This window comes from Oreochromis niloticus, linkage group LG3, assembly GCF_001858045.2.
Source record: "Oreochromis niloticus isolate F11D_XX linkage group LG3, O_niloticus_UMD_NMBU, whole genome shotgun sequence".
Classification (NCBI taxonomy): Eukaryota; Metazoa; Chordata; class Actinopteri; order Cichliformes; family Cichlidae; genus Oreochromis; species Oreochromis niloticus.
Window position 1 is genome coordinate 59,385,170 of NC_031967.2, and position 64,163 is coordinate 59,449,332.

At 40.3% G+C, this 64,163-nt stretch overlaps 2 protein-coding genes and 2 long non-coding RNA genes across 6 annotated transcripts; 3 read left to right on the plus strand and 1 right to left on the minus strand.

Moving 5' to 3' along the window:
- Positions 1-6,580: 6,580 nt before the first annotated feature.
- On the plus strand, positions 6,581-24,157 carry LOC109201325 (V-set and immunoglobulin domain-containing protein 8). 3 transcript variants are annotated; one of them, XM_025905747.1, is made up of 4 exons: positions 6,581-7,472; positions 8,734-9,088; positions 14,664-15,011; positions 23,759-24,157. In XM_025905747.1, exons 2-4 carry the CDS (start codon positions 8,806-8,808, stop codon positions 24,049-24,051), a joined length of 924 nt encoding a protein of 307 aa, XP_025761532.1. In that variant the 5' UTR covers positions 6,581-7,472; positions 8,734-8,805; the 3' UTR covers positions 24,052-24,157. The 3 variants fall into 3 exon arrangements, with proteins under 3 accessions (XP_025761532.1, XP_025761531.1, XP_019212465.1); XM_025905746.1 differs by having other exon boundaries at positions 6,634-7,472; positions 8,729-9,088; positions 23,759-24,148; XM_019356920.2 differs by lacking the exon at positions 23,759-24,157 and adding an exon at positions 15,250-16,973 and having other exon boundaries at positions 6,655-7,472; positions 8,729-9,088.
- Positions 24,158-25,056: 899 nt separating this feature from the next.
- Positions 25,057-32,778, minus strand: LOC109201326 (uncharacterized). Its single transcript, XM_019356922.2, has 6 exons — positions 32,425-32,778; positions 32,156-32,269; positions 28,547-28,679; positions 27,692-28,039; positions 27,310-27,445; positions 25,057-26,018 (listed from the first exon to the last, which is right to left on the minus strand). The coding sequence occupies exons 1-6, from the start codon at positions 32,663-32,665 to the stop codon at positions 25,275-25,277; spliced, it is 1,716 nt and encodes a 571-aa protein (XP_019212467.1). The 5' UTR covers positions 32,666-32,778; the 3' UTR covers positions 25,057-25,274.
- Positions 30,094-30,919, plus strand: LOC112846294 (uncharacterized). Its single transcript, XR_003219198.1, has 3 exons — positions 30,094-30,144; positions 30,513-30,647; positions 30,785-30,919. It is a non-coding gene; the product is annotated as an uncharacterized LOC112846294 (long non-coding RNA).
- LOC112846295 (uncharacterized) lies at positions 32,414-34,251 on the plus strand. Its single transcript, XR_003219199.1, has 2 exons — positions 32,414-32,528; positions 33,592-34,251. It is a non-coding gene; the product is annotated as an uncharacterized LOC112846295 (long non-coding RNA).
- The last annotated feature ends 29,912 nt before the right edge of the window (positions 34,252-64,163 follow it).

Below are 64,163 nucleotides of genomic sequence, written 5' to 3' on the forward strand. Positions count from 1 at the left end.
AGGCAGTCTCAAGTCTTTCTTAGCCAAGTTCAAGTAAACAGATCAGATTGTCATTACTGAATGCTCTAATAATGAATAATGTACCTGGTAAACACTGAAAACAGGTCCACCAGACCTGAACAGCACACAAGAGTTAACTGTTTCAGACAGAACAGGTACACATAGGAATGTTTTTGTTTTTTTAATTCTTCTTGTTTAAGCTCATTAGTTGGAAACAATTTCCCAACATGCTCTAAACTCTGTTTCATGTGTTGTTTCAGACCTACTGTTGATATGCTTCTTTAAAATAGTAGGCACAGTAGTTATGCTAAGTACTGCTAGCAGTCCAACAATCAACCAACAATAAGGGTTAAATATGACGCTTCATAACTAAAGACTGTCACGCAGTGGAAATTTGTGTTTTATCAATATGTGTATTGGTACATAGTGTTGATTTTATTTGCATGATTTTATTGTGATATTTATATTATGTATTTTAGTGTTGTTGCACAATATTCTTCTAATCCACTGTGGACTAAGCAGACAATTGTAGGCACCTGGGAGGTGGGGGCGTTCCCTGAGGTGGCCTATCAGCCGCCAGACTGACCTGTTAAAGGGGATAGTGAGCGCAGACAAGAGGAGCGACGCACAAAAGGTGGAGAGGAGAAAAAGAAACGCATGTAAGCCCGCACATGTGTTGAAGGACCTGCTGCCAGACTGTGGGGTGCCACGAATCATGCTGCTAGTGATGGCCAAATGAATCTGCAATTATCACTGCTCACGCCACAGAGTGGAGTTCTCTCTGATATTGGGCCACCGTTGCGTTGCTTTGAACATGTAATTTTTTTTCCCTCGATTGGGGGGCTGAAAAAATTGTAATGCTTATTTGCTCAATACATTTTGATCAATAACGTTTCCTTATGTAAACATGCACCATGGTGTGGCCTTTCTTTGCTTATGACTCCTTGATGTTGGTAAATACAATAAGTGAGCAATATATATAATATACATATGATAATGTACAGCACATTATGGAATATGCTCCTGCTATGAAGTCCTGCCTCCATCTACTTGTGCATTTAATCACTGGACAGCTGGTATGTTCATACAAACTATTAGATTAGGCCAATTGTCCTATACATATTTTGACCTAGGGGTAGGATTGATTGTGAACTGGAAAGGGAAAATGCTTAGGAGGCTGAGTAGGGAACACCGGGGATAGTTGTAACGTGGGTCAGTTGTAACACTTCCAATTTCTCCAATCAGGGCTAAGTTTCAAATGATGTGATTCATCCTGTACATGCCCAATTCAGTTCTGCTATCACATGTGAAAAATCAGCACATTTTGTCAAACACAGACAATTTAACACGAAAAAAAGTAATTTGTATGCCAAAAAGTAAGTTTTTCTACTTTATTTCAATTTCTAATAGCATTATCTGCTTTGCAGTTAAACTCATCAAACTTAAATTATGTTATTTGTATGTCTATGGGGATATATTCTGTGTAGGTCTTTAGTGCTAATGTTTTAGCCGTTGGCTGTAATGTTTGCTCATGGCTATAGGAGTCTGGGTCAGTTGTAACAGCAACAGTCTGGGTTAGTTGTAACAATAATGCAGATGTAACAACTTACCACACTATTACTTTAACTTATATTAAACAAGTTGGGGCAACGACATCAGCAGAGAGAGGTTCACTGGTCGCCTTTGTATACGCGGTTAATGCCATTGGCAACACAATTCCTCCACTGTTTGTGTTCCCACACATACATTATGCAGACCACTGTGTCAGAGATGGACCAGTAGGAAGTACTGGTAGTGGAAATAAATCAGGATGGGTGCAAGAAACAGATTTCCTCATCTTTCTGAAGCACTTTGCAAACCACACCAAGGTAAGCCATGATAAAAAGTAATGGAATTGCGATGCTGGTGAACAACTACATTTTATATATATATACATATATATCTATCTATATATATATACATATCTATATATATCTATCTATATATATATGTATATTAGGGGTGCAACGATAAACAAAATTCACGGTTTGGTTCGGTTCGATACTTTGGTGTCACGGTTCGATATTTTTTCGATACAAAAAAATGTTCATGCCTTTTTAATTTGCCATTTATTAAAATAATGAATATATATATTTAACTCACAAGTACAGTTTTTCAATTTAATGTTGCTGAAACAACAAAATAATAAAAAAATAAATAAATCTATCTGATCGAGAAATCACTCATCTTTGGAAAAGAGAGTTTATTACAGAGAAATGGCTCTTTCCAAAATAAAAGCTATACTATACGCTTCTTCTGGGCTATATTCTCTCTCTTTTTTTTTTTAACCTGTCCCGTTTGGTTCTTTTGCCATCAGAATTATTGTCTAAAGGCGAAGAAAGATGCCCAACGGATTTACTTTACCAAATGGACCATCCCAGCCTTGCCGTAATGGTCCATCTGATTAACTTTTTATTGTTTATTTTATTTTCACTTGCTGAATATGGGACAGACTTGACTGGTGGAAAGAAAGGGGAGAAAGAAAGAGGGAAAGAAAAAAAAAAGAAAAAAAAGAAAAAAAAACCTGAGAAGAGGGACGGGGAAAAAGGGCAAAAAACAAAGACCAACAGAATAAGCAGACAAAAAAAAAATAAAAAATACATATCGATCACCTGGATCACCTGTTGAGAAAGAAAAAAGAAAGCAAGCAGAAGAAGACAAGAGTAATAAACAAGATCACAATGATATATGGGAATATGACAGTAAATACTAAATATTAAACATTATGGTGCAACATGTGAGATCGACAGCGCACAGTGTGCTTTGAGGTAGGAGCTCAAAAGGGTGTAGTTTGTGTGTGTGATCACCCGTGTGTACACCTGGGCTATATTCTCAGCAGCATATTAAACATATCAGGTCCCCATAAGGAGAATCATGTGCTGACGGCTGTCTAAATGACTCGGGTAAAGTTTGTAGCATGCGTGCTTGTTGTTTTTGTCTGCTTCCACTTGTCTTTGCACTAGGATGATGTCGGCGTAAATGCGCAGTCATATTCGTTGTGTTCCCACTAGTGCTGTCAGCGTTAATCTCGTTAAAATGACATTAACGCCATAACGCCGCAAATCTCCGTTAACGAGTTACCACGGATCGCCCCGTGCGTGGGGCTGGATGGCGTCAACACGTTAACAAGCTAACTGCGCTAACGCACTAGTTCCCACAAATTGAGCATTGCATGGCACATCCGACATACTGTTTTACTTTTGTTCATGACGCATCAGGGTCATGCTTCACATGAAAACCAAGATAGTTCCAAACACCAGATCTGAATGAAGGTGGGGGAGGTTCAATTTAGCGTTGAGGTAGTTGCCTTGTTGAAACGAGCTTAGCTTCTGTCTTCCTAGCTTGCGCTGCGCTCAGTGGATCTGCACTCGACAGTGCAGCCTAGGCGGAGTAGTCGAACACAGATCCACTGAGCTCTCAAAACAGACAGCATCGTCAGCAACAGGAACAGCAACAGCGGGAGGCAATGGCCGCAATTCACAGCAGGGCAGGGGTGCCCCTCTGCCTGCATGTGGCGGTGCTACGAGGGAGGCCTTGTTCAGGTGTGGAGTGGGGCGGGACTGTGCGGTGACACGCTGTCAGGAGGAGACAGGTCTGCCACAGGAGCCCCCTCCTTATTCTTCTGGCCGGTGTGGTTTCCATCCCGGAAGAGAAATTCCTCTCCTGTTTCAGATAAGAAACATTCGCCCGCATGTGGCTGGACTGTGGGATTATGGGACTTTGGGGGGGGGGGTTAAGCATATGGGAGATATTTGTTTAGCTTTGTTTTAATAGTCTATAGTTATTTCTGCTGGCAGGGTTTTTAGCGTATTGAGAACACTCTTTTTATTGAATAGGGGGGATTTTAACCTGTATTTGTGATTCTGGCTGTGTTTTTGTGTGTTCAAAGCCAGTTTAGTTTCTGTGTTTTATGTTTGATATCTAACATGAATATAACAATATAGCAATGTTGTGGCTTCTTATCTGAAAACTTGTGTGATAATTTCTGTGTAATCAGGGCTGAACAATGCAAAGCCGCGTGTTCCTGTATAATTCCATGTTAATTACATATTAAAGGAAGAAGCTGAAGAGCCTGGTGTGTCCTGATCTGTTGGCTGGGATGTACCTGCATCATGATGCTAATGCTGGTTAAAATACCAAATAAAACAGACCGATTGAAATGTCTTTACAACATCTCTGAACATCATGTGGGATGGTATAAGACCTATAGATGTGTGCTAGATTTTTCCTTCCTGAATCCTCCAGTAGACAATAATGTCTCTGTTTCCCTCCTCAGAGTTTCTAGAAGCAAAGGTCAGAGGGCGTGCTCTGGGTTCTTCGACCCTTCAGAAAATTGTTAATGTAAATAGACCTGAAGCAACAAGATCAAACTGGTCCTCACATTAACATCAAATCATTCAAAACAAAAGCAGCACTTTATCAAACCATGGCTCCTGTTCACAGGACAAATATCAAACGTCTCAAATAAAAATGTAGCTGAAGTTTAACCGCCTCCTAACAGCACACAAGACAAAGATGTTGTCAGTCAGACTCTTTCAGATGGTGTTACACAGTGGATCAAAGTATTTAGTGTGACCTAGTGAGGACCTAAAGTGAGGACCTTCTATACCGAAGCACTTATAAATGAAACTGAAAGGACAACAGTACCTCAAGACTCAAACAAAACTCATACAAATGTTTAATGCAAGGTGCAAACATAACTCACCTGTTTATAACATTGGGGAAACCTGCAGTCAGCTGAGACTGTAGAAGTCACTTGGATGAGTGACGAAATGTTTCTCCCACAAAACGCTACGTCCAGATGAACAGATTCAACTTTTGGAAACTCACCTGAGGTTTGCATAATACTGAAATGATGGTGGGAGCAGAGTCTTAAGTTTATGGTAGGTGTTTCAGAGAGAATGAGACATACTGAGCAGTTGGAGCCACACTATACTTTAACTTGGCTGCACTGGCTTTATCTGGTGCTGCGTATCATCCTCTGGACATACTGGAACTGTATCGAGCACCACTAGCTCTGAATCAAAGACACGCCTCTGTCCTTCTGTCTGTCCTGCAGATCCCCCCCGATTCCTAAAAGATGAATAGAATAGAATAGAATAGAATAGAATAATCCTTTAACGGAATGCTGCTTCAAATTGCTCATTCCATAAACAAGGACATATAGATCTTCCAGGTCAGCTCTGGTCAACTATACAACTATGATGTTAGGCTAAATGTTTTTAAATTGTTTCAGAAAACAAACACATTCTTATAAGATTAAGGCAATAAAAATGCGACATTATTGTGTATTATTCCTGTCTAAGTTCACATCACTGAAAATAAACTAGTGCTTGATTTTTTAAATTCTATTAGACTTATTTTTATTAAACATATTCAACCACACACACACAGTTAACACAAACCTCCTGCACTCAGATTTCCATCTTTCTAACAAAATTCATACAAGATTCCCACAGTTGGATGAAGGTTTCATACCTGTCCTTAGCAATGTCAGCCAGTGTCTTATACAACATAGTCCATGGGTTGATGTTAACATGAAGTATTTCTAACTGTCTCTTACACATACACTTTTTTAATCCAGACACTTACTATATATAATTAGTAGTAAATAGTAGACATTAGTGATTATTAATTATTTTCCTGTATAAGCTGAACTGACGACTATCCTGTAGCAGATTATGCTACGGTCATTTAAATGAGTAACTTTGCTGAACATATAACAAACTAAAACCCGTCTCTAGCATCCATGTCTGTCACACCAACCCTCTGCATGTCCACCTTCACTACATCCATGAATCTTCTCTGTGGTTTCCATCTTTTCCTCCTGCCATACCTGACAGCTCCATATTTGACATCCTTTGTCTAATATAACCACTACGCATATCCAGATCAGGTCCCCCTCCAGCTTATCTTGGATTTTCCATCCCATCAAACACACATAAGCTACCTTCAGCAAACAAGTCTTTGGTTTAGAGTAGCATGGATCCCCCTGAGCTTTGAAGTGTGAGCAGGGCAGACACCTTACGTTTAGAATAAGAGTGGCTGTGACCATAAGGTCTAAAGAAAGGACATGTGCTGCCACCTGTTGTCTTGTTTTATCACTGAAGCTGTGAAATTATTTAAATCGCTTCAATACATCTTCTACAGTGTTTAGTCTATAACAATAAAATGATCTCTGTTACTTTTAGCTGCTGTTTCTGCTGTTGAATTTTGACTTTAATGACATGAGTCCCCGCCCACGTCGTGTTTATGCGTTTAATTCTCCTATGTTAGATTTGTGTGTGTATTTGGTCACAGCAGAGAGAGCGCAAACTGAGTTACAGCAGCAGACAGATCCTTTTTTGAAACGTTCATTTTCTTGAATACGTATCAAATTCGGGAAAACAGTTATGTTGCACATTTAGATTAAAAGAAATATGTATAAGCCAGTGTGGCTTTGTGAGTCCGCCTTTACTGTATATTCAGCAAATATATAGACATAGTACCGTTACACAGTCTCACACAGCTTTTGTTAGGCGCACTGCAGTATGGCGAGTGGCTTGTTTACTTGCACTTAAGCTCCTCATTTCAGGAGATACTCCCTCTTGTGGCGTAACGGAGGAATAACTACTCTCACCAGCACTGTCTCATTGTAGACTAGGGCACAGATCATTTTACAACCAAAGAGAGTAACATATAACAATCAGAACATTTTAACCACGTATGTGTGTGTGTGTGTGTGTGTCTTTAGGATGAACTAGAAAATAACTGAAATTTCTTTATTTATATTCTCATTTGCTTCTGTTTGTATTTCTACATTTGTTTTCCATGGGTGGAGACTCTGGAGCATGAATGTCTATCAGATGACAAGCTTTGACTGAATTCCAGTCTGATTGGTTCCGCGTGACTTCAGAAACCAGCTGGGCCAAAAGTGGCTGTCCAATCGCCCAGGATCCACGTTAGCTCCTCCTCCCAGTGCAGAAAACACCCACCCACAGTCAGCTGTTCCCTCAGTTGGGACTTCCCCGTCAGTGCTGCGGATCCGCGCTGCTGTGGCGTTTCTTTGTATTTTCAGATTCGGAGATTATTTTTTAGACATATTTGGAATATACTAAAGGCTCTCCAATGGAACGAGACGAGCAGGTGAAACATCTGCGTCCCACCACGGACTATGGAGAGAGGTTCAGGCTCACCCTGACCACTCACAAGTCCTTTTTGGAACAAAGATGGCGACGTCAAATGTCATTTCGACGCATAGGACGTAAGGGGTGGAGCCCTGCATGTCCCGCACTGGAACGTACGGTCCCTTGTGACATGCTGTTCTGTCATACCGGTACCCAGGTGGAATTTCATGCTCCATCGACGGATCTAATGCAAAGGAAGTATGGCTGTGATGCCTTTGGTTCCAGCTGCACTCCTCTCGACTATGGTTTTGGTCCCTGCGTTTAACGGTAAGTTGGAGTTATTTGTTAAGACGTTCCTCCTCGGTGCGTTCGTTGGTGTTCAATTTATACCAGTCGCACCCCAGTGAATTAACCTGGGTTTATCCCTCTATAGATTTTATCAGGTTGTGTGGCTGCATCTGCCAAAATGTGTGCATCACCCTCCTATAATGCACATTAGCAAGGTTTCCTTTTGAAACTAAAAACTACAGATAAATACACAGATCTTTTTCAGTAACAGGGGGTTTCAGAAATTAGCAAGTCAGTTCTGTTACTGTGGTTTTTGGTTATAATCTGATTTATTTAGCAAATAAACCTTTGAGGTAGCACCTCTAATGTACATTATAAAAGGATAAAGTTTTACAGTATTATAGTATCAAAGTCTTTGTCTGAACAAACTGTTCCCATCAGATTATTGTAGTGCACAGTTTAAGGTAAATAGTCTTGCGCACGGTACATTACAATGTCATGAAATAAGCATTTAAATGTGTTTTTTCAGCTTTTGTGATTTGTTGCAATGACTTCAGATCAGTAACAAGTAGAGTAAAGAAACGTAGCCAGGCAAGTGTTTCCTCCTCCTCTATATGCTCTTGTGGATGGGGAAACTTTTTTTGCTGGAGGTAACTACTTTGGCACAACAAATGCGAAGAAACGTGCAAAAACGTACAATAAGCAGCCTCTTTCCAACTTGTCCATGCCTTAATTCTCATGTGTTCTTCATAGCAGTAGCAAATGCATAAAAATAAGGCTTTTATCAAAATACTCAATAAAAATTTCTTCATTGAAAAAGAATAAATATACAGTTCAGTATTGAATATTACATAAAATAAACTATTTACAAAGTTTCTTTGAATGGCAGAAATGCAGAAATGTGTAGCACAGAGCCCAAATGTGCACTTTAAGTCATTTATAATTCTTAACTAGGTTGAGCTGCTTTTCATGACAAACAAGCACAAGAAGAAATTTTAGATTTTAACTGTATTTACAGAGGCTTTAGAGCTTTTCCTACTGATAAAAACCTCAAGGCTGTTCATACTACACAAGGAAGTGACCGCAGACTTTAATGTTGCTGAATTCTCCACATATTTAAACAGTCTCCTTTGATAACACACATCACTGTGTGCTAAATTTCAATATCCAGTGTGTGCTGTAATTCATCTATTTCACCAGATGTCAGTCTATTTGCAGCTCTTGGTGATTAGATTGCAGAAATGAGTAAATTAACTTTTTAATGTCTACAACCCAAACTGTGTCCTCTCATTCAGTCCAGATAAACATCACAGCTGGACAGAACATCACTCTGCCATGTCGAGCTCCAAACAACAACAAAATCATCATAGTTATGGAGTGGAGCAGACCTGATCTGCAAGCGGAATATGTCCTTTGTTATCGCGATGAGCAATTTGATCTAGAATACCAGCATCTATCTTTTAAGAACCGGGTGGACTTGCAGGACAGACAGATGAAGGATGGAGACGTGTCTTTGATTCTGTACAATGTGACGACTGCTGATGCTGGAACATATGAGTGTCGTGTCATCCAGAAAGAAACAAGCCGCAGGAAGAGAGCTCATCTGGATGGCAACCCCATCAGCATCATCTACCTGAGTGTTGTTGATCCTCCAGGTGAGTGAGTAGAGTTGAGTGTGTGTGTGATCAGAGGTGAAGCTGCTTCCTGGTTGTTGATGTTTGTTTGTAAAGATGTTGTTGATGAGACTTTGTAGAAAGCAGCTGGTCTGAGTGATGTGATCAGAGTGCAGTAGATAATGTCTGACAGCAGTTTGAAGAGGAAATGGATTCTGTTCTGTTCTTCACTCATCACCTACCTGACAGCTGACACCTCACACCTGTTTCTCACCTGCAGGTCAGACAGGAGGAGACACAGAGGATGGATCTGTTGGACTGATTGTTGGTCTGTCAGTTCCTGCTGTGGTTCTTGTTGCTGCTGTTGCTGTTTTTTTGATCTACAGACACCATAGCAATCAGAATCAGGATTCATACTAACCTGTTGAAATGCTCTATGTTTGAAACATCTCACAGCTTTTCCACCTGAGTCTCCTGCTGTTGCTCCAAATTCCCAGCGTGTCACTCAACACAGGAACAAACAGATGATCTGAGGACATGGAAATCATGAAATTTGGTTTTCAGGGTTTCAAGGACTGAAAAACTCACAAAAATCCTGGATTATCTTCTGTTCTTCACTCACCACCAGCTGACACCTTCTTCTCACCTGCAGGTCCTCCAGGAGGACATGGAGGGTTTGTGGGACTGGTAGTGAGTCTGTCAGTTGTGGTGTGTTTATTCTTGTACCCAATGATTTGATCTCTAAAAAAAGAAAAGGGAACGGTGCTGAATATGTGATTTCTGCTTCTCAGAGATCCTGTTAAAGTCTAAAGACACTGGGAGGGTTTCAAACTGTTTGGAGCAGGGAAACAGGTACTAATGGTGCAGCACTGGTTTTGTTGTTGTTGTTGCTGTTGCTTTTTTGATCTACAGAAATTATAAACAACACAGTCGAGATTCACATTGTCCTCCCAGTGAACCGCAGGATCAAATGTCTGAGATCTTTCTACAGCTGAATTATGAATCTCCTGTCGCTGATCACAGAGACAGAAATCATCTAAAAATGCACAGAGGCCACCAACACTGCACAAAGGTCCCTGACTTCACTGACACTAAAGTCTGGAAAAAAAAGCATTTTTTTTTTCCGTGGCTACAAACAAGCCAATAGCATCTATCAACATTAAAGCAGCAGCAGCATTACTGACATGTCTCAGTGTTCCTGTAAATTCAGCTTTAAATATGACCAAAACAAACTCCACTGGCTGTCATACATCAGCTTCAGTCGTGTAAGCTTGAATTTTACTCTTATTATTCTTATTGTTTGTGCCAGTCGTGACTTCGCCTGAGTCACAGTGTCACCAAATCTGACACTGTGGCTAAATGAACGTGAGATTTTTTGTGAGGTTCTGTTACAGTCTAATCTCAGAGGTTAAACTAAAGTTCAGGAGAGACTGATGTGATTGTTGAGCACTGAGAGAGAGAGTAGCAGAAGAACAGTTGGAGGCTGTTAAATCTGTATTTGATCCACTGTGGTTTAAAAAAACAAAACAAAACAAAAAAAACGAGCAAACAGACTGACAACAACAATATGAATAACAAGAGCAGGCAGATATTGCATCTGTACCAGTTTAATTGACATCATTTTAAAATGAGGGTCTGAGGTGAGGCTGTCTCCCATAGTTAACCTCCTTATACCCGAACTTTTTCATAGTATGCATTTTTAATTTCTCGTTGCTATTTGGGCTGATTGGGACCCGATGAATGTAAAAACAAAGAATTACCTGATTTCCTTTTTTTTTTTTTCTTCTTTTTTTTGTACCTGATTTTCGTTTTTGAGAAAAGTGAGATCCACATACGAGGACATTCGTTTGACATTTTGATAAAGTAACAGTTTAATGTCCTCGTACATGGATATCAGGCCCTTGTAGAAGAAAATTTGGTCTAGACAACCCAAAATGTGATGTCCACATATGTGGATGCTGCCATGAGGTTCCTCACCTCATCTGCTCTGTGAGTCTTGAATCTCAGGCAAACCACAAATTTTTATCTCAGTGTTGAATAAAGACAGCCAGCAGGTGGCAGCACAACATCTTGAGTCAAGCCAGCAACACATGAACGCCTCACTGTGACCTCTGACCATTTTTTTTTTCAAAAAGGGAAAACTGTAAATGTGAATATTAACAAAGAAACCCTGTTTCTGATCATAGCTTTCACACTTTTAGTGCTGCCTTAAAGACTGAGGCAGACTTTCCCCCTGACCACCAGAGTACTTTCTAACACACAGTCAATCTGAGAAAAACACATTTTATTTATACCTTATTTCACTTCAGTTCAGTTTCACTTTCTTTGGATTCATGCGACACTACAGACAGAGGCCAGCCAAATGAATTTAACCATCTGTTGTGACCACATGGGGGGAAATTATTATGATTATGATTATTTGTATTACATTTAGCTGTTGTCCCTGTGGTTTTCACTTTCATATTTAAAATGGTTTAATTGTTCTCAGTGTCTCTACAGGCTCAGCTGTCTCTCATTTGGGGAGTTTCAGTTATGATATGATTTTGTTTAGCATTATTCTATTAGTTCTGTTATGCTGTTTCGCAAAATAGCTTATTTCTATGATTGTGTATATTAAAATTATTTTTGTCATTTTGGGGGTATTGCAAAAGCCACGTTTTGGAAATTACACCTGTACCTGTGCATCCTTGGCTGCTGGGTTCCTCATAAGAGAGGGGGAGAAAACAAAATCCCATTCGCATTAATCTTTCATTCTTTTCTGTATGACTGGACATTCAAAAGTGCCAAATAAACAAAACCTTTTTTATAAATGCTATTAATTTTATGTTTCAATTTCTGTAAGATGAAGACCCTATAATAATACAGAGAAAACCCCAATAATCAGAGAACCCTCTATTTGTAACCACTTCAGCAACAGTGGGGCAGGAAAAACCCACCTTCTCACCCAACCGATTGTGTCAGAGGTTGGGTGAGAAGTTGGGTTTTCCTGCCCCAGTAGGAAGTCGGAGCAAAAGGCATGATGTCTAATAACTAAACTGACACTCAGTAATAAGGAGAATGTTATTGTGGTTGTGGTTTCTTTGCGGAGTTTTAACACCTCTCACACAGCACAGAACCAGCACAGCTTCTGTCAGCTGGAGATCTTTATATAAAAGCTCTTGAGGTTTCAGAGCTGTGATGTGCAGCTGTTACAGATAAACTAACACTGAATGTGCACTGAGTGGAAAAATTCAAGTAGTAATTTACAAGATCAGCAGTTTTCTGAGACATTGGTTACTTTCTCTTTTGCCTTTTACATAGTATTGGTTCAGTTATTCTGATAAGAACAGGTGGGTGTGTTCTGCAGTCAGTTTGAGGTGGATGGAGGGGAATAATCCACCCTACCCTTTTTATGTGAGTACCTCGAGAGCTGGTAGCTTAAATGACTTGGATGTTAACAGAGAGCGTCTGTCCTGATAGCCGGTGTCTTTGGACCTTGGATTTTCATTGTCCCATCTGCACATAGACAGCCCGGCTATGTTGCAGTTGTGTTGTAGTACAGTCCTCTGCATGCTGCTGCTGGTCTGTGTTCTGGTCAATGCCCATGAAGGTAAGCTGTGAAGCTGCACGCGTGTTGTAATGTATGGAGTAGTTTGGGTGCATTTCTCTAAGGGATGGTCATGTGTCATATGTGCTTAGATTTGAGTGATATAGGAACAAATTTCAGATGTTATAGTTTCAGATTTCATATCCATTAAAAGTGTAGCAGACAAAACTGTAAACAGCATTAAATTGACTTTGAGACCAGGCATAAAGACAATATGAGCCCTCAGTGAAAATACCAGTGTAAAACTAAATAAGTTACCTAAAACGGGATTGTGCTGTTTATCAAAATTTCTGCCAGCTTCTTATTATTAAGTAGAAGGCAGACGACCACAAATCTGTCTTCTTTCAGTGCAGCACAAACAAATTTTACCACAGAGCACAAACCAAACACTGTCTCACAACATCTTCACTGTTGCTGTAAGTGCAAGCACTCAGCATCCTGTAACGGAGTACTGTAAACTGAAACTGACAAGAGGAAGCACTTTTTGTGCATCTTAAAACTAAAGTATATCTTACTCAGTTGCACATTTCTTTAAATCTGAGTGTGCTATTTTTAATAAATGTATAATGTTTTTTTCTTATGTTGTAAATTTGTGCTATAAAGTCTGTTATTCTTTACTTTTGTGCCAATCTGCCTGCTGTAACCCCTGAATTTCCCTAGTGAGGGACCATAAAGGATATTTCTATTCTATTCTTTTTTTGTGTTTACCTGCAAATATAATTAATAATAAGTCATTTGATTATTTCAGATAGTAATTGGAACATGATTAACTCAGATGACAACAGAGAAAAAGTGAGATCTATTGTACAATATAAAGCGCCTTGAGGCGACTTTTGTTGTGATTTGGCGCTATATAAATAAAATTGAATTGAATTGAATTGAAGGAAAAACACTGACCTTTTTTGATGTTACAAGTTAATGTGAAAATGTTCGTTCTAGTGGAATGCACAGTCCTCCGTCAGCATGTCAATGTGCAAATGAGTTGAAAGTTGCATTTTTTAAGAAATACACTTCACCAGAAAAGACAACACAATTGTATCGGTGATGTGGTTTCTCTCTCTGTGGTTGACACATAAACCACAAACTTTTCATCACTGACTCAGTGAGGTAGTTCAACAGCTACTGCACATCGATTGCAGCTCTCTAATCATCACCATGTGTGTTCATGTGTTTCACCAAGGAGAACGAAAAAGATCATCTCTTAGATCATCCTGTAAATCCATAATATAAAAGCACTCTGTAACAGGAGAATGACAGAACCACACCCATCTCAGCACTTTCTAACACACTTTTATTTACGGTTGCTGTTCTAACACTGGCTGTAGCTTTACAGCTGCCAGCCAGACACCAACAACAACAGCACTGCAGCACCTAGTTCAGCCTTTAGGCCGGGGAGGCGTGATTGCACTAAGGTGCAGCAGCATCGCAGAACACACCCCGCTAGCACTCTTACAGCCTGTTGAAAGCAAACTATTGATAAACTCTGACCTGTTTTTATTTTCATACTGATCCTTTTAAATAATGTGTACATTTGTAAGTCAGTGTTCTGGTTAAAATTCATGTAAGCTTTTGTCATTTGTAACCGTACCTATGAAGATAAAAGATGAAGCATATTTACTTGAGACAAAACAATATTGCATCATGGTCTGTTATTGAGCAGACACCCAGCTGTGTTTAGTTGTGATGACTGAAGTGGACAACTGAACAAGATGTGTGACCAAAGTGGAATAAATACACAAATGTCACCAGTTAAAGCAAAAGAAAAAGTCAGTTTTACACTTCAATTGGGAAAGGATTTTTCTCCCATGAAAAATCTAAATATAAATCTCACTGTAAACAAATGATGTAATGATAATCTAGGCAGTTATTTTAAAGGCAGTCCAAATAAAGAGAGACAGAGCCATAACTTCAATTTCAGCATCCTGTGTGAGCTGTACTGCCTGTGGCTCTGCAGGAATCAGTGGTCTCTGCTCCAGAAGTGAGTGATACTGTTGATGTTGTTAACTTTCCATTTTGTTTCCTCTTTTTCAGACGTAAACACCACAGCTGGACAGAACGTTATTCTGACGTGTCGAGCTCCAAACTACAATATCATAGTTGCAGATTGGAGCAGAGCTGACCTGGGATCAGAATATGTTCTTTTGTACCGGGATGGATGTTTTGATCCAGAAAACCAGCATCCATCTTTTAAGAACCGGGTGGATCTGCAGGACAGACAGATGAAGGATGGAGACGTGTCTTTGATTCTGAAGAATGTGACGATTAATGACACTGGAACATACGAGTGTCGTGTTGCGAACAGAAGAACAAACCGTGGGAAAAGAGCTGTTTTGAAGAGCAACCCCATCAGCATCATCCACCTGAGTGTTGATCCTCCAGGTGAGTGAGTAGAGCTGAGTGTGTGTGTGATCAGAGGTGAAGCTGCTTCCTGGTTGTTGATGTTTGTTTCTAAAGATGTTGTTGATGAGACTTTGTAGAAAGCAGCTGGTCTGAGTGATGTGATCAGAGTGCAGTAGATAATGTCTGACAGCAGTTTGAAGAGGAAATGGATTCTGTTCTGTTCTTCACTCATCACCTACCTGACAGCTGACACCTCACACCTGTTTCTCACCTGCAGGTCAGCCAGGAGGACACACAGAGGATGGAGGGAAGGAGGACATAGTCAGTAGAGGACGTCCTGGTCTGTCAGCTTTTGCTGTGATTTGTGTTGTGATAGCTGCTTTTGTGATCTCTGGAAAATTGAAAAACACAAATTCCTCAATTCCGTCTCCTGAACAACAGGAAGCCTAAAAAAAAAATGTTTACCAAGGACCCGACACACAGAGTGTTTTGCTGTGCTCAGATTTTTTTATTTTGTTTTTTTGTTCAGTTCTTTGGGCTAAGGCCCTCTTGCACCAGGACGCAGCTCCTTCGTCATCTCCTCCTCTGCACACTCACGCACCTCGTCCATCTCTGCCACCACTATGCATATAGGGAGAGGGAGTCATCAGTCACAGCACACACACCTGTACCACCCCTCCAATGCAGCAGGGCAGAGACCACACCCCAGCCACAACAAGCTCTTTGCTTTTTGCTTTTTCTTTGTCTGCAGACAAACCAGTTTACTATAACAGTATAGACACGTCTGGGCATTCGCGGAGCGTCAGCTCTCATACAGGACATCAGTCTCAGTCATGTGTAATGTTTGCTTTTATTATTCTTATTGTTTGTGTTAGTCAAATCTGACACTGTGAATAAATGAAGTTGTGGTTTCTTTCAGATTCTGTTACTGTTTAATCTCAGAGGTTAAACTGAGGTCCAGAAGTGTCTGATGTGATTTTAGAGCACTCTGTAAGAACATACGATCATGTTACATCATTTATTTATTGGACACAGAAGCACTGATTATTTTTCTCTGCTGTTATGAAGTGTTAAAGGTGAAATCACAATTTTCCACCTTTAAGATTGTGTGATCCTCTGATTACTCTGAAGTGCTGAGCTAAGCTATGCTGTGGCTTTACTCTGTGAAAGGAAAAGTTCTGTTAGTATCTGAAGGTATCCTGTAACTCGAGCTGTCAGATTCATGCAGATAAATGTTGAGAGTTGAAAGTTGATTCTTGTCTTCTTGCTGTAATTGAGCTGAACAACTGTTAAAGAACAAACACACAAATGGCAACAGTCATTCACAGAGAAATCAGTGAGGACAGTCTGATGTTTATCTCTTCATATCTGATAAAAGCTTTTAAATCAGGCTTCTTATCAGTTGTTTGTAGAGTTTTCAATAATAAATAAAGATTTTGACAGTAAGCTATTTTTTCCTGTGTGACATAGATGAGCTCTTAAAGCTCAGTCTATGCTTGTAGGACAAGAAAGGCAACAACGGTCTGAACCAACCTCGGCTGTAATTTGTCCAGCCCATAGTCAACCATGACCAATTGGCCAATCCAACACCTCTCACTGTTTAAATCGTTACAAAAACAAACAAACAAAAAAACATCAGCCCATAAAATTGGACAAAAACCAGGTAGGCCGATGGCCAGTCCAGCTATGGTGCAGCTCATGAACACTTTGTCACGAGTGCCAATAAAGATAAGCTTCTACTGAAAGTCAGACTTCAGCCTGTTTTCCTCATATTTTTACCAAGATTATGTTTTCTGAACCCACAGAGAGGATGGGAATGATGTTTGTCTGATGATACAAACCTGTAAGCCTGTAAATAAATGACTCAGCAAAACACAAACACAACTGGTCAAAATGTTAATTTCGTAACAACATCATCCTCAGTTAAAGCAGAAATAAGTTGGAGAAGGAAAGTTCACATTTTCTCCTCCTGCAGTGTTTCATTAAAGTTCTTTGCCTTAATGTTTCCTGTTTGTCACTCTGTTGGTTGTCACTTTGTCTGGTTGTAATACTGTGAACAGGATGTTGTGAGAATTAATAATTAACCAGAAACACAAGGTCATAATTCTCTTTGTGAGGGAGGAGGTATAGCCACAGCCCCCCCCCCCCCCCGGTCGTGTCCAAATTCATAGGCTGCATCCTCCTGAGGCCGGATTTGACCGATTACATCACAGCAACGTGCCAAAGGCTGTCCAAATTCATAGACTCCTCTGAATGCAGCCGACAAATGCGTCCAGAATTCATAGCGTGGCCCAGCCAACTCCAGTTTCAAGCAATGGCAGCCGCTACTAAGTTCAAATCTGAAGGCTAGACCATCCAATTTCACAGCCGTTTACTTCCGGCCTACCCGACCTTCTGAGGACCCGGCCCACGTAGACCGCGAAGGCCGGGTCCTCAGGAGGATGCAGCCCATGAATTTGGACACGACCTTTGTATATAAGATGTAAGGGCAGTGGCCACAATTCAGAGATGATCCTAGTGTTTCACTGGGATGCTCTCTCCGCATTGCAATGTGTTTATTAAACTCAATTCAAATCAAGCGCACCAGGTGTGTTGCAGGTTATTGTTAAAATTTCCACAACACTTCAGCCTGAGCTTTAAAATGTGAGCAAAACAGGCCTCGAGGTGAAGAGTGATGGTAGTTAAGTGCTGTTATTAGGTGTTAATGAGGAGAAAAGAGATGTGCTGCCACCTGTTTGCTGTGATTAAACGTGTACATGAGATTTTATTCCCTTGTTCTCATGGATAAATTAACTTTAAAACATATTCTACCAAAAAATGGTTTGTGAATGACAGAAATAAATAATACTAACAGCTACTCCTGGGGACTTTATTATGTACACTGTTACACTTGACCTCATAAAATTCAGCAGACAGATGTCGCAGCTGTGCCTGACGTCATGTTTCATTGTGGTGTGTGTGTTTGGCACCACAGGGCCACCGTACATTGATCTAAAATGACATTTCTCGTTTTAAAACTTTCTCAGTGAATCCATTCTGCACCTTGAAGGTGAGTTAAATGCTGGCTCACATGTTGTTGCATTAGAGGATCAGACGGAGCTTTAAGAGCCAAACAGCTTTTTTCACTAGCTGGGCCACGTCCTCATTTTAGGTTTGTCAGCGTTTTAGTCGGTAAAAGTGAATGCTTTGACATGAATTGAGCTGCTGTTTGGGGAAGGTCTCGAAGGGGACTGGCGATGGCTCCCGGGCCTGGCAGATCCCCATGTACTGCTCCAGCTTACTTACCTTGGATCCTCATTCCCCTTAAACACACACACAAGTTACCTTGTGATGCAGAAGCAACAGAGGAGAACATCCAGAGCATAGTGGTGAAAGAAGAAGAACAAACAAGTCTTTGGTTTATAGCATGGATCTCGTGAGCTTTGAAGGGTGAGCAGAGCAGTGGAAGAGAGGCCGTGATCATAAGGTGTCAAGAAAGGACCTGTGCTGCCACATGTTGGCTGGTTTTGTCACTGAATGTGTGAAATTCTTTAAATCACTTTAATACATTTTCTACAGTGTTCAGGCTATAAAACTAAAATGATCTGTTAATTTAAGTGGAATTTTGACTTTAATGCCATGAGTCACCGCCCATGTTGTGTTTATGTGTTTCTTTGTATTTTTAGATTCTCAGATTATTTTTTTATATATGTGGAATATACCGAAGACTTTTCAATGGAACAAGACGAGCAGATGAAACATCTGCTTCCCACCAGGGATTATGGAGAGAGATTAAGTCCCAACCCGACCAATAGCACGTCCTCTTTGGAACCAAGATAGTGATAGAAATTTTGAGGTGTAGGATGTAAGAGGTTAAGCCACGCAAGGTGAGTGCATCCCACACTGGAGCGTCCAGTGTGCTGTGACGTGCTGTGCTGCTGTACCGGTGCAAGTCGAATTTTATGCTTCATCGACCGATCTAATGTAAAGGAAATATGGCTATGATGCCCTTGCTCCCCACTGCACTCCTTTAGACTGTGGTTTCGGTTCCTGGTTTGGTTTCTGCGTTTACAGGTAAGTTGGAATCATTTGTTAAGTTGTTCCGCCTTGGTGTGTTTGTTGATGTTCAATTTAAATCAGTCTTACAGAAGGCTATTTAGGAAAAGAAAAAAATGTTATGCAAAATTTTACAAAAAATAAACTTCTCTACATTTGCTTGTTGTTTATTCTGAACAGTATACAAGTTACAGTGGGCCATAAGCAACGTCAAAAACTAAAAAATCAAAAAAACCTATTTGAAGCAAGTGCCAAGTGCACCTTTTCAAACTTGCCCCCTCCCCTGCCCTCCTCTCGATACACCAGCCATTTTCAGGCTACCACCAGCATGCTCTCTTGCAGGCCTGCTGTCATAGAGGATTTGCAGCCTCTAGGGTCGGGGTGTCAATCGCACAACCCACGACATGAGTTTATATGTCTGTTATTAATGGCCTGTCTGTTATGTGGAGCCGAATCTTCAGCCCTGCTGAGAATACATGCAGGCTGGCATGGGGGGTTATTTTGATGGGTACGCCATGTGGCCAATCACAGACTGACATCATGTGATCATGTGGAAGAAGAAAGGGGGCAAAATTTGCTGTGTACTACAATAAGCTGCTGGAAATAGTTTGTTCAGATAGAGACTTTGATACTAATACTGTAAAACCACACGTGATCATATCAACACGTCGCTCCCCGGTGAATTAGCCTGAGCTCATCCTTCTATACTCCACATTAGTGGTACTTTCCTGCTGTCAGTATTTTCCCACAGATGTAATTTATAACTGACATTGTTTAATACAATATAATGACAGAGTCAGACGTATGTTTTACAGTTCTAGCTCTGTCTGTTTAGATTTCTACATTATAATCATTATAATTCATCCGATATAAATTGTAAATTATATAAATTACAGATTAATCTTAACAGTAGGTCAAACTGTATAAAAGGTTGTGCCACAAAATACTCCCAACTTAATTACGACTTAATATATTGTAGTTGAGATAATATAGGATAAAAAACAGTTCTTGGTTCTGCTTAATAGCAAACCTAGAAACTTTTACTTTAACAAACATCAATAAAAACCTGCTTGTTAACTGTGGTTAACCAGGTCAAAGAAAGGTCACGATAATTTAATCTGTTATTGCAAATTAGGGCGACATATTATCATTTTGCCATTGTGTGTGCTTTAATATATGAATTGGTGACATTTATAAATGCTACGAAGTTGCTGTTATTACCTTCAATGAATTTCTCTTTTTCCGTGAAAAACGCTGGATACTCGCCTTTTAGTTTATATGAAACCAAAGTCTTGTACTCTTCTGGTTCCATCCTCTTGTGGTGTTGTTTTTGTTTTGTTTTTTAATTGTAAATTAATTTTCTCGTTAGGTCAGGAGCACTCAGGTAAGACAAATTTTCAGTTCTTACACATAACGTGAACTAATTTGCATAATTGAGGAGGAAAACCCACGTGACCTAAGATGTTGGAAAACTGTGTCAATGTGTCAATATAGGTCAACCAAATAGGCCTGTATTGAGATTATTTTGGTCATTGGGGCGTATTGCAAAAGCCACATTTTAAATCACCTGTAGCTGTGCATCCTTGGCTGCTGGGTCCCTGATAAGAGAGAAAACAAAATCCCATTTCACATTAATGTGTCATTCTTTTTTGTTGATTTTTGTAGAAAAGCATCAATGACTGGACATTCAAAGGTGTCAAATAAAGAAACCCCTTTTTTAAAATGCTGTTGGTTTTATGTTTCAATTTATGTAAGATAAAGAGAGAACCCCAACAATCAGCGACCCTCTCTGGGCAACCACTTCGGTGACAATGGGGAAGTGAAATCTCCCTTTTAACAGGAAGAACCCTCCTGCTCAAACAGGGTCTGTTGTCACCAGTTGAGGGGAGGAAGACCAAACAAAAGACATGCTGTGGCAAGATTAATAATAACCAATGATTCAATAAAGAGTGTGTAATAAAAGCATGAGTAATAAAAGCATGAGAAAGCAAGAAAGCGTTGGTTATTGTGGTTGCAGCTTCTAACACAGTGCTGCCTTCTACACTGAGTCATGAATCGGTCATTACAGACTTTTTACAGGATTTCAACACCTCAGTGAGCTAGAACATTTTTTTTTTAAGTTTAAAGTTAAATCATTTGTACGTGCTTATAGCAGTTTTTTCCCCCCTTGAATTCCACCACCTAAAACAGGGTTAAAGTAACACAGTGTTAGTCTCAACCCATCCAGCCTCAATATGCTTACTTGACACCACTACTTGATATTAAGTCACGCTTAACAATTGCAGCTTGCTGCTATCAGTTCAAGCTGGAAATGGCTATATTTAAAGGAAAACATGACAACAATAATAACAATGATAAAACTAGAGATACTTCGCCTCGTGTGTTTTATACATATAAAAAACTTGCTTCCTTACCAAGTTCAATGCTTTAAGTCATGGTAATTTCAACAAATCTTTAATTTAAAAAAAAACCCTGAACAGTCAGCTGTTCTTGCGGTTGCCTGTGCAGCACTAAAAAGCTACCTTTAGTTCTCTGTTGTATTTAGGATATACTGAATGTATTTTAATCAGCCAAGGCGAGCGCGTGGAACAACTGGCTCCCATCACGAACATTGGCGGGAGATTAATGGAGAGGTAAGTTAAGTTTACACTGTTTGTCAGTGTCACGATTAGATCGATCTAATCGGGACACTGGTCATGACACCTGGTTAAAAAAACTGAACTGTAGACTGGCGGATGGCTTCCACACAGCCTACAATAGAAGCCAAGAACTGTCGTTCTAAAAAAAGAATCATCTCCCTTTTATCTGTAGCAATGTCTGGTTGTGCTCAATAAATGACTAAATGATCAGAGGCAAACAGGCGACCACAGGTCGTGTTCGCCACGTACACAGAATATTATTATGAACTTTTCTTTTTCTTCACACCCAGCAATAAATCTTCCTGTCAGCTGGAGATCTTTATGTAAAAGCTCTTGAGGTTTCAGGACTGTGACGTGCAACTGTTACAAATAAACTAACTGTGAATGTGCACTGAGTGGAATTCACAAGATAATAATTCACAAGATCACTTCCTCTTTGTCCCCTCTTACATAGTATTGTTTCTGTTGTTCCAATAAGAACACTTGGGTGTTTTTGGCAGTCAGTTTTGCGTGGTTGGAGGGGGATCATCCACTCTACCCTTTTTATGTGAGTACATCGAGAGCTGGTAGCTTAAATAACTTGGATGTTAACAGAGAGAGCGTCTGTCCTGATAGCCGGTGTCTTTGGACCTTGGATTTTCATTGTCCCATCTACACATAGACAGCCTGACTATGTTGCAGTTGTGTTGTAGTACAGTCCTCTGCATGCTGCTGCTGGTCGCTGTTCTGGTCAATGCCTATGAAGGTAAGCTGTGAAGCTACACATGTGTTGTAATGTATGGAGTAGTTTGGGTGCATTTCTCTAAGGGATGGTCATGTGTCATATGTGCTTAGATTTGAGTGATATGGGAACAAATTCCAGATGTTACAGTTTCAGATTTCATATCCATTAAAAGTGTAGCGGAAAGAACTGTAAATGGCATTAAACTGACTTTGAGACCAGGCATAAAGACAATATGGCCACAAATCTGTCTTCTTTCAGTGCAGCACTGGCAGAGCACAAACCAAACACTGTATCACAACATCTTCACTGTTGTTGTAAGTGCAAGCACTCAGCGTCCTGTGACGTTAACTTCTGTGAATCTGACAAGAAGAAGCACTTCTTAAAACAAAAAAATATCTTACTCAGTTGCACATTTCTTTCAATCCGAGTGTGCTATTTTTAACAAATGTTATTTTTTCTCTTACGTTGTAAATTTGCCCTGTACAGTCCCTTATTTCTTGTCTTTTTATTTTAAATTCGTTGCTTTTGTGTAAATCTGCCTGCTGGAACCCCTGAATTTCTCTAGAGAGGGTTCATAAAGGATATTTAACACTAAAGGACAACCACTGATCTTTTTGATGTAAAGCCAGTCCACACGAAGAGGGACAGAGCCAAAACTAACAAAACCTCACTGTGTTGAATTTCAGCATCCTGTGTGAGCTGTACTGCCTGTGGCTCTGCAGGAATCAGTGGTTTTTGCTCCAGAAGTGAGCGATGCTGTCGATGTCGTTAACTTTCCATTTTGTTTCGTCTCTTTCAGACATAAACATCACAGCTGGACAGAACGTTATTCTGACATGTCGAGCTCCAAACTACAATATCATAGTTGCAGATTGGAGCAGAGCTGACCTGGGATCAGAATATGTTCTTTTGTACCGGGATGGATGTTTTGATCCAGAAAACCAGCATCCATCTTTTAAGAACCGGGTGGATCTGCAGGACAGACAGATGAAGGATGGAGACGTGTCTTTGATTCTGAAGAATGTGACGATTAATGACACTGGAACATACGAGTGTCGTGTCATACACAGAAGAAAACACCGTGGAAAAAGAGCTGTTTTGAAAAATAACCCCATCAGCATTATCAGCCTGAGTGTTGTTGATCCTCCAGGTGAGTGAGTAGAGTTGAGTGTGTGTGTGATCAGAGGTGAAGCTGCTTCCTGGTTGTTGATGTTTGTTTCTAAAGATGTTGTTGATGAGACTTTGTAGAAAGCAGCTGGTCTGAGTGATGTGATCAGAGTGCAGTAGATAATGTCTGACAGCAGTTTGAAGAGGAAATGGATTCTGTTCTGTTCTTCACTCATCACCTACCTGACAGCTGACACCTCACACCTGTTTCTCACCTGCAGGTCAGACAGGAGGAGACACAGAGGATGGAGGGAAGGAGGATGGAGGGAAGAAGGATGGAAGGAAAGAGGATGGAGGACATGGAGAGGATGCATCTGTTGGATTGAAACTTGGCCTGTTACTTTCTGCTGTGCTTGCTGTTGTTGCTGTTTTGTTTTGTTTTTTTATCTACAGAAGTTATAAACAACAGAGTCGAGATTCACATCGTCCTTCTTCTGTACCGCTGTGTCTGAGATCTTTCTACGGCCAAAGTCTGAATCTCCTGTTTCTGAACACAGAGACAGAAATCAAGTAAAAACAGACAACAAACTCTACTGGCTGTCATACACGACACCCGTTTCATCAGCACTGAGAGAGCAGCAGAACATTTGGAGGCTGTTAAATCTGTATTTGATTTTAGTTTTTAAAAACTGAGCAAACAGAAACAGGCCTTAAAGTTATCGTGGAGTATTATTGAGGAGAAAGGGGGTGTGCTGCCACCTGTTGGTTGTAGTTTTTTTTACCGATAGTCACTTGGACGATGTTGCAGTTTAGTATTGACTGTTATTTACTGTATATTTTATTATCTATTTTAATCTTAATATTTATTATTATTTAATTTTCTTTGTCATTTTAATTGGTTTTAACTTCTATCACAGTTTTTTACTGGAAAGTACTTTTGTCAACCTTGTTTTTAAAGTGCTCTATAAATAAAGTTGGATTGGATTGGATAAGAAAGAATGAGAGATTATCAGAGGCTATGCCCTTTCTATCTTTGGTTATTCCACACCGGTGGAATTACCTGGGTCTCAATCTCACGGCCCATGTCACCTCTACGTGCGGCCGCATAATGACGTGAAGAAAGATTTTTTAAAATTTATTCCAAAATGATTTAATATGAAGGCAGAGTGTCACAGGTATCGACCTAAAGCATGTGGCCTCATGGGCAGTGTAGTCCGTGCTGCAGGGAGAATGGACTGCCATACTTCCCTTGTAACAGAACTGATACTGTTGCACAGGAACACAGGAAACTAGATGGTGGCTAATGTTTCCTGCGTTTTTACCTAATCTGTTTTGAGTCACATTTGAGTGAAATGTGTTTGAAAAAAAAAAAAAAAATCGGAATTGAGCATTAAGACCTGCAGTGTGACCGTAGCTTAAATTGTGTATGCGCCGAAGGACTACCTAGTGCAAAGAATATACATGGATACAGTTGTGCATAAGCCGACTATTTCTTTTTCTACATATATATGCATCAAAATAGCCGTTTGAAAAAATGAACACCTCATGAATAGCAAAAAGAAAAACAGATCCTTCAGGCTGGATTGAACAAAGTGATATTTTATTTGCAAAACTTTTAATGAATTTTTAAAAAACATTTTACTGTTGTGTGAAACCAGAAAACTCTTATTTTAGCAACGGTATCAAAAACATTATAACATTGAATGTTTGCAGAACTTATTTACATAGTAAGTATTTAAAGCTCCATGCATAGCATAAGTTACTGGCACTGGTTCCTTGGGACAACTCCATCTCGTCTCACTTAACCTGTTTTTTGACTAATGCTGTGTTCTGGTAATTTGACAGCATACATGCTACTGCAAACAGTTGGCTGATATTGTAAACAGGTGACATGGTGATGATGCCATCAAAAAGTTTGTTCTGTTTGATCCTCCTAATGACTCGCTCCACATGTAGCCTGAGTCTGACTGTGGCCTGTGTCTCCTTAACCTGGTTCTTCTTCTGCTTGGATAGAAAAGGTGGGCGGTACACTTTGCATTTACAACAATCTGTGATCAGGAAGCCCTTATCTACCATCACTGCCATGTCTTCTGTCAACTTCTCAGCAATGCCTGATTGTCTGAATAGTTCCTTGTCACTAACCGAACCTGCGTACAGATCAGAGATGAATGTGACTGGACCATGTGGAGCTATGCCAACCAGGGCTTTCATCGTACAGTGGGATTTGTACGAAGAGTACGTTTCACTCTGGAGAAGTGGTGAGGATGGTGTCTGACACCTCAGCTCTGTACAGTCAAGGATCACCTGGGTGTCTGAGAAATCTTTGAATTCCTTAGGGAGGTAAGCTTGCACTTCTGCACGTGTAAGCCAGATGCATTGAGACCCCAGTGCAGTGGCAAGAAAACTTGTCCATGTTGCAATGATGCGGCTCACTGTGGACTGGTGTATGTTGAATTGATGAGCCAGGTCCCTCTCCTTCAGACCAACAGACAGGAAAACCAGGAAAAGAAAGAACTCGTCGATTGGCTGGAGCAGCTGCCTCTGAAAGGTTAAAACAAAAGGGAAAATGTTACTCCTAAAGCTATGAACTAGTAAGATCATCCTTTTCTTGGCTAAATGTTTTGTGAGATAAGACAGGATAGACCCTTATTAGTCCCACACGTGGGAAATTTGTTGAGTTACAGCAGAAAGTGGCAAAAATTCAGAAAAACAATGGGATAGGATAAGAATAATAATATAATAAGAATAAGACACTGTGTACAATAGAATAAAATGCTTTATATATCAGAATAAAATGTGATGTTGTCAAAGTAAAGGGTTGCTGTAATGGTTATGCACACCATACTGTACTGTCAGGGTTGAATTTTATTATTTTTCTACTAAATAAAGTTGTTTTTATTATCTTTATATACACACTGCAAACGTCCCCATATGAGTTGTAGGACAAGTCTTAGTAGGACTTGTTAACAGTCCTACTAAGGGGCGGGTCAAATGTCAACGGCACTTCATCCATGTTTATGATCTCATCTGCTCCGATGGAATATTCGTTTATCTTTCGTTGTGTGAATTTGCGCAAGTTTGTTATTTTCTCTGCATAGTCGGGAGGGAGTTGCTGACACACAGTCGTCCGCACCCTGATGGACAGTCCTTTTCGTTTTTTCGTTGGCGACTGTTTTCAGTCGGATCTGCACAGTTGAAACACCTCGCCCATTTGCTCTCTGTGTGTTCACCCAGTCTTCAATACATTTGGGCCATCTGCTCTTATTTCCTCTGAAAGCTCTCGTCTTTTTGGACTGAGCCAGTTCGTCACGCTGGCGTCTCCAACGTCTCACCATTGATTCGTTTATACCAAGGGTACGTGCAGCAGCTCTACTTCCCCTCGCTGAGAGCCAAATCGACTGCCTTTAATTTGAAAGCTGCATCACATGCATTTCTTTTGTTTGCCATACTGAGGGTTTGTGAATGAAAGCTTCCTTTGCTCCTGTAATAATCCTCTTGCTAATCAAGTTTGTTTTTCGCGCTACTTCGTACAGCACTGCGTTGCCTGGTGGACGGACATGTGACCAACATACCACTCTTGTCCCCCGATACTGTGTGTCTGATCACATGCCCTTCTACCAGCCAACGTAGTGCCGTACAACAGCGGAACAAACCAAAACAAATCCTCTTACGATATCACAAAAAATCATGAACAATCCATAGAAAAGCTGCACCTGACTGAAAGGGTTCAAAGCTTGTGCAAAAAGTAGTTGCTTGTAGCCCAAGAATTACGCTACATAAATACAATAACATTGCACCTCTAGTTCCAACTACCAACAAAGCCATAGCCTACCGTTTGTGTGCGTGCAGGTGTCAACACTTCTTCGTCCGTGTTGGCAGCTGACTTGGCTCTTGAAGCCTGGATCATTTTATAGATGCAAGGCTCAATCAAAACCCAGAATGCCATCAAATGATTATAGCTTGGAAATCTATAAACAAGAGAGACAAACATTGTGTCAATCATTAATTAACATCACACATTGAAATTAATTAATGTCTGATTAAGACGCTATTTGGTGCATCTACATGAAACATACAATCAGCAGACCAAAAGTAAATATTGATGTTGTTTACATGAAGCCTGGAAACACTTGAAATTTAACTGATGGTGACCTTGGTATGAGCTAACTCTATATATATTATATACAGTTAGCTTGAATAGAACTCAGGTGTACCTGGTATAGAATTGGATGTCAGTGTCGGAACCAGCAAACCGCTGTAACCCAAACTCTCGCTGGACACGTAACTCCTGTATTTCCTTCCTCAGACTCTCCAGGTCTTTGGACAGGTCTTCTGCTGACGGCTCAGGAAATGAGCAGTAGTCATGATCTGTTGTAACACTGTGCTGACCTTGATCCCCAGGATGAACTAGTTCAGGGGATCGCTCCGTTCTCTCCCAAACACTACTCCGCGGTGGTTCAACTTTATATCTATTCCACTGAAAAAGTGTCGGGACAGCACCTTTAATAAGCCGCCTTTGACCATCAAGGGTTGTTGGTCCTGCATCCTTGGCTGCTGGGTCCCTGATAAGAGAGAAAACAAAACCATGTTCATTCTTTTTTGTTGATTTTTGTAGAAAATGGGCCATGTTTTTGGCGACAATTTTTGGTGACAGTGGGGAAGGAAACACTTCCTTATAACAGTCAGAATCAAGAGGGGGGGAGGCGAGGAAGACAGAACAAAAGGCACGCTGTGGCAAGATTAATAATAACTAATGATTCAATTCAGAGAGGTGTATAAATGCATAGTGGGTGAAAATGTGATTAATAAAGAGTGCATTATGTGCTAAGGGTTTAAGCAGCTCCAAGAATTAGAAGAACCTTTTAAAAACAGTTTTAAAGTTAAAATCATTTCTACATCTTAATTGATATTTTTTCTTTTTTTAGTTTTCCACCACCTAAAGCAGGGTTAAAGTAACACAGTTTCACAATTATGTAGCGTTAGTCTTACCTCACCCAGCCTCAATATGCTTACTTGACAGCACTCCTTGGTATTAAGTCACACCCAGAGAAAGACTTTGATATATTCACCTTGCAGGGATGCCTTCTGCAGATAGCTTGATTTGTGTTATCCGTTTTAGCTTTGCTGTCTGTCTTCTGTTGAACACATCCAGTCTCATTTTTCTTCTTATCTTCTCTGCAGATGCCTTCTCTGCCTTTCTGCCTACAAAATAAACATAAACATTTCAGTATTTCTACTTTAGAGCTTGCTAACTAAGAAAGCACGACATAAAGCCCACTATGCATGTAGCTATGTGGGCTTTATGTCCACATAGCTGCAACGATAGTCTAGTAAATAATGAAAACACTTATGTTAGAAAGCTTATATTTGGTAACTTGACATTTTCATACAAAATGATCGCTGCACAAGCGGAATACGACGGCTGGAAGGTCCCATCTTTCAGTATTGTTTTGCTTACTCCTGGCTCTTTCAATTGTGCTACTCAATTTAGTTCACCTAATGCAGTAAAAGGAAGTACCTTTCTTTTTTCCTCGTCTATTTGTACAACCTGGGGCGCAACAGTTATCAACCATGGTTAGCCGCGTTCACCACAGCAGTCAGCCGGGAGTCATCTCTCGGAGCCTGAACAGAGCTCGCTGTTCCCTGCGCAGTACTACAAATACTACCAGTTTCGTAATAAGAAATCGCATCCAGTTTACTAATGGCTGGGTGCAAGATTTGGCTATTTTCAAGCCGCTAAACTGTGAGTACGTCGTCATTCAAAACAAGGTAAGTCAGCTGGAGTGTGTGGAGTATAATAGCCATTATAAGATAAGATAACCCTTATTAGTCCCACACAAATTTGTTTTGTCACAGCAGGAAGTGGACAGTGCAAAAGTTATATAGCAAAAATTAGAATACAATAAGAATAAAATACTGTACACAACTGTACAGAATAGAATAAAATAAAAATACTATATACAGTTGAATAAATAGAATAAGAATAAATAGAATAAGATATACAATAGGATAAAAACAGAATACAAATTCTATGTACAACTGAGTAGAAATACATCGATGCCAGAAAGGAGTATTGCACTTAGTGTTATTGTCCAGCCCCCACCACAATTAATGTTATACATTTATCAATGAACTGCAAATATCTCGTTGTCATATTATGTGTCCATAATTGTAAAGTAGATGCAAACTACTACATTGATAATCGAGCAAGATATTACTTTAAACCCATTTGTGTCCTCCATGCACACAAGGGGAATTTTCAGCGGTTTTCACATTAAGGCCGTATGAATCCTCAAAACTTTACGTGGTGATTGCCGGACACTAAGAGCAATTTTTTTGAATAGGGCTTTGGAGCGTGATGTCACTGGAGGTGGGCCACGCCCCTTTCCGCCATGACAGTAGGCTAGACACAGGATACAGCTTCAGCTATGGTTCGTACGTGTTGTGTTATCAGTTGCAACGTTTGATCACACGATCGTGAAGGCAAGAAGCTGGATAATGGGCTCTCTTTTCATCGTTTTTCAACCTGGAGGCAACGTGAGGGATCCCATGTATCCGATATTACTAAACAAAGACGTCAAGCTTGCATTGCAGCGGTGAGACGAGCGGATCGAGTTCTGTGCAATCCCCAGCTTTTTGTTGGTTTGGTCTCCGCATCTTCTTTCCGGTGAGTTCTAAATTAATTCATATCACTATTAAAATGCTTTTAGTGTTATTTTCAATGTGCTGAGGTCATAGATAATGAGATAAAACATGCTAATGTGTGATGCTGCAGAACCACGTCATGTCATCATGTCGACTGAGTAGCTTATGATTTAGCATTATTGCAGGCAAACCAGCATATGAAATGGATGTAACAAATCCAGACTGGGCACCAACACTGCTCATGGGCCTCTAAAAACATACTAAATTGCTCTCATTGTACACTAATCCGCACATAACTTCCAGATGAATCACACACCTGTCATGTGCACTAATTTTATCTTACCGCCTTTGTCCTATCCCGATCTTTGCATACCTTGTCTGTGGAGTCAGCGCATACACAGCAAACCAGTTTAAGAATTATAAATCCCTGGAGGCCCACATCCAATTCACGAACGGCTGGGTGCAAGATTTGTCCATCTTTATGCCTCCACGCTGCGACAACTGTACGTTGTCGTTAAGACAAAGGTAAGTTGGTTTGAACTTGATAACTTTCTAAACAACTTCCTTGTTACAGTTTTTGATTTGCACGTACAGCCAACCCATCTATATTAGCCTTGGTTCATTACAGACCTTTTATTAAAAGTGGTTTTTGTGTGTTTCAGGTACTGCACTCACAACGACTGAATGAAGCTGCCCTGTGACCTCGTTGTGTGGACACAGAGAGACCTTCTGTCATACGCATCTTCCCTGATGTGGATTTCTGGGAACCACGTTTAAAGCAAGCACAAGACTTCTTTCTTAAAGTGTGTCTTCCTGAACTTGTTGGGAAATACTTCTCCAAACAATGTGCTGCTCTAAATAGCATGTAATGTTTCATTTTGTGGTTCAAGATTGATGCCAGCTGTGTGTTGCCATGTAAATAGTTTGCATTTCATTTCTATGTACTTGCTAAGTACATGTGATAAGATCAAGAATAAAAAAAAACAAACATGTATACTATTCTTTTCTGTTTTATTGAAACTACTTCACACAAAGTACAATTATTTACAATGAACTACACATGCAACACAACAGCTTTATGAATACTCAACAAGAGCAAGTTTCATTTGGCGCTGGTTTGACAACCACACTGGGGCACATATTCACCAAAACACAGCAAACCTTAACAATCTTATCAAGCAGTGTTGTGTTTATTTCTGCTCTGCCCTGTTCATTGCACACACAATGCTTCGTCTGCCCTTTAGCTTCTGTGATGCTGTCTGTCCGATCACCACTGTCCACATTTACAGGTGGTACCTCAACCTCCACTTGTCCAACACAACTGCTGTCCACAGCTATGACATTGTAATTTTGTTGTTGTTCTTCTGTCAGATCTTCATCGATTACTTCTGCACGGGGCACACCTTCAGACTCTGCAGCTGCATAAAAGCCTGTAAGATAAAATTAGTGCACATGACAGGTGTGTGATTCATCTGGAAGTTATGTGCGGATTAGTGTAAAATGAGAGCAATTTGGTATGTTTTTAGAGGCCCATGAGCAGTGTTGGTGCCCAGTCTGGATTTGTTACATCCATTTCATATGCTGGTTTGCCTGCAATAATGCTAAATCATAAGCTACTCAGTCGACATGATGACATGACGTGGTTCTGCAGCATCACACATTAGCATGTTTTATCTCATTATCTATGACCTCAGCACATTGAAAATAACACTAAAAGCATTTTAATAGTGATATGAATTAATTTAGAACTCACCGGAAAGAAGATGCGGAGACCAAACCAACAAAAAGCTGGGGATTGCACAGAACTCGATCCGCTGCCTCCAGGATGGAAAACGATGAAAAGAGAGCCCATTATCCAGCTTCTTGCCTTCACGATCGTGTGATCAAACGTTGCAACTGATAACACAACACGTACGAACCATAGCTGAAGCTGTATCCTGTGTCTAGCCTACTGTCATGGCGGAAAGGGGGCGTGGCCCACCTCCAGTGACGTCAACTCCAAAGCCCTATTAGGGGGTGGGGGTGGTGTTTACCTCCGACTAGTGCTCTTTGTTGTTGTCCTTGCGTTCGTCGTCTTTTTTCGGAGTTCATGTGTAGCGTTGGTACCCAGTCTGGATTTGTTTGATCCATTTCATAGGCAGGCTTCCCTACAGTGGTGCGAAAGAATTAGCGAATCTTTACATAGCACGTGTGTCTGCAAAGTCACTCAATATGATGTTTGTTCGGATTGTATAACCTCCGAGCGCATCAACAATAAAATTATTAAGCTATAAAGAGTGATATGAACATATATAGAACTTACCGGAGTGAAAATGTCGGGAGCACACCAACAGACATTTGGAGATGGAAGAGAACTGGAGATCAACTCGTCCCACGGCTGCTATCCAGGCTAGACGCCTTTTTTTGGTAAGTTCCGCTATATGAGCTCCCTCATGTTGCTTCCAGGTGGGGAAAGAATGAAAAGATAAACCATTCCCAAGCTTATTCCCTTGCCGGTCGTGCGATCGAACAGTACAGCCGATCACACAGCAAGTACGAACCATGGCTGATGTGTGTGCTTTCGGTCCTCTTTCGTTTGAGCCCCGAAATATGGCGCATCAGCCCAAAAGCCTTTCCACGCCCACCCGCGTGACATCACGCGCCAAAGTCCTGTAGGATAGTGATGTGCTTGTGTGTCTAAGCGTGTGTCAGGGGAGTTTTTGTGAAGCACGTATCGAGGCTCGCTTTGATTACGTATGCAGTGACGTTCGAGGCCTCGCGGGCAATCCGTACCACGTGACTGATTCAGGAACTGTTTCGCCGGTTCGCGCCAGATTCGAAATAAAATGGGCAGCAAAACCCAGCGGATTCCCCATCACACTGTTGTGGAATTGGATTACGTAAGTGCTACATAGTTACTTGAGCTTTTCTTCTTCGATGGAACCAGGAAGAGATTTTTTTTATTTAATCTCCTACTAAAGTATGCACACAGTAATAAATATCACAAAGATAAGTACCATAATATAAATAAACAACACTACAGATCCTATAATCTGATTTCTGTCTTTTAGTTTATTAAAAAGTGAAGCGCCACACAGTTTGTGTCATTATCCAGATGTACATAAGCATGATTACACAGTTACACAATCACACCAAAACTCTGTCCTGATAGTTTCCACTTTCTCTTTTGTATCAGACATACTGAGACAATATTCGTGATAAATAACCATGAAAACAATTAATTTATTCAGTTTAGAGGTTTACACATCACATCATTATAATCAAAGAGCCTGTTTAACTCGAATCGTCCACTTGATGGCGCAGTAGAGCAAATGAATCATCACAATGCTTTGAACCATGAGTCGACCAGTGTGATGGAAAGCTTCAGTTCATCACGAGGCTTCATCTTATGGAACGCCAGGACTGCCATAATGAATTAATTAAATACATGATTAAATAACTGAGTATCATCCTTAAATAAATGTTTTAGTGTGTTTGTACAGGTGGCTATGGAACTGGATCAACGCCCTCCACAAGCACAGCGGCCGGAGCAAAATGATAGATTAACATAATTGGAACCACACCCAGCCCGTGTTTTGACTGAATATTACACAGCTTCACTCCATGTACACCTTACACTGAAGAACAAGCTTCGAGCTCAACCGATCTCTCCCTGAAGACAAAATGCAGTTTGAGAGCAACGGGGTCGACTTCAAGACTCAACAATGTGAACACACAGCAACACTGCCCTAAACCTTAAAGGGTCCAGCAGCATGTACCATGGATGGATGGAAGTATGCACTCCCAATCACAAGCTGGGAGGTTCGCCAGCGACATCGCTGTGTGTGAATGGACTTGAGAAGACTGTCTGAGTTTCATATTTGCCATACTGGGAGCTGAAATGGCAAAGGAAGAGACTGAAAAGAGTGAAAGACAAAAGGCAAAGCTGAAGAAGACACGCCACAACTGTGAACTGCTGCAGATGCAGGAGAGAGACAGAAGCTGTGAGAAGTGGGGAGAAGAGAGCATGGAGGAAAAATGAAGTCTGTTGTTGTTAATGTGAGAACACATGAAAATTGGGTTGGAAAACTGTGGCCGGCTGTCATGTGGAGGTTGATAAAGAGTCCGTAGGATCGCAACAAAGGTAAAACTAAAACGCACACAAACACACATAAACAGAGAAATGTGAAGGAAAGGCAGCTTTAAGGACATGCCCTGCTGAATCTGCAGCTCCACCGTACACACAGCCAATAAACCTGCCTACTAACACACACACATGCAATGAAGATCAGCTTGTTATCTGTCATCAGTGTTAAGATTGTGCAAATTTCACAGACACTTTTTATCAAACGCTGAGTGTATCCACTGCTGACAATTAACTCTCTAGGTTGCAGGACAACAGTTTAACTTTTGTGAAAGAAAAAAAGAGATTCTGGTTTGACCAACCAATGCTTTCTGCATTATTGGTGCAGCACAAGTAATTTACTTTTGGGATAATATTTTGAACATGCATTTCTGTTGTCCTGTCAACTTAGTGGGTTATCAGCTGATTTGCAAATTAGTTGATTGTTATTAGATCCGGGAAAGATGACTGGATTATAAAACAAGTGAATAAGATGTAGCAGAGGGTGTAGTTTCCTGTTTCTGATGTATGGGTGAAGCTTGCACCCAGATACACACTCTGATTACATGAGAACAAACTTGTTTTGAGAAATACATGATGACATGTTACACGTTTTATGTTTGGGGAAGAAAAAAAAGGAAAGAAAAGTTAAATAAAATAATTGGGTCTGTGAAAAAAAAAAGCACAGACCTGGGGAAGAAATTCACATTCCTGTGATAAAACATTGATATGTGTTTAGGAAGCTTTTAATGGTGAACATTTGTGTTGTTTGAAGTCTGCAGCTGCTAAACAAAAACATTTTCTCTGTGTATTTAGCAGGTGAAACTAGATCAGTTGGCCCCAGACTTTCCAGAATTGGAAATATTTGGGAGCACTTGTGGGCAACCAGTAAATATGATGTGGGGAAAATGAACAAAGGTAGTGACACTTAAGTCTGATTTCAGACCATGTAAACCATGTAAGAAGTAGTGACTGCAGCACTGCATGGCAGGTTCTAACCCCTACAGCCTGTTGTTTCACCTGAAGGCAAAAACTTTTCCTGTTATTTTTCCAGTAGATTTTGGGTTTTTTGTTTTAGTACCAGGCTGATTCTGCCAGTTAGGTTTGGGTTGTTTTTCTTTTTCTAAGAGAAAGACTGTTTTTTATTTTTACACTTAGACATGTCCGGAACCGGGCCTAAAATGTTTTTTTGTTTTTGTAACAGTGCACTTAGGGAAAAACCCTGCCAGGTATCATCCCTCTGGGTGTGATATTTTGTGTATTGATGATTTAAAAGCAGGCCTGCAAGATTGGGAGCAAAAGCGCTATAAAATACTTTAATTGAGAGCAAATATAAGGTGAGCTTCTCTAGATTACAATTGGCTTCTGAGAAAATTCACCTACATAGGACGCTGACCATATTAGATGGTAAATTCTGTGTTTAAAAGGATTGTAGCGATTCAATCCATTTCAAAAGCAATAAGAATTGTTTTTGTTTTTGGAATGACGAAATATTGCTGTCAGTGGATATTTATATTTGTGCGCAGTTTTCCACTGTCAGCAATGATCGTTATGAATGCATGTGACTAGATGAATGCATGTGATTGGTATAAATGCAAATGCAGAGGACTGTAACTGGACTGATGATGTGGACTAAATGTGACTGACTTGAAATTGAGAAGACGGTAACTATTGTAGGATTAGTCACTTCTAATGCCTAATCCACCCAAACAGTGAAAAAAGGGTGGATGTGTGTGTTTTTGTTTGCTTGTTTTTGCAGAAGCAGAAGGATGACAGAGACCAGAGGAGGAGAGACTGTAGGTTTACATGAGTGTGGGCAGACTTAACCCTTTAGCTGCTACTTTTCTGTTTTACTGATTTTGTGTGAAGAACACTGTTTTTACTGGCTGCTTGTTGGTTATAGTAACACACTGTATTGTTGGAAAATGTCAAATGCTAGAAGTTGGCAGAAAACATAGCAGCCTTGAAGAGCGTGCAGAGAAGGCTTTCACCCACCCACTGCTGACTTCATTAGGAAAGAAAATTTTAATCAAAACACAGACAGGTCCGTTGAATGCATGAATTGGGCCCGACATGTGCTACTCCGGAGGAGATGCCCTGATGTTGCATTGGCAATGATCTAACTAACCTTTTTCGTTAAGAAAGGAGCCTAGTTCTGATGAGTTGACTCATGGGAGTGTTGATGCGTCAAGAGGAGGAATTCCAGGTTTAACATGAAACAGTGTAACATGAAACAATGCTTTCTGTGTTTTCCATGAGTTTTTCATGACAATTTTCTCCACGGCTTTTTACTGTGACTTGTGGGATTAACATGTTATGGACAGGTATTAAACCTCTACAGGTGGTACACCCATGTTCGGATGAGGGTTTGAAAACCTATAAGTGAAGTTCACTAAAGGAAAAATGTGGATTGATGTTGGTTGATATATTTTCCAAATGGTTAGAAGTTTTTCCTTCTAGTAGGGAGATACAGGTGCAGCAGCCAGAGTATTGCTGGAAGAAATCATCCCAAGGGTGGAATCTCCAGACTGAGAGTGAGACTAGGTGCTGATCAGAAGTCTTCAGAGAACCAGCGAGAAATAGGAAACACAGAGCTGACAGCCCAGGCAGTAGTTGAGGTCAAAGGTCATGCGTCATTATGAGAAGATTCCAGAAGCACAGCAATAAAGCTGCATTGGAACGAGAGGGTGAGGGGTGAAAAGAGCGCCCTCCTCCAACAAGAGCGTGCCAAGCTCCAACTCAGCGACTGCAGAGCAGACTCTGTGCCACCCAAGAGGGATCATGAATGCAGATGACACCTGATTAAACAATCAGGCAGTTGTGCCTGAAGTAGTTCCGTGTGGTTTTGTGTTAAGGGGGTCGTAGTTGTGACATTTCTAATCATCTTATAACTGATATGCATTTACATGACTCTCTGAACATCACAGCTAGACTGATTTTCTAGCATGTCAGTTCCTGATGCGTAAGTGCATTTGGCCCTCACTGTCTGAGTAAACATAGTAACAACAGTTGTGAGTTCTTTTGACATGTGTACTCAGCTCTGACATGTTGTTTGACAGCCTAAACTAGGATTTTGGGTTCATCACATTTCTTTCAGGGATTTTGATAGGTCTCAAACATGCTGGAAGCACCTAAAGAATGAGGTTGTTCTTCTAGAGTTAAATGTGGTTGTTTTGGTTTCCCCAATCACTGATGTGAGGACAGTAAAGATAATTGTAAATGCCTTTGAGAGGGTTTACACTGTTTAAATGGGTCTACAGTAGTAAAGAGTACAGCACAATGCATAGATAGAGAGGAAAGATCGATCTCTCTGTTGTAAATGTAGCTCAGAAGTGTTTGATATATGTTGGCTGTGTGGAAATTCATGGCTACTTGTGGGTTTTACCCCAGACTTTGGGAAGCACTAACAGTGAAGTTAGTTTATGTTTGTGGTATTCACTTAGGTACAGATATAGTCACTGTCCTTTATGGCAAACATCTGGACAGGGCAAAGCAAATGGCACAAAGGAGTGTGTGTGATGTTTGGTGAGGCATGTGTGCCTCAATCCCTAATAACACTGGGGATGAGGGTCTTTTACAGAAACCATTAATAAATTGGGAAACATGGGTTGATGGATTTAATGATGAATTGGGAAAAATATATCACACACTGAAAGACTTCCTTATCTAAACAACGGGTTCTTATGAAAGAGCAGCTTGATGTAACTAAGGTTAAAGTTTTCTTTTGCAGATGAACAACAGAGGCTGTTTCATTTCTGTATATGATCTCATATTGTGTTTTCCTTTATGATATAACTGCCATCCTTCAAACAAAGGGTGGAGACTCAGATGGAGCGAAGATGACCATAAAGTGTGAATTTAGGGAGGATGCACATTATGGAATTTCTTTGACTACGCAATAGTGCTGATGTTATGTTCAGTAGTTGGAAAAGAAATCCCCATGTTTTTATGTGATTCTTAATTGTGGTATCACAAAGGGTGGGAATGTGGTGGCAGATTTCTTTTCTCATATATTAATCACATATTTAATTATATCACATTAGTTATAGTAATATCACTTTCTCACTTTACTATAGTAAGAGCACTCCTGTCACTAGTTTACATGCATGTGGAAAGTTAACACAGTGAGGCCATTGTAATGGGAGACATTAAACAGATAGTGAGGCTCCTTCTGCTTATCAGGGATGTAAATCATTAGGTGAAGGCTAAGCAGAAAACAAGGTCATAATTCTCTCTGTGCGGGAGTCTCCAACTGGTGGCCTGTAATGTCCTTCAGATGGGCTAACACCAGTCGTTCGAAGGATTTCATGACCACAGACGTCAAGGCGACAGGTCTGTAGTCATTCAGTCCTGTGATGGTGGGTTTCTTGGGAACAGGGATGATGGTGGAGCGTTTGAAGCAGGAGGGAACTTCACACAGCTCCAGAGATCTGTTGAAGATGCGAGTAAAGATGGGAGCCAGCTGTTAAGCACAGGTTTTGAGGCAGGAGGGTGAGACACCGTCTGGTCCGAGGGCTTTCCTGGGCTTCTGTTTCTGAAATAGTCAGCTCACATCCTCAGTGTGTATTCTGAGTTTCAGGGAGGAGGAAAGGGGGGTGAGAGGTGTGATGGAGGTCGTTGAGTCTGGATTGGAGAGGGCAGTGGTGGTCGTTGAGTCTGGAATGGGGAGGATGGTGGTGGTCGTTGAGTCTGGATTGGGGAGGGTGTTGGTGGTCGTTGGGTCTGGAATGGGGAAGGTGGTGGTGGTCGTTGGGTCTGGATTGGGGAGGGTGGGGGTGGTCGTTGAGACTGGATTGGAGAGGGGGAGGGTGAAGGGGGGAGAGGTGGAAGATGTTTTGGGGGTCAATGTCTGAAGCAATGTCTCTGAGGAGGGGAGGGTGAGGCGTGGGAGTCTGTCCGTCTCAAACCTGCAGTAGAACACATACCACCGTCACGCAGTCTATGCTTGAAAATAGTTTGTGCATCTTCATCGTTATTTACGGTTCCACATGTGGCAAAAGTTTTGTGTTGCCTTAACTTACACCCTGTAAATTTAATAATCTATAGTTCAAACGTGGGGATGGGGACTACTTTTTGTTTTTATTTGCTGACATAACCAACTCTGTCTAGAAATAAACCTCTGACATGTTTAAACATATGAAGAATGGGATGTAGTATCCTCTAACTACTTGGTTAAAATAGTGTTAGAGAAATAAACATATTCTTATAGCAATGTGCATCACTGTAATTATAAAACATGAACCATCTAAAATGGTCCCACCAATGTGAAGTCCTACTTAGTATAATCCTTTGTCCCACAAAGGGAAATTTGGTTGTAACAGCAGCCACTTGCACAATCACTTGTGCGTTATACTCAGCCCTGCCCCACTGTTTCCGCAGTGGTTAAACAACGGTGACGTTCTACACCCGCTGCCTACAAGCTCCCAAAATTGAACAACTGCCAGAAAATTAGATAAAGGATTTACGTTATATGCTGCATCACAGATACACAACTATGAGGGTAAGAAAACAGAAATTAACAGACAAAAAAACGTTGGCTAACTTCAAATTTAAACATTGCGTTACTCCTCTCTGCTTTATCACACCTAATTTGGCTGGGAGGTCAGTTCCTTAATCATAATTATGACTCTGACCTCCCAGCCCATTGTTCCTTCAGTGGGCTGGTTTCAGTCATTATGCAAATGTACTGTTTATAAGATTGGGGAAACCTGCAGTCAGCTGAGACTGAAGAAGTCACTTGGATGAGTGACGAAACGTTTCTCCCACAAAACGCTACGTCCAGATGAACAGATTCAACTTTTGGAGATTTACTTTCCTGGATGATTGAGAATGCATCAAGACGATGGTTACTTTTTGTTTTAATAGAGAGAGAAGGAAGCACTAAGCCTGCAGGGGTAACCATAATGCTGAACTATGATTCTGTTCGCCTCTTGTGTTTTTGTGCTTAGAAGACGAGCTTCTACATCTCAGAAGTTTGTATGTAAATCTGGAAATGGCTCACAAAATAGAGGAAGCTACACGTGGTCAAAGCTCTTCCTCTGATTGGCATCTGCTCCACAGGCCCAGAGTGACTGCTTCTTGGTTTCGGGAGGTGTGTCAAGTCAGAGGCCAGAGCTCAGCAGAGTCACTAGCAGAGTGTATAATGAAGGGAACAAGGCAGACAGCAGACATGAGGAGAGGTACTGAGATGGAGCCTGCAATAGCAGCAGAGTGTAGTAGGCTAATGAATGTTAACTACTCATCCTGTGGTCTGGTCATTCACCCCATTGCCCCCTGGCTTTGCTGCAGCTCCTGATGGTGTTGTTTTTGACCCCAATGAAAACCCCCAGATTGGCCTCGTGGAATTCAAATGTCCCAATGTACAAAACTTTACTGACTGCAAATATGTGCAAATGGAATGTTGTAAACTAAAAAAAGAGCCTATTCTGCAAAGACAACTGATCAGTCGGATGCAGTGGTGTGACTTTGTTGTGTGGGCATCAAAGGACTACCTAGTGCAAAGATTATACATGGATACAGTTGTGTATAAGCCGACTATTTCTTTTTTTTTTTTACATATATGCATATATATGTATGTGTATATATGTATATATATGCGTCAAAATACCCGTGTTTGACAAATGAACAGTGAAAACAATAGCAAAAAGAAAAACAGATCCTTCAGGCTGGATTGAACAAAGTGATATTTTAGTTGCAGAACATTTAATAAATGTTTAAAAAACGTTTTACTGTTGTGTGAAACCAATAAACTCTTATTTTAGCAATGGTATCAAAAACATTAAAACATTGAATGTTTGCAGAACTTATTTACATAGTAAGTATTTAAAGCTCCATGCCTAGCATAAGTTACTGGCACTGGTTCCTTGGGACAACTCCATCTCATCTCACTTAACCTGTTTTTTAACTAATGCTGTGTTCTGGTAATTTGACAGCATACATGCTACTGCAAACAGTTGGCTGATATTGTAAACATGTGACATGGTGATGATGCCATCAAAAAGTTTGTTCTGTTTGATCCTCCTAATGACTCGCTCCACATGTATCCTGAGTCTGACTGTGGCCTGTGTCTCCTTAACCTGGTTCTTCTTCTGCTTGGATAGAAAAGGTGGGCGGTACACTTTGCATTTACAACAATCTGTGATCAAGAAGCCCTTATCTACCATCACTGCCATGTCTTCAGTCAACTTCTCAGCAATGCCTGACTGTTTGAATAGTTCCTTGTCACTAACCGAACCTGCGTACAGATCAGAGATGAATGTGACTGGACCATGTGGAGCTATGCCAACCAGGGCTTTCATCGTGCAGTGGGATTTGTATGAAGAGTACGTTTCACTCTGGAGAAGTGGTGAGGATGGTGTCTGACACCTCAGCTCTGTACAGTCAAGGATCACCTGGGTGTCTGAGAAATCTTTGAATTCCTTAGGGAGGTAAGCTTGCACTTCTGCACGTGTAAGCCAGATGCACTGAGACCCCAGTGCAGTGGCAAGAAAACTTGTCCATGTTGCAATGATGCGGCTCACTGTGGACTGGTGTATGTTGAATTGATGAGCCAGGTCCCTCTCCTTCAGACCAACAGACAGAAAAACCAGGAAAAGAAAGAACTCGTCGATTGGCTGGAGCAGCTGCCTCTGAAAGGTTAAAACAAAAGGGAAAATGTTACTCCTAAAGCTATGAACTAGTAAGATCATCCTTTTCTTGGCTAAATGTTTTGTGAGATAAGACAGGATAGACCCTTATTAGTCCCACACGTGGGAAATTTGTTGAGTTACAGCAGAAAGTGGCAAAAATTCAGAAAAACAATGGGATAGGATAAGAATAATAATATAATAAGAATAAGACACTGTGTACAATAGAATAAAATGCTACGTTGTCAATGTAATTGGTTGTTGTAATGGTTATGCATATCATATCGTACAGTTTTAATTTTTCTACAAAATAGTTGTTTTTATTATCTTTATATACACACTGCAAACGTCCTCATATGAGTTGGCACTCCGTCTCTTGAAGGTCAAAAGCTAAGTTCAACGTGACTGTCCGGACTGATTATTGTAGGAATGATGTAGAGTGCAGAGGGTTGCTTGCAACACGCTCACACACACATGATAATGATTACAGGGATATTCTCTGGTTCAGAGGGCCAAATAATATGTCTGCAAGTAGCAGTGGAACAGAATAAAGTAATCAAGAAATAATCAAGACTAGGCGGGGAGGTGTTTTTCTTTTCTCTTTTACAGAGGAGAGAGCAGATACCAGAGGTCACAAATGTACAAGGAAGATTTTCAGGGAGACAGCAGGACTGCCATCTCCGTGTGAGAGCATGATAGCCATGATAATCTTTGTTATTGTCTCACTATATAAAGTTGTTGAGGGTTATCCTTTTCGTGAACCACATGCTTGATCTCACACAGAGGTCCACAGCACTGTGTAAACTTGTAATTTCAATTGCTAACACAAATTAAATCTTTTAAAATGACAGAATGTTCTCCTGAAATTCCTTCTGATTGCTTCTGAACACACACAACAGTACCATGGAGTATGGAGCCCCGCAAGGAACATGGGGGAAAAAAAATTAAGATTAACTTTTGCAAGATCTCACAAAAGTAACTCGGGATCTCTCAAAAGTAGGTAGCATTTGAAGGCCAAGTTGGCGTATCCTTCGTGACCCAACCTATCCGAGAACTCATACCAGCCAATCCGTTTCCAACAATGGCAGCAGCTACTTAATTTTAATATTACTCTTTCTGGGTCACAAAATAAACTTAATTCATTTCCTCCCGGATATACAGGGAGTGCAGAATTATTAGGCAAATGAGTATTTTGTCCACATCATCCTCTTCATGCATGTTGTCTCACTCCAAGCTGTATAGGCTCGAAAGCCTACTACCAATTAAGCATATTAGGTGATGTGCATCTCTGTAATGAGAAGGGGTGTGGTCTAATGACATCAACACCCTATATCAGGTGTGCATAATTATTAGGCAACTTCCTTTCCTTTGGCAAAATGGGTCAAAAGAAGGACTTGACAGGCTCAGAAAAGTCAAAAATAGTGAGATATCTTGCAGAGGGATGCAGCAGTCTTAAAATTGCAAAGCTTCTGAAGCGTGATCATCGAACAATCAAGCGTTTCATTCAAAATAGTCAACAGGGTCGCAAGAAGCGTGTGGAAAAACCAAGGCGCAAAATAACTGCCCATGAACTGAGAAAAGTCAAGCGTGCAGCTGCCAAGATGCCACTTGCCACCAGTTTGGCCATATTTCAGAGCTGCAACATCACTGGAGTGCCCAAAAGCACAAGGTGTGCAATACTCAGAGACATGGCCAAGGTAAGAAAGGCTGAAAGACGACCACCACTGAACAAGACACACAAGCTGAAACGTCAAGACTGGGCCAAGAAATATCTCAAGACTGATTTTTCTAAGGTTTTATGGACTGATGAAATGAGAGTGAGTCTTGATGGGCCAGATGGATGGGCCCGTGGCTGGATTGGTAAAGGGCAGAGAGCTCCAGTCCGACTCAGACGCCAGCAAGGTGGAGGTGGAGTACTGGTTTGGGCTGGTATCATCAAAGATGAGCTTGTGGGGCCTTTTCGGGTTGAGGATGGAGTCAAGCTACAACTCCCAGTCCTACTGCCAGTTTCTGGAAGACACCTTCTTCAAGCAGTGGTACAGGAAGAAGTCTGCATCCTTCAAGAAAAACATGATTTTCATGCAGGACAATGCTCCATCACACGCGTCCAAGTACTCCACAGCGTGGCTGGCAAGAAAGGGTATAAAAGAAGAAAAACTAATGACATGGCCTCCTTGTTCACCTGATCTGAACCCCATTGAGAACCTGTGGTCCATCATCAAATGTGAGATTTACAAGGAGGGAAAACAGTACACCTCTCTGAACAGTGTCTGGGAGGCTGTGGTTGCTGCTGCACGCAATGTTGATGGTGAACAGATCAAAACACTGACAGAATCCATGGATGGCAGGCTTTTGAGTGTCCTTGCAAAGAAAGGTGGCTATATTGGTCGCTGATTTGTTTTTGTTTTGTTTTTGAATGTCAGAAATGTATATTTGTGAATGTGGAGATGTTATATTGGTTTCACTGGTAAAAATAAATAATTGAAATGGGTATATATTTGTTTTTTGTTAAGTTGCCTAATAATTATGCACAGTAATAGTCACCTGCACACACAGATATCCCCCTAAAATAGCTAAAACTAAAAACAAACTAAAAACTACTTCCAAAAACATTCAGCTTTGATATTAATGAGTTTTTTGGGTTCATTGAGAACATGGTTGTTGTTCAATAATAAAATTATTCCTCAAAAATACCCTCCTGGGTGAGGTGTTCTGGGCATGTCCCACCGGGAGGAGGCCCCAGGGCAGATCCAGGACATGCTGGAGAGATTATATCTCTCGGCTGGCCTGGGAACGCCTTGGTGTTCCCCGGATAAGCTGGAGGAGGTGGCTGGGGAGAGGGAGGTCTGGGCTTCTCTGCTTAGGCTGCTGCCCCCGCGACCCGGCCCCGGATTCAGCGGATGAAGATGGATGGATGGATGGATGGATCTTCTCTTTAAACTGCTGCTGTGTCCACAGTGTTCGCTCTACAGGTATCATTTTACCCTTACAACGTAGCCATCGTTGCCCTCTTTCATCAAATGTTATTGTTATTGTAATAGATGCTATATGGTTATTTCATAAATGTCACCAATGCACAGCCTGCAACTCTTCCATAGAGTCCAATGTTAAAATGGATCCCAAAATTAGTCTGAAAATTAGAAGTACAGGCTGTCTTTACACTGTCACCACGTCTATATAATAAACTCGACAGGCATGAAAACTGAGAATTTTGTAGACTGAACATTGCTGGCACTCACGGTGAAAGAATTTTGTCAATATGACTTGAAGTTTTCTTTTAGCAAGCATTTGTTTCGGGGTCACTTTTCAGTTTATTTGAAGATGCAGTAAAGAGGCGCATGTCTGTGTGTGAGTTTGCTTGTGTCAAAATTGGGGACTTCTATCAGCTCACACACCAGTCAATCGGGTCACCTCTCCCTTTGGGGACCAAAACCACCATCCCCAATTAGATTTACCTCTAACAACGTTCAGCATGCTCTAAAACATATTTTAATCCAAAAATCATTTTTTGTGTATGTGTTTGACCTTGCCCCCCCAATTTTTCTCAATCTGTGTATAATTCTCTGTTGCCCCTAGTGTGTGAAATTGCAAAAATTTCCACTGTCCCCAAAAGTGACGTTCCTTGGATTTTTGTTTTGGTGCGTATGACATCGCACTAACCCTTATATTATTTTAGTGTACGATTTCTTTTAATATACTGGTCTTTGTTGAAAATCTATTTCAACATTCTATTGTATGAATGGTTTTATATAAATAAACTGTTATTTTTTTTGACCGAACAATAAAAATCAGTAGATTATTTGTTAGAAAGTAGTTTATATTTTCAAAGGATGAAGAGCATACTACAAAATGCAAAAGATTCATATTTGATGTAATTATGATACAAATATTTTTAATATTTTTTAAAATTGGGAGGAAAACTTAATTCTCACCAAAGTCTCTTTAAGGGCTGATCAAAAACTGTGTAAGACTATGGTAATTAGATATGGATCATGACAGAAAAAATTATGTCCTGGATACAAGCGGGAAAAATTAGCTTCTGTAGCGTGGTTGGACTGGGCCTTAGAGATATCTGCAAAGCTTCACTCAAGTCAAAGTCAGCTTTATTGTCAAGACCTATATGTACAGATCATACACAGGAATTTGAAACTGCAATGCTCCCACAGCCCTCAGTGTACAATGTGCTCCCACAGCCCTCAGTGTACAATGAACAACTTAAAGATGAAAACAAAACAAAAGTCTCATGTACAACACAATACAATCTTTAAAAAACAACAGTGTCCAATACAATGAGAGTGCTTGTGAGCAATAGTTCGTGTGCAAGTGGGGGTGGGGCAGTCAGTGAAAGGGCGATGTTTTGTAGGTCTGTCAGGTGAGGAGTTCAGAGGAAAGAGGTGAATGCAGGTCCAGAGTTTGTGTGTGTGAGAGTCTAGAGGGACAGAGCAGGAACAGCCTAAAGGCAGAGGAGGTGAGGTAAGGTCACCATAGGCCTCGATCGCAGCCATTGAGGTGTGCGCCGGAGAGCAGCAGTAAAGGTAGGAAAAGTGAATAAAACTTTTGTAGCTTCTTATACCCATATCTTAAGGTTTCTGCTGAAAAGGAAAAATCCACCAAAAATCTAAGTTTCAGCATTTTCTGTCTGAATGTAAGACAGTTATTTAGCTAATATTGGTTAGCTAGATGTGCCCTTGATAATTTAGAAAATAAGCTTTAGCTACTTAGCCTGAATAAGCTAGCCACATATAAATGAATTTCTCCTGTTAATTGCCCCTTGGGGATAAATAAAGTCTTTCTGATTCTGACTAGACATTCAGATCTGTCTTGGATTAAAACTCAAGGAATGTTTGATTAAACCTGGTCTTTAAAAAAAAAAAAAACTTTCAATATTTCAGGGGATTTCAACTCTTTGTGCTTTTATGATTCTAAAATTAAAAAAAGAAGTTTATTAGCATCCTTAAGTTTTTCATGTGCAAGCTAACAATGAGGATTAGCTTGTTAATTAAGAGGTGCTAATCAAACGGAAAAAGTAAGCGCCACACAAAGGAATATTATGATATTTGTATAATTTATTTATTTATTGTTCTTGAACAAAGAAACATACATAGCAAGTTTTGAATGTCCCCATTTAGGTTAAAGCGGAGTGTATTTGTGTTAGAAACGTCCCCATATTTCATAAGCATATGGCATACTAATGACTATAGTTGGATATGTTTTTGTATTTTTTTTCTAAAAAGTGGTATCATGTCCCTATTTTCAGTATAAATCTACCCATGAAGTCGGCGAACAATTTATCAATGATCGCCACACTCAAGCAAGGGTTATGTTGTAAAACCCTTCAGTATGTCTAAGATTTGGAAATACGGAACAAATGCCAATCAGAATGAGGACAAAGTAAAAGAAATCCATACCAAAGGTCATTACACATACCTTAACATAAGCAAATGTTTAATAATCAGAGTTCATTGTATTTACCACGTCCCTTAGGAAAGTTTCCCATTGAATGTCCTCATTTAGGTTAAAGATAAGATAAGATAAGATAACCTTTATAGTCCCACACGTGTGAAATTTGTTTTGTCACAGCAGGAAGTGGACAGTGCAAAAGTTATATAGCAAAAATTAGAATACAATAAGAATAAAATACTGTACACAACTGTTCAGAATAGAATAAAATAAAATACTATATACAGTAGAATAAAATGGAATAAAATATACAATAGGATAAAAATAGAATACAAATTCTATATACAACTGAGTAAAAATACAACTTTGTCAGAAAAGAGTATTGCACTTAGTTTTATTGCACATGTGTGGATGTGTGTATTTTATCAGTTGAAGTCTTTGTTGTGGAGTCTGACAGCAGTGGGGAGGAAAGACCTGCGAAATCTCTCCTTGAATAGTTTCTGCAAATGAAATGAACCCTTACTATTTATGTACTAATTATGTGTGGTAACAATTCATAGTTGAAATTGGATGTCCTTTTTCATTTAAATAAAATATAAAAACTAGGTTACTGTCTAATGTTTGCTTATTTAATTTATGTTTATCTAGTCATGGATAACCAGGCTGCGGCAGCATTATGAGAAATGCCTAAAACGGCACAAAAATTTGATCTGCAAAATCCAGATTCTGAGTGTCTTCTTTCAGGTATGGAGGCAACAAAAACACAAGGGAATAAGAAAACAGATCAAGAGGAAGCCAGGGAACCAGGGACTTCTTCACAGTGAACATTTTTGGAAGCAAAGTTCTTGCTTGAAAGTTTGCTGGTAGCAAACACTCAATGGTACAGATGTTTTGTTTTTTTGTTGTTGTTCTAAGTTCCTCTGTATAAGTAATGTGCACGTAAACTCCCAAAACAACACTGTAGTAATAAATGCAGTAGAACATTTAAATTGTTCTATGACACAAGTTGGACATAGTTTTGATTTCTTCAAGATAAATAGAGACTTTAATTTTAAGTTCTTTCAGATCTCTTGGATGTTGTGAATTTGATTGCAAAATGATTTTTGTTAGATTGCGTAGTTAAATCGTAACTTTACATTGTTCTTACTTTAAACTTCTTGTCTTTGAGGGAAGTAATATCCCTAAAACTGTAGTAAGTGTATTTGTGTATTACTGAAGACCCCAAAGGGAAGTAACATCCCCAAATTTGACATAAAATAACTTGTGTATGTGTGTATTGCTGAAGACCACAAAGGGGACATTAAACATTCCCAGTCCCCAATGAGAAGGTAAAAATACTGTTTATACAAATATTGCTTAAAATGAAAATCTCAACTGATTTTTCATCTCTGTGGACTTGGAGGTGTAAAATTCAGTTACCATCTTGCTTCTAAACCATACAGAAACTGGTGGAGTTAAGAAATGTAATCTCAAATGGGACTCAAGCGAGTTTGTGTGTGTGTGTGTGTGTGTGTGTGTGTGTGTGTGTGTGTGTGTGTATGGAGCCACTGGCTGGAGTTGCAATAGCAACCAGGCTCACACCTACCTGCTTAATGAGCTCTGTCTGTCACTCTGCCAAGATTCATCTTAAAAACTTCTGCTTCAACTTCTGCTTTAACTTCTGCTGTGTGCACAGTGTTTGCTCCGTAGCCATCTTTGTTCTCTTTCCAACAGTGTGTCTTTCAAAGCTCAGAGATGTAAACTTTTTGAACTGTGTGGATCCAAGTGAAGTGAGTACCTTCTAACTCATCCATAGAGACACATTGTATTTTTAGTCAGGAGGTTGTCTCAACAGCAGGAAAGACCCCACATTTTAAATCGGTCCTGTGGCCATATTTTTGACAGCAGGAACATGAAGAACACACTGTTGTGTAGAACAAGTCCTCGGGATCCTCACGGTTTGAACATGCTTTTGATGGGAGTTAGGGTCCTGGATTTAAAAGCTGTTTTTTTTAACAGGTGCATCAAGGCAGATTTGACAGGGCTTTGCCCCTGAGTAATAGTATGTCAGTAGTTAGTCATGGCCAACTGGATTGAGTATTCTGATTGGCCTATAAAATTCAGGCTTTTGTTTGATTGCTGGATTTTAGAATAATCTTTTCTGACTGGATGATTAAACCATTTACCGCTCTGTAATGGATTCTCCCACATTTCCCATAAACTTTTAATATTCATTCAGATGTTTTGTGATTCTAAATTTTCTTTTGTCATTACTCAGCTTTTGTAAATTTTAAGGATGTTCATCTAGTTTCCAACTTTGAAACTTCTTCTGTGTGAACTTTAGACTTCAACAGTTCAGGTAATTGATTTGGCCTAGTTCAGCTCATTCAACATTTTTTTTTCAATTCAGCTGAAAACATTCAGCTATCAGCATTCATTGAGTGGAGTTGTGTTCAGATGACCTCCTTTTGTGTCTACTTATTTCTTAAATGGCCCATTTCTGTGATTGTGTAAGTTGAGATTATTTTTTGTCATTTTGGGGGTATTACAAAAGCCACATTTTTGGAAATTACACCTGTACCTGTGCATCCTTGGCTGTCTGTTACCTGATAAGAGAGGAGGATACGAGAGGGAAAGGAAACAAAATCCCACTTGACATTAATGTTCATTATTTGTGTTGATTTTTTTTAGAAAAACATCAATGACTGGACATTCAAATGTAAAGAAACCCCCTTTTTAAAATGCTATTTAAACGGTTTTATGTTTCAATTTCTGTAAGATAAAGAGAAAACCCCAGCAATCAGCAGCCCTCTATGGGGAAGCACTTTGGCAGAAATGGGGAAGGAAAAACTCCCTTTTAACAGGAAAAAACCTTGCAGTCAACCAGGCTACAGCCACTGGCTGGGGTGAGAGGAGGAAGACAGAACAGGTGTGTTTAGGCAGTCATTTTGAGGTGGAAGGAGGGGGATCATCCACTCTACCCTTTTTATGTGAGTACGTAGAGAGCTGGTAGCTTAAATGACTTGGATGTTAACAGAGAGCGTCTGTCCTGATAGCCGGTGTCTTTGGACCTTGGATTTATATTTTCATTGTGCCATCTACACATAGACAGCCTGACTATGTTGCAGTTGTGTTGTAGTACAGTCCTCTGCATGCTGCTGCTGGTCTGTGTTCTGGTCAATGCCTGTGAAGGTAAGCTGTGTAGCTGCACGTGTGTTGTAATGTATGGAGTAGTTTGGGTGCATTTCTCTAAGGGATGGTCATGTGTCATATGTGCTTAGATTTTTGTGATATGGGAACAAATTCCAGATGTTATAGTTTCAGATTTCATATCCATTAAAAGTGTAGTGGAAAAAAATGTAAACGGCAATAAACTGACTTTGAGACCAGGCATAAGTCAAGTTACGTTAAACAGGATTGTGCTCTTTATCAAAACGTCTGCCAGCTTATTATTAGGGTAGAAAGCGGAGGACCACAAATCTGTCTTCTTTCAGTGCAGCACTGACAGATCACAAACCAAACACTGTCTCACAACATTTTCACTGTTGTTGTAAGCAGTGTTGGGAAGGTTACTTTTAAAATGTATTATACAGATTACAGATTACATACCCCAAAATGCATTTAGTAACGTATTACTCTAATTGAGTAACGTAACGGAATACTTGGATTACTTAATATATTATGCTTTTTACAACTACATGAATGAACTATTGCTGTGTGATTTATTAATATTACTGTAGGATACTTGCCATACCAATACCAACTAGATTTTTAAATCTTAATATTAGTGGTGTACGATACTGCATGGTTTGGTGTCAATCCAATACCAAGTAAATACCGGCCAGTATCGCGGATACCGATACTTTTCAATAAATAAGGTGGATGCCTCATTGAATTGCTAAATCGCAATTAATTTTCATGGCCTTAAGTGTTTTTTGTGATGTTTCCTTTTTTATTATTAAATAGTTAAAACCCAGGACATAATTAGGAGAAATCATTTATTTATAATTAAATAAAAAATGCTTTATTATTGTGGCGGGTCCAGGTGAGACGGACTCACCTTCACGGCATCTACAATCATGCTTAAAACCTGTACGCTGCTTGTGATGTTGTTTTTGGTATTGATGTGTACGGCTGGCAGCAGGAGGGCTGCAGCCGTTGAATGTACTGTGATTGTTGTAAGGGCGGACAGCGCGCAGCTCGGGGTGAGCCGGAGGCTGGCGCGCCAGCGGGACCTGCCAAGCTGGAGACGGAGGTCGAAGTGCGCGGGGTCCAACGCCTCTGTTGGAGGAGGCGTTGGCACGCAGGCTGCATAGTCCTGCGTGCTGGCCGTCTGAGGCCCGGCTCACTTCCACGCCTGCTGCGGCGCCGCTGCTTGCCACATGGGTGGCCACCAGCTCCGTGGCTTCAGCTGGAGGCGCGGGCGACCGCCAGAGTGGACACTTTCCCCTCGCTGGGCCGGGGCATGGGGCGCCGATGGTCCGGGCCGATTCCCTTGCCTGCTCGCGGATGGGGGTGAATCGGGCGATGGGGGTATGTGGCGGGGCGTGTTCCGCGATGCTGCTGCAGGTTTGGTGGTGGTGATGTGTATGGCTGGCAGCGGGAGAGCTGCAGCTGTTGAATGTACTGTTACAGCAACCGTGTGATTATTGTAAGAATAAATAATGCTGCGAAAATGAAAATGCCATCGGGTCTGCTGTGGGGGGTGATCTTTTTTTTTGGTAATCTTAATTGCAGGCAAACCAGTAAACAAATTAAAACAAACACTGTTGATAAACTATAATACAAAAATTACAATTAAAATTCTCAACAACAAAAACAACTGGAAAAAATATAATTAATATGTAAACAACTTAACAACCCCCAAAGTGTCTAAGTGACGTGACAGCGCAACACCGAAACATAAGAGTGGGGGAGAGGGAGCAAAGTGTGCCTGCTCTTTACTGACACAGGAGCGGTGAGTCCAGCGACCTGGCTGTTTCGTCTTTGCTGAAAGCACAGCGTTGTAAACGAGCAGAACTCAACGTAAAGAATCGATCTCACCAGGCTAGTATTGCCATGCCTGTAACACTCTGCCTATTGCCTGCATATTAAATAATTTGATTTATCATTTTTTTTTAAAATTCTTCACGTCATTATGCGGCCGCAAGTAGAGGTGACATGGGCCGCAAGGTTGAAACACAGAGCGTCTTAATACGTTCCACCAGTGTCGAATTACCAAAAACAGAGAGGGCATAGCCTAACATATGAAATAGGAAAAGACCACCGTGCAATCCATTTATTTCAACAAATTAACTGTATTCTGAATATCACCTTTTTAAACGGTAACTGTAACGAATTACAGTTACTCATATTTTGTATTTTAAATACGTAACGCTGGTACATGTATTCTGTTTCTCCCCAACACTGGTTGTAAATGCAAGCACTCAGCATCCTGTGATGCTAATTTCTGCAAATCTGTCAAGAGGAAGCCCTTTTTTTACATCTTAAAACAAAAAAATATCTTACTCGGTTGCACATTTCTTTCAATCTGAGTGTGCAATTTTGAATAAATGAATAGTATTTTCTTCTTATGTTGTAAATTTTCCCTGTACAGTCTCTTATTTCTTGTCTTTTTATTTTAAATTCTTTGCTTTTGTGTGAATCTGCATGCTCCATCTGCCTGCTGGAACCCCTGAATTTCCCTAGTGAGGGACCATAGAGGATATTTCTATTCTATCCTATTCTTTTTCTATGTTTACCCGCAAATAAAATTAATAACATTAATTCATTTGAATATTTCAGAAAGCAATTGGAACATGATTAACTCAGATGACAACTCAGAAAAAGTGAGAACAGGAAAGGAAAAACACTGACCTTTAGAGGAATGCAAAGTTCATGTAAATGCAGAAATGCAAATGCAAAATGAGATGAAAGCTGCATTTTCTCAGAAATACACTTCCCTAGAATACAACAATGCAACTGTATTGTTCATGTGATACATGTGGTTTCCCTCTCTGTGCTTGACACACAAACAACCTTTTCAGGACTGACTCAGCACTACTGCAACGTCAAAAAATTCGCATAAAATCTGCACATTAATTGCAGAGCTCTCTCCCTCTCTCTCTAGATCGTCTGTTAGATCATCCTGTAAATTACTAATATATAAGCAGTCTGTGACTGTAGAATGACAGAATTGGCCACTAGGAAGGGCAATATGGCCAAAAATATTTATCACGATATATATTTCAAAATTTGCGATAACGATATAACCAGTGTTGGGTAAGTTACTTTAAATTAGTAACTTAGTTACATTACTAGTTACTTCTCTAAAAAAGTAACTCAGTTACTTCAAGTTACTCGTTACTTTCAAAGTAACTAGTTACTAGGGAAAGTAACTTTGGTTTTACTCAGAATTCTCTTGTTAATGTGTTGCTTCCATAACTGGATACCCAGCCAGACTGCCAGTCTTCTAGCTTGCTTACTTGCCACAAGTGTACTGTGCCACCTACCAACAGAAAGGAAAAGATAATGTGCACATTTTCACGAGAGAAATCCCACGCCTGGACCGTCATTGACCGCCGCCATGATTCTAGCCTGCTTTTTACATCCAACACAAAAACTGCAGTCGTGGTGCTTTTGATTGTACTCAGAACTTGGAAATTCTGCCTTCTGAATAGGAAGATGTAGGTAACACCAGACTGCAGATGAGCTGCATACAGGGCTGGACTGGGACAAAACAATTGTCCCGGGCATTTTGACTAGAGACCGGCCCACCATTATAGGAAAAATCATAAAGCCTTTGAATGAAAACAAACACTGTTGTGACAGTGATGTACACTGTTCTGATGGTATATATGTATCAATCTATCAATTGTTTGTTGTAAGACTCAGATAATTATTTTTTTAAAAGCGAGACATTTTAAATGAGAATAATAAAGAAAAGTATTTCCTTGTCCCCCCCTTTCCCTGTTAATGCCCTACCTGGCCCCCTGGCAACACTTTGCTAGACCCGCCCCTGCACAGTTACCAGCTGTCAGCTACAAATGATCCTGGTGTTATTTGTCTCTCAGAAACAGCTCATAACTTCCCTTCAACTCATTCATGTCACCTAAAAGGTAAACCTGTTTCTCCATCACCTGTTCAGCTCTGATGATTCAGTAAGGACATCTCCTGGTTTCATCTGCATGTTTCCCTCTCACCAGATAACCAAACAGATATCATGACCAGCAGCTTTACAGCTGTGGCTCCAGCAAACATCAGCTGATACTAGAAATTAATATTAAATAAATTCTAACAACAGCTGATCAAGCTTAAACGTGCTGCTGTTGTTTAACGCGACATCCACTGGTTTCCTCTTTCTGGCGCAAAGTGGGCGATAAATAAACAAGAGAGAAAAGCTGATCAGCTGATCATTGATCAGTTTCGTGATTGAAGTAGAAACAGGAGAGGAGAGAATGAGAGAAGAAGAGGCAGCTGTGCAGCTTCAGCTTTATGTCTTTTTCATTGTAGCTGAAGTCCGGGACAAACTGTTCCTTTTCACCTCAATACGAAACGCGTAATATTTTCTCTGAATACCAGACGATTCTGTTTTTTACGGGACGGTTGGCAACTCTAATAATTAACCGTATGAACAAAATAAAGTTCAACATCAGTAACATAGCACCCACCCAGCTGTATAGAAACTCCGTCATGCTAGCTAGCACGCAGTACGAAAATGTCAGCATACGGAAAATAAACTCCACCTAAACTTGGTTTATATCTGACCCAGATAGACTGCAGGTCATAACTTCTTACCTGAAGTTCAGTTCACCTGACACTCGGACGGGCGGCCGCTTCAGGTCAGGGGCGGATCTAGAGAAATTTTCTTAGGGTGGCATGAGGGTGGCAAAGAAATCAAATGGGGTGGCAAAATCAACCCCCCCCCCAAACACATATGCAGGTGGTTACATATGGTTAAAATGATTCAAATGCAGTAAGTATACATATTTTTCATATAAATATAGTCTATAACTTTATTGTCTGTAGCCCACATAATTACACACTTTAGTTACATAAAACATGTGAGTTTTGATCTTATGTACTGTATAGCCTGTATAATAAATAAATGTGTAGCCCAATAAGTATAAAATCCAGAAAGCTACACAACATGGGGCGGTTCATTTACAAACACAAGTCTAACTTAAGTTTCACTGTTTTTTGTTAGAAAACAATCACATTGTTACAGCTTAAATTACACAAAATGTCAGAAATCTGCACTGTCATGAACAAAAATTTAAACCTAATTTTTCATGATTTGTTGGATTAACCCACTGAGGTCTGAAATACAACAGGCCATTTTTGACCCCTTCTGATTTTACATTTGTATTTCCCCCTCAAATTGTTTCATTTTAGTTTTTTCCCCTTGCCTTGTTTGGTATCATTCTTTTCAGCTCAAATGAATTTAGTGGTTTTTTTCACTGACATACTGCATTAGTATTACTGATCTGAAATCACACAAAGAACTTAAAATCCTAGAAGTATTTTTTACTGTAAAAAAACCCCCACAGGCATGTTGAGTAAATATTTATAACTTGAAATCCAAATATAAATTGTACATTTTGTAAACATTTCCAACTATTTATCTAAAAATGCAGCCAATACACCTGCCGTTTCTTTCATTTTGTACAACCATTTAAAAATATTACTAAAACTAAAATGAGAGAACAATCAGGTGTCGCAATAAGATGCCCCACAAATGATGTGTGCCAGTAAAAAAATAAAGTTTGTCCACCAAAAGACAGAGCAGAACAGCACAGGGATAAACCTGCAGGCCTGACAACAGGAGGTGTATCACTCCGCTGGTTTTCTACTTAGTGACAGTGTTTACGTTACAAATGTGCCTTAGTGACATCCCAGATAGCAAGACGACATTGAATCTATGTTGATTTTTCATCCGAACTGTCGTATATGGTCGGGGTTGAAATGCCAATGTTGTAACAACATTGAAATACTGTGGTAAACCGACGGTCTTACTATAGGGACGTTGTAACGATGTTGATTCACCGTTGTTTTTTTGTCATTGATATTAGATCTATTTATAGTCGACCAGGTGACAACAACAACGTCGAGAAAACGTCTATTTATAGTTGACGATCATTCGGCTCCGGTCACCATCAAAAACCATCGATTTGTAGTTGAGCATTAAATTGCACTGCAACTGATCGGGTATAAAGTACCAGAGAAAGTAGATTTATTGTTCATTTGTTATCAATGACTTGGTCTAGTTCACCAGCTTTAAAAAATCGTGTCTACGTGCAATTTATGTATAGTTGACCGGGAAATTAAGGCTACGTCCACACGTACACGGGTATTTTTGAAAACGGAGATTTTCCGTTTTCGTTTTAAAAAATAATCCCGTCCACACGTAAAGGCAGAAATGAAGGAAAACGCTGCTAGGAACATGCCAAAGCAGCAGGTGGCGCTATATTCCTAACCGTGTAGAAATGTTGGCCAATCAGAAGTCTAGAAGCCTCGGTGGGAAATAGTAAACAAAGATGGGGCATAGAAGCAGAACCGAGTGGTATGTGTGGAGGGACAGTAACTGTGTGTGTATATGTAAGCATTTAAACACTGCAGAGAGTACAATTAACAGTAACAGTATTGTAGAAATTCATTTCACCGAAACAACAACGTGTCGCACACTGTGACGTCAAAAAAGGCGCACACCTTTGACGCTGCGTTTTCTCCGTTTTTCTCGTCCACACGTAAATGCAAAAACGGAGTTTTAGAAAATATCCACCCTAGCCGGAGTTTTTAGAAATCTCCGTTTTCAGTGACCGAAAACGGCGTTTACGTGTGGACGAAAGGTGCAAACGCATAGAAAAATCTGCGTTTTCAAAAATACCCGGGTACGTGTGGACATAGCCTAAAGCAGCGATCACTTGGACTATTCCGCAGCACCCCTCTCACATTGGTACATCCCCCCAGGTATTCATTGTCTTCTACAGTAGAGCGGGACATTTGATTTACTCTCAGCGGAATTGACCGGAGAAGGCATCAGTTCATGCACTGCACTGGCCTGCACCACGATTAGTATAAGGTAAGAATGAATGATTTTTTTTCCCTACTCGTTATTTCCATGTTTGCATTTGAATAACAGTAAAAAACTCGTTAATGTTGTACATTAACGAGTTTTTTTTTTACTGTTATTTACGTTGCTCCCACAAAATGTGGGAGCCCGAAATTGTGTCTACTTCTTGCAATCCGGCAACAAATAAATTGCACTGCGAACAAAGTATATCAACAAAGAAAACATTTTTGTTTCATAAATTCTTCGTTATATTCCCTTACAAAGCTAGCTTTAACGCTTCGAGGTTTCCTTTGTTCTTGCCGTCGCCTCAGCGCTTGACCCAGACTTTCGCTCTGTAGTTGCTTAGTACTACAAAAAAATTCTAAATCTGTGATATATGATTGATAAACGTAAAGTTAACTGTATAAACGTGTTCAATGACTTTGTTACTTTTGATGATTGGAGAGCACTCGCTTCAATTCGCACACGAAAACTTTAGACTCAGTTTGAATGCTCACGCGGCATGCCCACGTGACTGTACGTTGCACGGTCACCTAACTTTACGTTGCACGCGTACATGACTTTCCGTTTGTGCCTCGGTGTGTTCACACCGAACGCGATAGAGGCGGCCAGAGCGTCAGGTTTACATGTAAAGTCAATGGAAAAGCGCGATGACACGCGATTGCGCGTCCGGCGAAAATTCGGAAGCAGATTTGCGTCGCGAAAACGCCAAAACGCGTGAAACGCGCGTCAGTGTGCCGCGTCTGGCGCGTTTGACTCGCGAAAAAAACCACGCGCGTCAGTTTTTGTGTTGCATTTTGTGCATACGCGCGTTTCGCGTTCACCGCTCGAGTTGGAAAAATTTGAACTCCAGCGTCAAGTCGCGCCGCGTCAACCAATCAGGAGCCTGGTGACGTGGCTGTAACCAGGTCAAAGGGGCAGATCCAGCCAAAGCCCTTCATTCTTCAATGGAGGGAAGGCTAATCAACGCTGTAGCAAACAACCCGGAGCTGTACGACACCAGCTGCTTTGTGTACCGAGACAGGAATATAAAGGACCGAGCTTGGAGGAAGAAATGTGAAGAGATCGGGCAACCTGGTAAGTTCATTCATTTCTCTTTTTACATTTTTCACTGACCCGAGGAGGCCGCACAAAAGCTAGCAAGCCACCGCTATTTTCCCACTGATGTACAAATACCGTTCTGCTTTTATGCATGTTGTCATATAGGAATATATTTTGTTTATTAATAAACAGCACACAGTGGTCCCGCTCATCCGTCACTGCCTCGCTTTTTCGCTGATTTTTTTTTTTTTTGCACAGTACAGCATTGCATTCTGCAGCCTGATTGACAAATCTCCTCCGTGCTGTGTCTCCTGCGCTTGTCAAATTTATCATGTTTTGTTTTTATAACCATCACATCCAATAGATAAAACAGCACAAAAACACCCATAACTATGACCCTCATTCGGAAATAGACACCTGCACCGCGAGGGAAAAAGGCGCACGAAAGTGGCAGGCAGATGAAGACAAAACACGGCATAATACTTTTACGTTTTGCAATCTACAAAGGTTTGCACTTTGAGAATCAACTTGTGAGAACTGTGACTAATGTTCATGTGTGTGGGGAAAAAAGTGTATAAAGTGCGTGGCGAGGGGCTAGTTATTCTGACAACCCCTGCTGCAATAAATGAGGGACCACTGTATATACTTTCTCTATGATTATTGTTTTCAACCTGTTAACATTTAATATTGTCTTCATAGAACCAGCTGATTCTGCAGCAGAGCATCCCCTGTTGCATCTCTTTGCTCCCCAGTCCCTGAGCTCCTGCTGCTGCACCCACAGGTATGCAATTGTAGCATCAGATGTACAGCAGCACTGATAGCTTTTTACTCGGTGGGATTCCCTTGTGATCACCTTTACTAAATATCTACAACTAATCTGATTATATCCTGTTGTTGTTGTTTTTTCAATGTTGAAATGAAAATCTAGTAGCAGCCTTCTCATTTCTTTGTGTTTTGTGCTGTTTTACAGGCCCAGAGAGGAGGACAGCTCCGAGGCAGATGAGGGACGGGTCCCAGGACGGTCCATCGGCAGTGGAGCTGGCCATCCTGGTGTTCCTGAAGAGGCCACACCAGTCTCCAATGGAGCATTTCCTCCTCAGCCTTGTTTCTGCTCTGGAGAGCAGCTGGGTCCTTTTTATTCCTGTCTCTCTGTAAATACTTATATTTTATATATTTATGTTTAATGTTTTTCTGTTTGAGAATTTTAATATTATTTCAAATAAATTTTTATAATGACTAATGTCTCAGTTCTACTACACAGCAAATGTTGGCACACGACTTGACACATGTAGAATTTATTTCATATTATACTAATGACAGAATATACTAATACAGTGGGATGCAAAAGTTTGGGCAACCTGGTTAATAGCCATTATTTTCCTGTATAAATCGTTAGTTGTTACAATAAAAAATGTCAGTTAAATATATCATACAGGAGACACACACAGTGATATTTGAGAAGTGAAAAGAAGTTTACTGGATTTACAAAAAGTGTGCAATAATTGTTTAAACAAAATCAAGCAGGTGCATAAATTTGGGCACCACAAAAAAAGAAATGGAATAAATATTTCGTGTATATCAATGTGTGTGTCTCCTATATGATATATGGGGGGCCTTTGTCTGGACGTGTTTCCCATCCAGAGCTCCACAGCAGAGAGGGAAGTTCCAGCGCTCCTGGAATCCCTCTGTGATGGACTGCCAGTCTCCAGGTGAAGGCACAGCCATGAAGTCGTCCACTAGACAGTCCCAGATGGCCGTCGCTACCTGGGGGGTGATCTGGCACACTGTGGACACACTGACTCTGAAACTGAACGCGATGGTCCTGAAGGAGTCCCCGGTGGCAAGGAACCTGGACAAAATTGTTCAAAATTAGTATTATGTGTACTGCAGTTACAAAATACATTATTCAAATTCCAAAATACTTTTGTGATGTCAGATTTAAATTACAAAACATAAATCTTACATAAAACATTATGTAATTATAAGGATAATTACATAACATATATTAGATATAATATAAAACAGTCAGCTGTGTTTTGTTTTAACTTTAACATATCATAATTTGATTGGTAGCAACTTTTACCCCTACAGTGAGCCAATGACTTATAATTCCTCAACATGTCAATCAGGTAGGAATGAAGTAAGACATTAATAGAAATAAAGAGTTGTATGTTGACATGTAGCCCTTTCCTTGCTTAAATCATTGTTAATATTTTTGAAAAATTAACCTGTGATAAGACAGCATATCAAGATAGAATATGCTAGATAGAACCATATAACTAAAGATGAACCAAACTGTTCACAATTTTATCTAGCTCTCAGTTTAAAGAAAGGCTGCTGACCCCTGTTATAGAGTCTGACAGCTGCGAGGATTATATAGAAATATTCAACTATACCAGAATTAAACCAGGTCTAAATAAAAAAAAAAAAAAAAAAAAAAAAAGGAGTATCACTACAAAGATTACCAACAGTGGTCCTCATACCACAGTTTGATATCAGCAAACACTGAGAGCATACACTGATATGACACCACAGCCATGCTATCATTGCTAACACTGATAACAGCATAAATTGAATTAAATCGGGACTTGATGAGAACTGTCGAGTATCACTAGAAATATTATAAACAGTCGTCTCCATACCACAGTTTGCTATCAGTAAATACCGACGGCATTCACTGTTAGCATACCACAGCCATGTTAGCAGTGTATAAACGACAGTTTAGCATATATTAGCACAGGTATCAATAAAGGACTACTGTATTAAAGACTTTTACTAACCTCAGGCAGATGGACAGGCGCTCTGCAGGTGGGATTGAGCGCCTGTAGTTGGTGTCTAGGCGGGCGATTCTGGGACCGACGCGGGACAGCAGGTCCTCAAACTGGGCGAGTGAAAGACGGTGATATCGCTGAAATCGGCCGTCATCCAGGCGCAGCTCCTCGAGCAAGTGGTGAAACTCACCAAACTGCTCACGCCTCTGGAGGACCTGATGGACCCAGGTACGGCGAGGACGTCCAACGCCGCTGCTCTGCTCTCCACAGTAAATAGAGGAGGGAGACTCTCTCTTCAAACGCTAGCTCGACAGCTGCCATCTAGCAAAGATACTGTCTGGCACAACTTCCTCCCACATTTCCGGTTCACGCGCGTCAAAATATGCAATTTTGACGCGCGATGGATTTTTCTTGGACACGCGTTGAGGTGCGAATGTGCACGCGTCAAATTAGGGGCGTTTGGGGCGTTTTCGCTCGCGCCTATCGCGTTAAAACCTTTTTATTTGCAAACATATCTTTGATTGTTAAGAATTTATAATCTTGTCTTTTGTACATATCTGTGGTGCTTGCATACTGCAATATCACCACATAATATAGTCCAAAAACTGGAAGTTTGTAAACTTTTTAAAAATGCAAAGCCGTGTACACTTGTGCACTTCAAAAATTCATTGTATACTGTACCTTCTTGCACGTCTCTGTTTCCTGTGTGTGTTGTTAGAAATCAAACTAACTTTAGGAAACAATATGCCAAAAGCATATTTACAATTACTTAAGACCGTTTTTAATTTCTTTTTCTTTAGACCAAATCCCCTGTACACATATACGGACTCAGAGGATGAGCAACCTACAAAAAAATGGTTTCCCCAGGCCCTTCGAGTGAAAATACCAGGTAATAAAATACTGTCTAGTGTCTGTGTACATATCTGTGTCTGACACGAGGAAACTTTTTTGACAAGTTGTCTGTATTCTTAAATACTTAAAAAATTATCTTTTTCTAAACAGCCCTCATCACTCCGCAGTCTGCCCCCCAGCCCACTGATAGCAACCATCATAATGCCCCACCCAGCTTCCGGCACCTTTCCCCACTCTGGCACAAACCGACACAGCTTTGCGATCTCGCCAGCATGCAGAGTCTGATGTCTTCCCTATAGATGGTATGCTTTTAAAAAAGCTTTAAAGCTGCATCACAATGTCATTGTACTCTTATCTAAAAAAAAAAAAACCAATTTATACTCCTGAATGTCATCTTGTTGTGATTTTTTTTTTTTTTTTTTTTTTCTGTAGATTCCAGAGACTCTGTGAGGCCACTATTACAAGGCAAGTTTGAAAATCTTGGAATTTCACAGTTTACATGGTATAACAAATATATGTGACAGGCAAAAACTAGTAAACACTTTTAGCAGTTACAAGAACTAACACATGAATATCCAACAAAAGGGAATAGAAATACATTGTACTGCCAATACTTTGGTTTATTCTTTGTATGACTTGAAAATCAGGCTTTAGGGAAAACTAAATGACATGTTTCTATCATCAATTACATGAAGTAAACACACAAGCACTTGCATACACATTTAAGACATGAGACACGCTAATTCCATCTCATAAAATGTGTCTATAGGTGAGACGCTTTGCGTTGATTGGTGCTGCTGGACCACACTGGAGGTGCGAGTCCGCCGTGTAATGGTTTATGCCATTACAAAGGAGCTGGCCTCTGTACTCAACTGGGCAGGGGAAAACAAACCAAGGACCAGACAAAGCAAAAAAGGGCATTTAAAGAGACAGCGCTGTGCAGATGCATATTTGGTAAGTTTTAACATTTATTGTAGTTTTATGAACCTAAAGTGAACAATAAAGGGATCAATTGATGTGCTGGGTGCGTTTCACATTTCCTATGTCTGGTTTTTGCTATATTACTTTGTCTTTCTTAATAGCAAGACTTTCATGTCCGGTTAATCTGGAGATGGAGTCTTTGGTCTTCGGCTTGTTTTGTCCTCGGGTTGTACACTTTGTACAGCCCGAGGACCCCATGTTTTCTTTTTTTTAAAGGATACACGGCACACCATGCTAAGACATATCACATTTTCAGCTTATAGCTCTTTGGGAATCAAATGCGGCAGTTTGCTGATTTCCGCCTGGTGACTTTCATGTTTATCAGCCTAGGAGTTTACATACTTTCTCCCTGCTGAAGACAATTAACAAGAGCTTATTCATGTGCTCTAATTCCCTTTTTTTTGTCTTTGTTTTTTTGTGTGTGTGTCTATTTTTGTCCTAGATGGCCTGGCGCAGCAGGTAGGGGCGAACTCTGTCTGAGTTGGTCTTTGCTCAAGCAGTCCAGAAATGGCTCAGATATGCTCCAGATCGTACGGGTGGCGCGCAGGACGCACATCGTCCATCCCCATCCCGGAGTAAATAATAAAAAGTGATATGAAACATAGAAATGTAAATAGGAAACTTTGTCTTTTAATAAAGTATTTTGCAAATGATACATGTCTATTGACCTTTTTTGTTTTTTTGTTTTTTTTCAATAAAAAGCAACTGTGCGAAAGAGGTGGAAAATCAATACCATAGCTCAACAGTGTTTCAATATCAGAATCTGACATTGTTTCAATGTCAACAGTGTTAGAAAATATAACGTAGAATCAATGTCAGGTTTCAACATTGATTCAACATCAAAACCTGACGTTGTTTCAACGTTAAAAATGGGTGCAAGAGTGATGTTGGGTCAACGTCACACTTCAACGTTGCTTCAATGATGTCGCCTGATATTGACTCAACATTGTTTCAATGTTTCCTTGCTATCTGGGATTCATTAGTGCCCTCACTGACACACAAAACAAAACAACTACACAACAGAACAACTACACAAGACAACACAACACACTAAGTATACACTCCACACTAAACGTCACAAATCTCCCACATCTAAACTCTCTCTCTCGCTCGCTCTGTCTCGCTGCCGTTACCGTCACTCCCAAAACTTTTCCCTCTTCCTAAACAACCAAATTCCATAATGTTGACTTTTTTTTTTAATTGGTCGACATGGTACATTTTTCCACCGATAGGAAAGAG

What these genes read in the sequence shown, in the direction of transcription:
- LOC109201325 (XM_025905746.1), top strand. Translation starts at nt 7,406, where the DNA reads ATGGCTGTGATGCCTTTGGTTCCAGCTGCACTCCTCTCGACTATGGTT. An exon ending in TTTGGTCCCTGCGTTTAACG is followed by an intron (nt 7,473 to 8,728) that starts GTAAGTTGGAGT and finishes CCTCTCATTCAG; the next exon opens with TCCAGATAAACATCACAGCT. An exon ending in GAGTGTTGTTGATCCTCCAG is followed by an intron (nt 9,089 to 14,663) that starts GTGAGTGAGTAG and finishes CCTCTTTTTCAG; the next exon opens with ACGTAAACACCACAGCTGGA.
- LOC109201326 (XM_019356922.2), bottom strand. Translation starts at nt 32,665, where the DNA reads ATGGTTCGTACTTGCTGTGTGATCGGCTGTACTGTTCGATCGCACGAC. An exon ending in ACAAAGAGCACTAGTCGGAG is followed by an intron (nt 28,680 to 32,155) that starts GTAAACACCACC and finishes TTTATTTTGTAG; the next exon opens with GCAGAAAGGCAGAGAAGGCA. An exon ending in GCAGAAGGCATCCCTGCAAG is followed by an intron (nt 28,040 to 28,546) that starts GTGAATATATCA and finishes CTCTCTTATCAG; the next exon opens with GGACCCAGCAGCCAAGGATG.